The sequence below is a fragment of the Brassica napus genome, chromosome C1 (assembly GCF_020379485.1).
Source record: "Brassica napus cultivar Da-Ae chromosome C1, Da-Ae, whole genome shotgun sequence".
NCBI lineage: Eukaryota > Viridiplantae > Streptophyta > Magnoliopsida > Brassicales > Brassicaceae > Brassica > Brassica napus.
The window spans coordinates 19,336,007-19,404,974 of NC_063444.1; the positions used below are offsets into that span (position 1 = coordinate 19,336,007).

A 68,968-nucleotide genomic window follows, 5' to 3' on the forward strand; every position below is an offset into this window, starting at 1 on the left:
AATAGTTTTTAATCACAAAAAAGTTTTATAGATATTAAAAATGTTTAATAAATATATAAATGATTTTATAATGCAAAAAATAGATTTTATATACAAAAAACGTTGTCATATTATATATACATAATTATCAATTAGATTTTTATAACCACAAAATTAATAAAAAAAAAAAAATTCCAAATCAAGTGAATACCATAATCAAACTCGATTTTACACAATCCTACCATTCACCATAACAAAAATCTATAAATATCATTCCAAAATCATCAAATCTACTTAAAAACCTAACAAATCTAACCTAAGAGAGTGGGATATGGTTCATACATGATCAGTGACTGAAATTGAGGAGGATTAGGGCGGAAATCGCGAGAGATAAAGAGAGTGTTCGCCGGAAATCGCGAGAGAGCTTCGGCTTTCGGCGGAGAGAGGAAGAGAGAAATGGGGAAGAAGATCTGGTTCGACCTAATAAATGGAGGCGTCCAACGGAAAATGTCCGTCAGAATTTCCTCGGACTAGTTAAATATTTCCGTCGGAATTTCCTCGGAAATCATTAATTCAATTTTCGCGAAATATTTGGCGGCTTGGTTTACCCGGTGAAAAACCCCTAGTTCCTCGGAATTTCCTCGAAATATTCCGAGGGAATTCCGAGAAAATTCCGAGGAAATCCTTATCTTCCTTGGAATTCCGTCGGAATATACCGAGAAAATTCCGAGGAAAAAGGGTTTGGGGTTTCAAAACGTCGATTTTTTTTGCCGTATTTTATTTCTTATACAATAGTAATGCATACCATTGAGGATTCTTTGTATAGATGATCATAAACCATGAAATAACAAAATTTCAAAAATAATTGTAAGTATTCCTTTTACCGTTTATTAAAGTGTATAAGTGTTTCTCTTATGTTGTATGGTTTTCGTTCATGCAATCGTAAAAGTGTTTGTTATTGGGTAAAACACCAAAGTTTGACTTCATAATCTGGTTAAGACACTTAATGTAGGTTATATACGTGTTATTCAATCCGCAAAACGTTGTTTTCGGTTAAAAATCCCTAGTTCCTCGAAATTTCCTCGGAATATTCCGAGGGAATTCCGAGGAAACCCTTATCTTCCTCGGAATTCCGTCGGAATATTCCGAGGAAAAAGACTCTATAATCAAATCCTTAAATCGACAAGGTCTATTTCGAGGAAATTTCGAGGAAAACCTATCTTCCCTCGGAATTTCCTCGGTATTTCTATTAAAAAAAAAAGTCGATGCTAGTCTGTTTTCGAGTCATCATTACCAGATGAATCTGAATCTGGATCTTGGTGAAACTCTCCAATCACTGGTTCATCCTCTATACGTGAACGACGGCTTCCTCTCCGAAGTCGGTTAAATCGACTACAAGGCCAACTCCAGCTAAATCTTCTGATGCACTTAAGTTGCCGGATGTGCTTGGTTGTAGTGGGTCTTCCAGCTCAGAACTTCCCTGAACTCGGCCTCTCGGGTTGAGTCTTGTAACAGTAACCCATGGATCATCTCTGTTCCTTATCTGGGGGGTACTTGATATAACAAACATGTAACATTTAAAAAATTATTAGTAAAATTATAAATTAATACACATGATGATGAATCATTCTGAATAATTAACATTTAATTACCTGATCGACCTGAGAAACAAGAATGAAAGGATCATAATATTGCAGCTTTCGCCTCGAATTTACTGATGTAACACCAAATGCATCTGTTCTCACACCTCGATCTAGAGTGTTGTCGTGCCAATCACAATAGAAAATAGTACAGCGCAATCCAACCATGCCCAAATATTTGATTTCCAAAATCTCATGTATGTGTCCGTAGTATACATCATCTCCTAATGCAGAACAAACGCCAGCATCATAAGTCGTATTCGAACGTCTCCTCTTCTGAGTTGTGAATGCATATCCTCGAGTACAAAATTTCGGATATGACTTCACAACAAAGTTTGGTCCAACGACCATCTCGCGTATCCAATCGTCAAATGTTTCACCTCTGGCCAAACCAGCAGACACCTATTAATAGCACATATATATGTTATATCAATAAATGTGAATTAGTATAAATATGTGATAAATGATATTTTAATTTGTTTAAAGCACTCACATAAGTAAACATCCATCCAGCAAATTCTCTCTCCTTCATTTCTTCTAGTTCGTCCTCTATGGCGTATCTATATTCGAACCGCTTTTCTGCCATGAAAATCCTGTACATATGATGACAATAATGTAATTAATTAAGATTTAAATTTCAACTTGTTAAAATAAAAATTTGTAAGCTAATTTATTTGCCTCTCATATTGAAGAACATCTTCGCAGTTGGTGAGCAAATATGTTTGCAAATTACTGCGCTCCTGCTTAGTAAGTCGACGGTCCTTTGGTTTTCTGCTAAGTCGTCCAACGTCTGTGAAAATGTCTGGAACCGTAACATGATATGTTGCCCGTTCGCCTCTATCATCATGCCGAACAGGTCTTCTGTTTGTGGTCTGAACTTCTGCTGGAAAGTAGTACTCGGCAAAGTTTGAAGTTTCTTCATTGATCATCTGTGCGACTATAGAACCTTCCACCCTACTTAAACACCATCTTCTTCAAATGGAACATATACCGCTCATACAGATACATCCATCTATACTGCACAGGACCACCAAGTTCCAATTCTCTTGCCAGGTGAATAACAAGATGCTCCATAACATCAAAAAAATGAGGGAGGATATATCTTCTCAAGGTTGCACTGAATCACGGCTATGTTAGTCTTCAAATTTTCAATACCTTCAAGAGTCACTGATCTCGTGCATAAATCGCGCAAGAAAGCACTTATCCCTGCAATTGCTTCATGAACATTTTGTGGTAATAGTTCATTGAAGGCAAACGGAAGGAGGCGCTGCATCATTACATGGCAATCGTGGCTTTTCAAGCCAGTAAACTTTTCTTCCTTTCTGTCGATACAGTTACGCAAATTAAATGCGTAACCGTCTGGAAATTCCACATCGTTTGAAATCCAATCAAAGAACGCATCTTTTCCCTCTGCATCAAGTCGGTATATGAGAAAAGGAGCCCTACCATTCTCATCAACATGAAGTTCTGAACGAGCACATATATCGACTAAATCCAGTCTTGACTTCAAATTATCCTTTGTTTTACCTTGAACATTAAGGATCGTGTTCATGAGATTGTCAAAAAATTTCTTCTCAATATGCATGACATCTAAATTATGCCTTAGCAGATGATCCTCTCAGTATGGCAGATCCCAGAAAATACTTTTTTGTGCCAGTTATGTAGGTCTCCAACAGCATCTACCGGAAAACGCTCATGTCCACCGACGTCTGGCGTCCTTTCTGCACCAAAATTTCTTAGTTGTGTCTTCAAATCTTTCCCACAAATTTCCGGAGGTGGACTGTCAAACACCCTCTTGTTCTTCGTAAACAAATTCCTACTCCTACGATATGGATGATCAGGTGGTAGGAATCTCCTGTGACAGTCAAACCAACACGTTTTCCTTCCGTGTTTTAGTTGGAAAGCATCAGTGTTATCTTGACAATATGGACATGATAGCCTTCCATGCGTTGTCCATCCAGATAACATACCATATGCTGGAAAATCACTTATTGTCCACATTAGTACTGCCCGCATTTGAAAGTTTTCTTTACACGAAACATCGTATGTTTCAGCACCTTGAGCCCATAGTTGTTGCAACTCATATATTAGTGGCTGAAGAAACACATCAAGTGATCTCTTAGGATGCTCTGGTCCGGGAACGAGAATCGAGAGAAACAAAAACTCTCGTCGCAAGCACAAGTTTGGGGGTAGGTTGTATGGTGTAAGAATGACTGGCCATAGAGAATACTGTCTTCCACTCTTGCCAAACGGGCTGAAACCATCAGTACATAATCCAAGGTAGACATTTCTTCTCTCATACGCAAAGTCGGGATACTTTGATTGGAAATGCTTCCACGCTTTTGCATCTGAAGGATGTCTGATCTCACCATCTGTTGAGTGCTCCGCATGCCATCTCATTGGTTGCGCTGTGCGTTCTGACAGATACAACCTCTACAACCTTTCCGTCAAAGGAAAATACCACATCCTTTTATATGGCACTGGAACTCTTCCACTCGTATCTTTATAACGAGGCTTCCCACAAAATTTGCATGTAACCCGCTGTTCATCCGCCCTTCAATAAATCATGCAGTTGTCGCTGCATATATCTATTACCTGATCCGATAAACCAAGACCAGCTACGAGTTTCTGAACCTCGTAGTATGAACCAGGAGCTACATTATCATCGGGTAGAATACCTTTTACAAAATCAGCAATCGCATCCACACAGTCTTCAACCAAATTATAATATGTTTTAATGCCCATCAATCTTGTAGCAGATGATAAAGCTGAATGACCATCTCTGCAACCTTCGTACAATGGTTGCTTTCCAGCATCCAACATATCATTAAATCTCATAGCTTGTGCATTGGGTAAATCTTCCCCTCTAAAATGATCATTTACCATCTGCTCAGTACCTACACCATAATCTACATCCGTTCTAATTGGTTTTTCTAATCTAACCGCTGGCTGAGGTTCGCTAGTACAACCATGTTCATAATCAGTTTCCCCATGATGATACCAAATTTTATAACTTCGTGTAAACCCACTCAAATATAGATGAGTCCAAACATCCCACTCTTTAATAACCTTTCTATTTTTACAATTAGAGCAAAGACATCTTAACATACCTGTTTTTGCTTTCGGTTATCGGTGAACTAACCCCATGAATTCGGTTATACCTCGTTGGTATTCTTCCGTAAGAAATCTCGTGTTCGGATCCAAATGAGGTCGATCGATCCAAGAACGAAAATAATTTGAAGAAGACATGTTTTTTATGAATCAAATTCGTGTGTAAAGAGAGTAAGAGGGAGGATGAAGATATGGAGTGAATGAAGACAAAGAGGGGTGCTTGTATTTATAGTTGAAATCCTGCAGACAGACCGAGGAAATTCCGACGGAATTCCGACGCCAACGGCTAGTTCGTCGGAATTTCCTCGGAATTTTTAAAATCCCCCAACGGCTATAATATATCCTCGGAATTCATCGATTTTTTCCAAGGAATACATTTCTCCTCGGTATTCCATAAGAATATTCCGACGGATTGATATTTCCTCAGAATTCCGTCGGTATATTCTGAGGAAACCAAATTTTGTGTTTCCTCGGAATATCCTCAGAAATTCCTCGGGATATTCCGAGGATTTTATTTTCCGTCGGAATGTCCGTCAGAATACTGCTGTTTTCTTGTAGTGTATATATGTTGTTGGTGTTTTCTTTTTCTGTCTTACGAAATTGTCGCATTGTGAATTACTTGGATTTGCAACATGTATATTGCATCAGTGCATGTGTAAACGAGTTTTACTATCATTTGAGAGCAAATTCTTCATTCAGTTGCATCTTTTATTTACGGGAGCGTGCATCGATTACAAATTTACAATTGTATAAAAAATTCAACCTAGTGGTTGGCCACTAAAGAGTTTGGTCTCTATACAGACTTGCAGCACTCATATTCATTGTTTGACATCTATAAAGATAGGATCCTCCGACCTACCTAACTTATCACACTACAAGAAAACGTCTCATATATAGCATGAGGAAAACGCTATTGCAATATATCGCATCTTTATGGCGAACGTTGTATCATCCCCCGCAATCTTTTCTCAGACACTTTAGATAGCGTTTAGCTTGTGTTATGTTAAAATATTAGTTTGATGGCGTTTTATTAATTGTGCAATTGTATAACTTCTAATAGCAGATAATAATTGTTATTATATCATTATCAAAACATTAAAAAAAAATAAAAAATACAAATAAATTTTTTTAAATTTTTTATATATCGAAATTGGTTACATATTTATGACAAGTATATCAAACTAAACCAAACGAAACCATTTTTTTTTCAAAAATATTAAGCCTACACCTAAAATTCTATACCTAAAGTTCTATCTTCTAGTGCCGCACCACACCACGACCGATGCCGTCACAACGAGTACTCCAACCTCGCCGTCTTCCAATCACACAGAGGAGCTTGGACCTTTTCCACTCTAAACCTAATGTCTAATGATCCACTGCTTTTGCTACCTCCTCCTCCATCAAACTTATCTGCCTCTTGTCCACTTTCATGTAATAAGAAAAAAAATCAAATTCAAAACACATAGAGAAAGATCAAACACTCTTTTAGATTTAAAAATAGCTCTCAAAGAGAATATACCTTCAAAGTCTTTTTCCATGTCTTCCAACATCTTCTGTCTCTTAGCACACAGCTGAAACAAGAGTTACGTAAGAACATGAAAATACAAAATATTTTTAATCAGTATCCTTGCCATTAAGTAGAAGCATCAACTAGCATCCAGATCAACAAAACAAACGATAAAAGGTTAATACTTAGCCCTTTGGATGTAAAGTTGGACCAACAACAAGAGCATTCTGTCACACCCTTTTGGGTACTCTTAGAACCTGCAGAACTCATCGAGCAATTTTTAATAAAAATTCAAATAAGAGAATAAACTAGTTTTGTTCATCTTTCATCAACATAAGCAAAACAAAAGTGATATGAACACAATACCTGGGAATGCAAGAGATTTGAGGTTCTTGTCTACTCATTGCTACGGTCAGATTGACGTGGTGGCTGACTCACAGAATCCACAGCTTCAAAAGCAACTTTCATCTGCACAAGAAAACATCTAAGAATCAATCCTAAGTTTCTTGGAAGCCTTGCACAAACTAGAAAGCCAACACAAAGAAATACACTTGAACAACATTTTGAAGCTCTAACAATAGTCCCCTCCCACAACTAAAGATCTGTGGGATTGTATATCACCAATGACTGAATCACTGTTCTTAAAAAAATTAAATTTTTTTAAGGTCTAAACCATATATGTGGCTCGTTCCAAGCCTCTTCGTAGGAAGGAGATTGCATCCAAGATGGGTTTGAGATGTGGATTTCATCTGTTCTTTGAAGAGGAAGCACCAGACCTACATAAAGATACAAACTTTAAGGACTTTTTTTTTCAGATCTGTTGTTTAGTGAAATTGAATAGAGAGAGAGAGAACCTAAGGAGCAGACATGAGAGGAGATTGAGAGTGAGACGAGTGTTGGTTTCGGATTCGGCTGCAGAGGAGAGAGGGGAGTTCTCAGGAGGAGTACAGATTCCGGAAGAACAAAGTGACGAGGAGTAGAGACAGGTCGACGGCGACGAACTCAGACGGTGACAAAGGCGACGAACTCAGGCCGGTCTCTGTCTTCTTCCCTTGGAATCTCTCATCTCTCACTGTCTCATCTCACTTCTCTCTGTCGTCGTGTTTCAGAAGTCAAAAGGAGAGGACAAATTAAAACACAATCTCCACCTTTGGATTAAAAACAATTAAGGGTAGAGATTGCAATCCTTGTGTATTACTTTCAACCAATATAAAATTTTCTTTTTTTTTTATATGTAAATATTTAAAGAATAAAATGAGAGGGAAAATGAAATGAGAGTAAGAAGAAAAATCAATCATTTTTCGCCTCAGTAAAGATAGCGTTTTAATGTACAATGATATTATATGCGGCTTTTTATAGCATCGAAGTAAAAAAACGCTATCATAATTATTAGTTATGTCAAAGATAGCATTTCCGACTAGAACGCTATCTTTTTATCCTATCTTTACCCCCTCTCCTTGCAGTGTCAGTTGGGTTTATAAAATATCTCTTATGTGACATCGATCCGACGAACACAATTAGCATAAGAATCAAGAATTTTAGAAATTGAATCGTTTTTGCTTGTGTTTTATTTCATGCTAATTACAAGTGAGATAAGCGATAAATAAATGTCCATTTTACCAACCAAATTTTGTTGGGCTTTTCATTTCACCATTTTAAGTAATTGCAGTCAAGGATGTTTATAGACTAATTTGGTCCCATGCATCCGTCCGAGTTCCGCCTATTAGTACTGATCTATAACAAGCAATTTAATATTTAAATTTGTTTATCATGACTTTGGCTCTCAAGACTCCGAAGCGAGCATGTGGTATAAAACAAACCATCACCGCACCGTACTAACATACCGAAATAGTTCACACTTCAAGTCTTCAAACCAACAAACGCATAAAATTTCACGAATGTGAATATGACTTCACATCTTTACCAACTACTTATCGCGTGTTTAAAAAATGGCTATCGGTAAATTCACCCGAAACTAGACATATATTATTCATTTTTTTTTTGAAAAGAGTTACACTATTTCTAGACATATACTACTCATTTAACCAAGTGGTAATGGTCTATTGGTAAAAGATTTAGTATAAACACGTCTGTCATAAATTCGATTCTTTCAGGGAACAAATTAAGTCATTGTCACTTGGCCAGTATGGACTTGGATTTCGGTTCAGTCAGTTTACATGGTAGTCCAGTATCCGACAATCTGGCTACCTCTGACATTAGTCAGAAGACATTTCAAACTCAGGTTATGCAATGTGGTATTCAGTCTACTATGTATCATTAAGTGTGTTATTTCCGGGACCGACTGGATCAGCCGATAAAACATATCATAAAAGGAAAAAAAAACATTTTTACTTTTCTTTTTTGCATAAGAAATAACATGTATTGCCCAATGCGGCAATGCGTGATGGTCGTCTAGTTTGGTATTCCTTAAGTTCAACTTCTACTAGAAACAAATGTAAAATTGAGTTAGCAAAAAAAATAACAAATGTAAATTGAGACTCCCGTAGATAAAAATAGAAAAACTGCAAAAGTTGATGAAAGGTCCATGGAAGAAATGTTAGATTTTTGGGTCCATTTCACCAGATCTCCCTAAAAATATGAATAAATATATATATTTTCCCTATAAATATAAATAAATATATATTTTCTAATATTAGTCAGAAAGTATGTATAATCAGCGTACTAGTTGGATGCAGGATTCGATCATCGACGATTATAATATATATACTACTATCTTTATTTAATATATATATATAAAGGGTAAAAGATATTTATAACTTTAGGTTTAACTAATCTAGATTTATGATTTAGAATTGAAAAGTGGAGTATGAATTTTAGAATGTGAAATTTAGGATTCTAATAAATATATAAATAAAAACTTAAAAAATATAAAATTTTTAAAAATAGTTTTAAAAATAATTTTTGATTTTTAAAAAGAAACTTTAAAAAAAAATTTATAACAAGTTCAAATTTGAAAATATAATTCGAAAAAATGTATAAGAGTCTTTTACCACTTAACGAAGAAGATATTTTTGAAATATCTCTTTCCAGGTGGTAAACATGAATAATGATACCAAAAAAGTGGTAAACATAAAAATTTATCATATATATATATAGTTTTAGAATATATATAGTTTTAGAATTATTTGTTTTTGTTTTGAAAAGATATTATTTTATATTTCTACCGTAAGCTCTTAAAAAAAGTTTATATTTTAACCATTATAATCTAATGCTCATTTTAACTTAAATTATTATCATCTAAATAGATTATAAATAAAAATAAAATTTTATAATTAAAATATTCTTATTTATAAGTAGAATTTATATTTTTAATACAAAAACATAGAAAGTACATACCTATCTATAATATTATCTGAGAAGTGAATTTGTTGATTTGTCATGCTCCCATAATTCTTGGTTTAGTCATATTTTATGCTAAATTATTAATCTTAATAAATATTTTTATTGATTTAGCTAATTTTCTGATTTGCCATACGCTCCATAGTTGTAGGTTTAGTCATATTGTACTGTCAATTATTAATTTTAATGAATAATTTTAGTCATTTAGCTAATAATTTATCATTATCTTGAAAATAATTTAAAAAAATCTAACGATATTATCGTAGTTAAATTTATATTATTTTTACTTTAGAAGTATTAAAATATTATATATATATATTAATATTATATTTGGTTTAGTAATATTAAACCAACTTTATTTTAATATATAGTAAAGCTTGACCCGCACGTCCGTTCGAATATTTTATAAATTTTATAAATGAATAACTTTAATATAATCGTAAAAAAAATATATATGGTTAAATTTATATAATGTAATTATAGAATCTTATTTTCAGGTTTTTATTTGACATTATCAATATATATATATATATATATACATTATCAATATATAAAGATTTGTTTCATACATTTTACTTTTTATTAATTATTAATACTTATTAATATAATTTTAAATTCGGTATAATAAATTCATAACCTTAAATAATAAAATAGATAATCCCCTTCAAAATATATCTATTTTTAATTTCTACATTTTGCATATAAAATATTTTAAAATTTTATTTAGTTATACAGTAGAACATATATTTGTTCAGGATCATTTATATTTCCTCGTTGTGTTTAAAAAAATATCCTTTAACATCTATAATTTTAGTATATAGCATGAAATTTTAGTTTACGATTTTTACCCATTTTAATGGTGAATGATATTTTAAATGAAAGATTTTTCAAAATAAAATAAGTAAATTTATAAATTTAATATAATTTTTATATTTAATTCGTATAGCACTTCTATTTTAATATAATACAGTAATTAGAAAGTTTGTGAAAATAACATACAAATTTTATTTTTATTTTATAATAAAATATTAATTTAAATTAATTTGTAATAATATTATACTACTAATTACAACATTAATTAATGCATTATTTTATAAAAAATGTTTAAAAGTTTTAGTAAGATTTTGTTCGATTTTTTTGTTATATGTGTCAATTATATAAGATTTGATATCTTAGTGATACCAAAATTTAAATAGAAATAAATGAAAGGATTTTCTAGAAAATGCCTATTTTAGTATAAAATAGCACGAAGTTGTAATTTCTATTTTAATAGGGAAAATTGCCACAAATACTACATTCATAGTAATACTTTTCATGCTTACACTAACCATTTTTGTCTTCGTTTTAAATGAAGAATAAAAGACATTTATACTCTTAGTTAACTAATCTAGACTTAGGGTTTAGAGTTGAGTGGTGGGGTAGAATTTTTGGAATGTGAAATTTAGGATTCTAATAAATATATAAATAAATATTTAAAAATATATATTTTTTAAAAAAATAGTTTCAAACATAATTTTTGATTTTCAAAAATAAATTTTGAAAAAAAAGAAAATTTCGAATCAATAAAATTCAAAACAAAAATTATAAAAAAATTCGAATTTAAAAAAGTATAATATTTTTTTTGTTTATTTAAATAATTATTTATTATATATAGAGAACAAGGATATAAAAGTTTTTTGCCACTTAACGAATAAGATATTTTTAAAAAAGTTCATTTGGTGGTTGTAAAGATGAATAATGGTACCTTGAAAGTGGTAAACATGAAATCCTCCATTTTAATAGAGTAGATATATCACATAAGATAGAATAAATCATCTATCTTGTAAGATAAATTTCTTAGAACAGTCAAAATCATTCATTGTGATAATTTCTGAAAACGTTGTAAATAATTCAACAATATTTATATAATTATTTGCAAAGTGAGTTTTTCGATCTAACATTAAAAGTTAAAGTGTTTAAAATATTTATTAACCAAAATGTTTAAAATATTTATTATCCAAAATAAATAATTAGATTATATTTTTAATATATAATTATTCATAAATTAAAAATAAATTTCATTAATTTGATAATCATCGTTATATAAAGAGATTCTATATTATGCTATCCAAAAATATTTTACATCATATTATTTCAAAAATAAATATAAAATCCATATATATTTTTATGTATATTGAATGTTTTCCCGTTTATTTTACTTAATAAAATATATTTTATTAAATAAAAAACCTTTTTTGTATAGAAAAATTTAATATTTAATTAATTACTAAATATTTCAAAAGTATTAAAATAATTTGTTCTAATGGTTTCTGAATTGATGATATTTCTATTTATAAGATTTTGTAAAATTATAAAATTTCCATATGCAGGCAAAACAGCGTGTTCGATAATTATTGTCTAGAACAAACCACACAAACAAAACAAGAGGTAGTATCGTGTGCTCTACTCGGTAAGCAGAGAGATTACGGTAGACCCAAGATTTAGGTTATAAGTCCACGTAGTTGGACGATCGTACACCGTATCTTGCGAAGTCAAACTAGTCATCATCAAGCAAGACAAAGATATCCATCCACATGTCGACATATCATCCACCAGATCCCATAACCTCAACAGATCACCATAACATGGTAAACACTAGCGTACAGTAAAACCCCTTTCCTTCTAAATCAATTTTCCCGCCTAATGCAAATAACGCCTAGCTGTCATTTTTCGTTAATTCCGAAACTACCCATGGGTAAAGAACATGGCTCCAGGATAAAAGACAGGGATATAAATGTAAATTTAGAAAAAAATCACGTAGTAACAAAACGTAACCCCACCGGCGAATTTATATTAAATTCTTGGGGCTTTAACTTTAAGAGGTTCACGGGGAAGGCATGTTCGGCTATCAAAAATAAAAGGGTTCGTATTTATTAATAATATCTTTGTTTCGGTGGAAACAAGAAAATTTATTTTACTTCCCTAGCCCGGCTCAACGTATTTTCAGTGACTTATGTGACTAATTACTAATACGTTCAATCACAGTAAATATGTCTGGGTGTGATTAGTAACACTTTGTCTCTGTGGTGAATATATCGCTTTCATTAGGAGTTAGGAACAATCGTTGGTACAGTAAGAATAAAGCGGGACGAGCAAACTTATGCAATTATTTGTCAGAGGGGTGAACAAATAATTACAATGTAACTATAATTAGAGAATTATTATAATTAAACAGGTTCGTACAAGAATGTTTATGACAATGAAAGGCCGACGTAATTTTATGCAATCATGTACTTGATTTTATCAGAGCGTTATTTAACTTTTGTTTTGATCCCAATTAATTACTAATATTCTGAATAATTGACCAATAAATTTCTAATATATGTGTCATAATTAAACATTAGCGCTTTCTTGTAATTCTCCCAGTTTCAGCCTTATAATATGCTCCTTTTCATTAATCTTTTTAACAATTCTCTTTCAGTCCTTAAAGAAAAAAAAACTTAAGACAAGACTGCATTAATTTCTGGCAAAACAACATTATTGGTTTATTGTTACTAAATCTCTTGGAGGAAGCTTATAGGCGTGACTGACTATTTTCGGTAGTGCTACACCTAATATATAATAATTTTTCCTAAAAAACATTTGACCAAAAAAGCAAGAAATATTTATTCTTTATCAGTGTAAAAATCTCGGTTTACATAAAACCACTTAACAAAAGAGAGGATAGAATTCTAATCCTGCCGATATTTATTGTATTATTATTATTTTTTGCTTAAATTGTATTAATATATTCTTCCGATAAAACAAAAAGAGTAATAAAAGGAAAAGAGCAAAAAAAAATACACCAGTGCCCGTTACTTTATTAAAAGGAAAGGATCGAGAGTAATATTTACTTGGCTTGATTGTAGACAAAGCAAGGTATCAAGGATTCATTTATCCACACACCTACTATTCACAGAGGGAGAGAGATACTCGTACACTTGTGTATACATATACAGAGAAAGAGAAACAGTTGTTAGGGAAAGACAAAGTGGTGGGTCTGTTTCTGACAATTATCTTCATTTCCCGCTTCTGCTCTCGTTTGAATCTCTCTCTTCTTCTTCTTCTTCCACTAAAAAACAGATAGAGAAAGAGAAAGAGAAAGAGAAAAAGTGTGAGACTTTCTTTCTTCAGAGATAAGAGAGACAAAGAGAGTGTGGTTGTGATTTGTCTTCACTGTTGAACAATGGATACTCCTCAGAAGAGTATTACCCAGATCGAAACTCCAGTTTCCAAATCCAGAGTCGAGGTTTACATTTCTATTATTAACACCTATTCATTGTTTTTGGTCAATGTTTTAGTACTTTTAGTTTCTTCTGTTTGCGTTATATGGTGCCAATACTGAAAGTTTTGGTGTGAATCTCTGAATTTTAAGCCATTTCTTATTTTTCAAAAATCCAGATTTCATAGGTTTAATCGACCAGTTTTGACAAAGATCAAAGACCATTATGTCATTTTAATTATCCTTAATTTCTTTTTTTTTTCTCTTCTAGTTTTTGTCAAAAGTCAAAGCAGTTAAGTTCAATGACACAACACAATGCTAACTGGTTTTAGGTTTGTTTTACTTCGGCGGTTTCATTTGTTCACACTTCACAACATAATTCACTACAAAATCTGTACTTTTCTTGCCTTAATTTCCTCACTAAAAAAATTCATAGTTCATACATATTCCTGTTTTTTTTAAAAAATAAAAATTTGTAATCAAATCAGTTTATTCAAACACAACATAATGCTAACTGGTTCACATTTTTTGTTTTAACTTTGGCGGTTTCAGTTCACTATTGCAATTATGACCAGACATTCCCAATTCACTATAGAAACTGTACTTTTTGTCTGTACTGTTTTTAAGGATTCTTCTTTTTTTGGGGGTTAAAATTCCGTTAGATTCTTAATTGGAATCTGATCTTTTGCTCTTACCTTCTTAATTTCATCACATAAATAAAAGTCTTATAAGTTTCTCCTTTTTGGGTGGTTGTCTGAAAATGCAGGATTCTCCAGTGTTCAATTACATTAACAGTTTGTCCCCAATAAGACCTGTCAAATCCATACCAAACCCTCACCAGTTTAGCGCTCTCAATTTCACTTCCCCTCCCTCTGTTTTCACTTCACCACACCTAACTTCTTCTCACAAAGAATCAAGATTCTTCAAAACTCATCACCCTTCTCCTGATCCTACCATTCCTGTTCAAGAATCTCCAGACGATTCCACGTCAAATGAAGGAGCTGCAGCAGAAGCAGAAGTTACTCCAAACTTCAACATAGATGCTTCAACTGAAATGGAGCAGCCACACATCGCTAAGGAAACGAATCTTGATGATCTTCCCCTTGCTGTTTCACCTTGCGGTAGAGAGACCACCGGTGATCTTTCGCTTGTTCCATACGCTTCTCCTCCTAGAGAAGAGAATGGTGAGGATGATACAGGAATGGAGATGTATGGCAATGTTCAGGGAAAAAACGAAACTCCGGATTGGGATAGATTGATTGCAGATTCTTCTGAGTTCCTAATCTTCAGCTCACCTAATGATTCGGAGGCTTTTAGATGCCTTATGATGCAGAGAGCATCACCCTCCCAAGCACCTTCAGTGATGATGCCAACAATGCAGCCTGGTTCAATAAATGAACCAGAGTCTTCAATCGCAAGTCCTTATGGGGTAATAAAACTTATCTCAATTTAGTGTCTTATAAATGATCATTTGTCTCTTAAAGAGGTTGTTTTGTTGTGATTGTGATAGGCTGTTTCAGTCTTGCACCGTGGTATAAGAAGACGTTGTCTGGACTTTGAGATGCCGGGGAATAAGCAAACGTCGAGTGAGAATAACACTTCGGCTTGTGGATCCTCGTCCAGATGTGTTGTACCGAGTATTGGTCTTCATCTAAATGCCCTTTTAATGTCTACAAAGGACTGTAAAACCAATAATACCACTCATGATTACTCGTGTTCTGAGAAGTATCAAGTGGGTCTACAAGGCTCAAGCTCTACACTGCAAGAAACATTGGACCAAACAGAAACTGAAACCCGGGACCTGGAAGATGTTCCCGTTGAACCAACCTTGGAAGAGTTGCATTTGAGCAGCCCTAAGAAGAAGAGGCAAGTTTGTTTGTCCTAAGAGAAAGCACTTTGTAATAGATTTTTTTTCCTTTGTTTTAACAACCATTGGCTATTTTCTAAAATATACAGGGTTAAGCTGGAAGCTGGAGAAGGAGAGTCATGTAAGAGATGTAACTGCAAAAAGTCCAAGTGCTTGAAACTGTAAGCTTCATGATTCCACCTCCTTCTATCTTAGGCTCTTGAAATTTTTTTGTGTTTATGAGTGTCTTGATGTTGATGTGCAGTTACTGTGAATGCTTTGCTGCTGGAGTCTATTGCATAGAGCCATGCTCATGTATAGACTGCTTCAACAAGCCTATTCATGAAGATACCGTCTTGGCTACTCGCAAACAGATTGAGTCTCGGAACCCACTTGCATTTGCTCCTAAAGTCATTAAGAGCTCCGATTTGGTTCTAGAAACCGGGGTAAAATCATTTTTTCACCATCCCTTTTTTTTTTTAATTATTTCTCTCCATCATCCTTTTATTTTGTTTGAAGGAATGTAATAAAAGTGTAATGGCATACAGGATGATGCAAGCAAAACTCCAGCTTCTGCACGTCACAAACGTGGCTGCAACTGCAAGAAATCAAACTGTCTAAAGAAATACTGTGAATGCTTCCAGGTTTCTTTATTATTTTTTCTATGTACTTCCAATGGATCATCTATGTATTGGTCTGACTCTTGGTCTGATGTTTCTTTAAAGGGTGGTGTGGGCTGTTCCATAAACTGTAGATGTGAAGGATGCAAGAATGCATTTGGACGCAAAGATGGTTTAGCTTCTCTTCTTCTAACTTTTCATTACTAAACAGTCTCAAATTTTTCTTTCTGATTCTGATTCTACTTAAACGAATATCGCAGGATCTGCCATTGTTGACATGGAAGCTGAACAAGAGGAGGAAAATGAAACATCTGGGAAAAACAGAAGAGCCAAAACCCAAGAGAACAGTGAGGTTTATTTGATGAGAAAAGAGGAGAGTTCTGCTTTACCTGCCACACCAATGTCGGTTTACAGGTACATTCTCTAACTCTGAAAGTGTTTTTTGTTGTGGCTTGTTAAGTCTTATGTCACCTGAATTGTTGTATTTTTTGTGTTTTTCAGACAACAACTGGTTCAGCTAAAGAACATGATGCCTCCTCCACAGTCTGTACTTGGAGTTGGATCTTCAAGCTCAGGGATGTTTAACAGTCAATATACAAGAAAACTGGAAATGAAGTCATTGGAGACAGTGGCAGAGGATGGAGCTGAAGAAATGCCTGAGATTCTTAGCCACTCCTCTATAGATAACGTCAATGCTGTCTCTCCCAATGGTAAGAGGGTCTCTCCTCCTCATCTGGACTCTTCAAGCTCAGGGAGAAGAAGTGGTGGGAGGAAACTGATACTGCAATCCATTCCAACGTTTCCCTCTCTCACTCCTCAACACTAAAAGCATTTTGTGTGTTGTAAGGCTGCACCGTGTAGCTTTGAAAATTCTTTGAATCTTTTTTCAAGGTGAGAGATGATAGAAGAAGTCAACTTCTAGTTGGTTGTAAGTTAGCATACATTGGCATGTGTAATAAAGATGTGAACCCATCATGCTCTACATCACAAAACCAAACATTTCTTGTAATATATATCTATATATATATATATATATATGCTTCTTTGTCCACTGAACTAGCTTTATTTCACAATATATCTTAGGCAAATCGCTCCATTATTTCAAAACTCATACCATAATAGTACTTCTAATAGTCAGTCCAATGAATATCTTTACCACATAGTACTTATAAACCATCTTGCTCTTCTTTAGAAGAAGATCTTATAAACCCACAGAACCTGTTTTTCTTCTGTCTTGCACTTCTTTTCCCGCCCTTGTGAATCATGTCTCTGAAGAGAATCAGTGTCCTACTTCGTTTGCTTTTAGCTCCATCTTCAAGCTTCAGAACCGCTTGCTCAATACTCTGCATTTTGTTCTGCAACTGCTCAATCTTCTCAGACCCGTTTCTTGACTTCTCCATAATCACTTTTCTGTATATATCTCTGGAATCTCCAGAAGTCTCCTCGATTTCCTTTGAAAGGATCTCGTTTGTGTTTGTCATCTGCAAGACGGCTTCTTCCATCTCTTTCAACTGTCTCTTCACTATAACTATATCAGCTTTGCTGACTTTGCCTTGTTTCCCGTTCATCTCCAGCTTGCTTTTCATATCTGTTATGCTAATCCGGAGACTTAACAGCCTTCTTGAATCAGACAGAAGTCTCTCCATGATCTTTGCCTTGTCTTCTATGTTTCTAGATAACTCTTGCTTGTCAACAACTCCAACCACTTTCTCTGATTCTATTGAGGGGTTCCTGCTTAGGCGATATGTCCTCTTACTGTTTTTGAGAAGGGTCGTCTCTGATTCAGCAGATTCTTCCGAAAACTCAAACATCTTGTCATTTTTCACTTCCCTCATCTCAGGCTTCAATCTTGGTCGGCTAGATTCACCAGTGACCTGTATCTCTTCAGTCTTCCTGCGGCTTCTGCTTCTGTAGGAGCCCCTTCGTGTTCTTTGCCTTAAAAGCCTTGGCTTCACTTCCTTCTGAATCACAATTCCATTTCCTGGAGTGGTGATGCTTTCACTTTCCTCAAGCTCATGACAAAAAGCTTCTTCCTGTGAAGTAAATGGGTTTAGTTTAGTTCATGAAGATGAGCTTAAACATTTTTTTTGGTAATCAAAAGGTGGTTTCGGGAACCCAAGCAATGTAAATAGTCCATCCCAATGAGAATTGAACCCGAATGGCGGAGTGCCTACTAGACACTTCTTTACCACTAGACCAACAGCTCGTTGGTTGAGCTTAAACATTTGAAATAAATGGAAGACTTACCTCTCTTTGTTGATAGTCTGATGCAGGAAATTTTGTTAAAGCTTGACTACTTTTCTCAAGAGATTTTACATCTTTTGCCAAAGATGCAATCACAGGATCATAAGCTGACAATTGAGTCTTTAGCTCTGTAACTTGAGACTCCAAAAAGCAGACTCTTTCTCTCATCTGTTTCATCTTCTTCGTCTTTGCAACATCTTCCTCTTTGAAATTTTCACATACTCCATTGAGTTCTTTAACTTTGTTCTCAAGAAAGAATTCGCGTATAGATGAGATCTGAAGATCAAAGTAGAAAGATGTTGCATCAGCGTCCCAAAGTCCAACCTCATTGCTTTTCTCTTGCAGCTCCAAACTAAGCAACTCTTCTCTAAGGTGTCGGCTTTGGACTTCTTTGTGTAATAACTCTATCTCTGACTCCAAATTTTCATTCAAAGTGTTGAGTTTCCTAATCTCTTCCTCCTGCCTCCCAGCAAGATCTGACATTTCAAAAATCTGCCTCTGTAAGTCCCCCCTCACGTTTCTTGATTCTTCAATGTCTTTCCTCAGCTCCTCGACTTCTTTGTGCAGCTCTTCATTTTCACTGTGTGTAGCCTTGAGCATATGCTCTGTTTCTGTGATCTCCATTTCCCTGTGTTCCAAGATTTCGTCTACATTAAAAACCTGACGTTCCAAGATTCCATTTAAGAAGTTATCCACTTCAAGGCCTTCTTGTAACTTCTCCAGCTTCTTTTCAAGACCTTGATTCTCTTCCTCCTTACCTTTTAACTTCTCCTCTAAAGTCTCAACCTTGTGCTTCAGGTCTATATTACTTTCTCTTAAACCTCTAACAGTTTCAGCAAAAGCTTTGACCTCTTCAGCCATTTCAGACCCAAAGGACTTGTAAACCACACACATGTTACTCAATGCAACAACTTCCTGAAGAGCTGCATCGTTTTCTTCCTCAACTACACACATTCCATTACTGAGTTGTGAGAACTCTGAAAGCAAAGTTTTGTTAGCGTTGAGTGTAGAGGAATGATCTTGTTGCAAAACCATGTATGACTCATGCAACCTCTCAAACTTTGAATGCTCCGTTTGTATTTCATCTCTGAGCTCTTGCTCTTGTTGCTCTCTTCTGATCAGTTCTGATTTCAACAACCGGTTCGCCTTCAACAGCTCTTGCTTGTCCTTTTCCAGCATGTTACCATCTGAATGAAACTGTCCAAGTAGAGACAAGAGCACTGAGTTCTCAACCACAAGTCTCTGCATCTCATATTCAGCGCTTGAAAGTGAACACTTTAACCCATTAATCTTCTCCACAACACGTGATGTTTGGTCTTTCGTAATCTTACAATCTGCTTCAACTTGAAGTGCCTTCACCACTTGATATATTGCACTCCTCAAGCTATCAATCTCATCCAAGAAGATCTCTGCTTCCATCTGCTGCTCAAGATTCTCACTCTCCAGTTCGGATATGAGTTTCTCTGAAACCTCAGATTCTTCTTCATGCTTCTGACACTCAATCATAAGAGAGAAGTTCTTCTGCTCCAACTCTTCTATAAGCTTCTGCAAGATGAAGATCTCCACTTGTTTGTTTACGACTCTGTCAAGCTCTTCCTCATACTCTCTTTTACTTGAGCGACACTCTTCTCTAAGAAGGCTCACGTTCCTCTGAAGATCTGCTAACCTGCTTTCAGTAGATCTTTTATAATCAGCATGCTCCTGCTTCTCAGTGGAAAGCGAGGCTTGTAACTCTTCCACTTGAATGCTCTTGAGCTTCTTCTCGTTCTGTGAATCAGTGTATTTTACTTCTAGCTCTGTAAACTTCTTCTCCAAGACTCCTAGCTTCTCCTCAACCTTATGCAGTTGAGACACAAGAGATTCTTTCTCCTTTATGAGTTCAGACTTATCATTCTTGAGCAAAGTGAACAACTCTTCAAAGCACTTTGACTTGTCCCTCAGGCTTTCAAGCTCAATGTTTGCATTGGAAAGGGATCTCTCCAGTAAAGAGTTCTTCTCCAAGAGCTTCCGCATGTTCGCGGTCATGATTTGTAACTGAGAAAAAAAGTTTGTTCTCTCATCAGCAAGCTCAGATCTCTCTCTTCGTAAAGACTCAAATCTTTCTTGCAGGTCCTCTGCTTTCTCTTTGGAACCATCTAGTTTTGTGTTTGATATCAAAAGAAACTTCTCCAAATCAGCATTCTTCCTTATAATGTTATCCATTTCAGACAGCTTTCTTGTTAGAGTGTCTTTATCATCTCTTTGTTTGGTGCATAACTGGAGAAGCTTTGAGTTCTCTTCTTGTAGTTTCTTCACTGATAAGACCAGTGCTGATGGATCAAAACCTGTGAGTCTCACTTGTTCAATTAGTTGTTGGTATCTCCTATTCAAGTTGTCCATATAACCCTTTACACGGTGTATCTCTACTTGAAGAGCACTGCTCTGATTCATCTGTTTTGCAACTTCTTCCTCAAGCTTTTCTTTCATCTTCTTCAAGCAAGAGATCTCATTTCTCTGTATCTGCAAGGTGATAGTAGAAGAGTCATTATGATTACTCATCTCAAGCTCTCTCAACACTTGAGTCTTGCTTTGGAGTTCCATGGTGAGAACTTTCTGCTCCTCTTGAGATTGAGAATGCAAACTCTCCAAGCTTCTAAGACTAGTTTCAAGTTCCGAAAACCGAAACTGTTGTTCTTGCATTAGATCTTGTAGCTTTTCAAGCTCCTTTTGCTTCCAAACAAGTTCTTGATCTTTAGCTGACATCTTTTGCGCTAGATTGTCTGCTTCTACTTTCAGATTTTGATTGAAGCTCTCCAAACGAGCACACTGTTCCTCCACAGTCTTTACCTTTGCAGCTCCGGCAAGAACTTCACTGCTAAGTCTTTTGGCATTGTCTTGAGCATGAGAAACCTCTCTCTCTAGATTTGATATTGTCTCCAGACACTTCTGATATCTAACTTTCAAGTCTTCATTCACTTCATTTAACTTCACAACTTCTTGTTTCAAAGCTTTGGTTTCATTCTCTGCCTGCTCAGATTTGTCCTTGAACATTTCAACACTCTCCTCAGCATCTCTAATCCTCTTCTCTAAAACAGATATCAACTCAAGGCATTTATTGTATTGCACCAAGCCAGCCTCTTTCTCAGATTGCAATCTTGAAATCTCTTGCGTGAGACTACTGGCTTGTTCTTGCTCATGAGAAACAGATGCTTCCAAATCCGCTATTCTCTCCATGGATTGAGTACACTGAAGAAGTCCTGTGTCCCTCTCCACCTCTAGCTTTGCAAGAGATTCCTTGAGTACTTTAATCTCAATCTCAGCTTTGCAAGCACGTTCATCAAATCCTCTAACATCATTTTGAGCATTACTGAGCTCCTTTTCAAGCCTGGATAGTTTGTTCAAGCTTAGCTGATACCGTAGACTCAAAGCCTCTTTTTCAGTCTGAAGCTCAAGCAATGTTCTCTTCAGGCTTTCAACTTCACTATCTCCTTGGTGAGCATCAGAAGTTTGGTACAATTCGTTTAGGTGACTTGAACTACTTTTACTTGTTGCACCATCTTCTTTAGGAGGTCCAGAAGTAGATGATGCAGAATCATCAATCATGTCGAAAGGAACCTGGTCAGGAAACGCCTCGGCCATAGCTTTGTGCGCGTGACGAAGCTGCACTGTTGTGTGATCATACCTCTCGGCTAAAGCGCGGTAAGCTCTGTATAGCTCTTCAACTAGTTTCATGAGCTCTGGACGTTTCTTGTAGTACATTTCTGCCCTTCTTGCAAACGAATCTGCGTCTGTTTCGATGAGCTTTATCATTGTCTTGACTTTGGAATCCATATCTGGTTCAACACAAGACAAAACATTTTCCTGTTAAGTTTTTATTTCCAAAAATCCATATCCAAAGACTTATAAAAAGGAGAAATCAAGAAGACCTGCAAGATTATCCTGAATCCATTTTGAGTTTTTAGGAATGTGACTATCCCACCACCACGAGTACATCCGCGTGGAGTCTGACTGCAAGTGACTGGCCATTACAGCGGCTGAAAAGAATTGGTTTGGTCAACTGCTTGAACCGACTAGTAATACTCAATTCTACAAAATAAGACAATGTGACCTTATAAGGAGGAAGTCAGCAATCAACGGTAACTTAACATGAGATATGAGTTGCTTTCCTAATCCAAAAAAAAAACAAACCTTTGCACTTTGTTCCAAATGGTGGATATCACTTTGGTCCTTGTATGCAGGATCTTCCTGTAGAAAGAGCATCTATCTTTCAGAGAGACAGCCGCAAAATCATTTTCAAAAAAGCAATTCAATGTACAGTTTCCAATTTTTAGTACTCTTGCATTCACCACAAGCTATACATGTTCTGTAAAGCCAAGGGAATCTCATCTCAGGTGCAGCAGCAAGCAAGAAAAAATCATAATAATTATCAAAATGTAATCATCATAAACAAATCACAAACAAGAATTGGGAGAAAAGGGGGAAAAGACAGTCTTTATAAAAAAAACAAGATTAGGATCAGAGCATAGTTCAACATATATATCACAGAGGTAGATTCTTCATCAACAGAGACACAGCAAAGAGAAAGAAAGAAAAACTCTTGCCTGTGGGGTTTTTCAAATGAAATTTACCAGAAATATGAAAATAGGATAACAACAGATCCCAGGACCAAAAAAAAAGAAACTGTTTTTATTTCTTTCCCCCTAAGGAACTCAATATATCTGAAATTCAGGAGAGGAAAACTCGAGTTGGGTGCAAGCAACAGCGACTCTTTGATTTTTTTTTCTACGATATGAAAACGAAACATCAAAAAGAAAAGGATCAACAAATACTTACCCAGAAAAAGAAATATACAAAGGGCTGCTTTACAGTAAAACCGAGCTGCAAAAAAAAGACTGAAAGTCTTTCTTGAACCTACTGTCTCTTTAATGGGGAGAGACAGACATACGCAACATTCTCTTCTTTCTCTCTCTTCTGGACTGCAAGACAATAGAATGATTAGTATGATTGGTGTGCATACAGTAATAATATATTCGATACCTTATAATAACTCTTGCCTTTTTGGGAACTATCTTTTTTCTTTGTCAACACTTGAAATTCTTAGCGTTTAAGTTTATTTTATTTTATAATAATAGACGATTACCGTAATTTGAAATTCTTAACGTTTGAATTCTTCAATATTCTGTTGACCAAAAAAAAAGAATTCTTCAATATAAATCTGCGTTTTTAACGAAATTTACGGAATTATATGTGTATATATATATTTTTAAAAAGTTTATATAGGAAGAGAGGATTAAGTTGTTACTTTCTTGCAACATATTAAGTAGTTGTTATTTGGTCTATGCAATCTAGTATTGGATTAGAAAGAAGGTAAATTGTCTAACAAAATATTACGAGTTAGTAAAAACATTCACTAACACCGTTAGCAAAAAAAAAAAACACCGTGTAAATATTTAAGATATAATACAACCAAAAAAATTGTAATTATAATAATATATAGCAAGTGTGCCGAGACTAACGAATAGGATTTTTTTTTGAGCAACTGGACTAACGAATAGGATTAGCTTTAATTTGTCGGCAATCTGTTAGGAAAAATAGTAGTATATGACTTTATAATTTTGTATAGATATTTCCAAATAATTTGATATGCAGGAACGCATTGTGACGTATCTTCTCACAGCTCATTTTATTCAACATACGACACGACAGATGTGGCCACACCAAGTACAGTAAGTTCAATTAGTGAATATGATTTATTAGATAGATACTTATTTGTTTAGTCTAACTTTCGAAAATAAATTATTTGAGCGGGTACGAAAGTTTCCACAAAAGCCGGATTTATCGGTAACTAGTCTAACTAAAGTTTTGGCATGTATTCAATTATTTAGTATCACACCTTCAATTGTAGTATTATGTAATTATATATGTTGTATTTAAAAATATATATATGGAAATCTGGCATGTATCCAATTGTTGTTTATGTGTGAGTATTTGGGTCGAGTTCAGTCTATTTTGAGTTCGGATTTCCGGAGTTAGAGATCTAAATACCACTCAGTTATTTATAAATTTGGTTTGAGCTTGGTTCAAATACTTTCACATTCAGTTTAGATTCAGATATCCATTTAAATTATAAAAATAAAATTTAAAATCCCAATATACCTTAAAATTTTTAAAAATATATAAAAAATATAAATTTGAATATTATATGGTAAATATCAAAAATTAACTGAAAAATTGGTTTAGTTTAGATATTTGGACGAAAAACTAGTGGCAATTAGAGTATTTTTGGTGTTATTATTTTCAATATATATTTTAAATTTCAATTATTTTGGATCATTCCAAATATTTTTGATTTTTAGATATTTTAAGTTATTAGATTTAAAAAATAATTAATATTTTTAACAATATAATTATGATTATGATATTTTCGAATACCCAAAATACTACTGTTTAGGTTGGATTCGGATCCGGTTTTTCATATAATAAAATTTTACATTTGTTCATCTTTCCAGTTTTGGTTTGGATTCAATACAATTAATTTAGATCTTGTTCAATTTGATTCTTCTGATCCGGATATTTTTGTCAAACTCTAGTTGTTCTATATAAAAGCTTATTGTATATAACGAACGAACGGATCCGATTTTGAGCATCCAAAAATAAAAATAACATACAATATATAAATTTGAATATTATATGCTAAATATTGAATATTAACTGGAAAATTGGTTCGGTTTATATATATACTCACTTTATATAAAAGAGACATGTATATTAACTTTTTATAGGTTCTTAATTTACCATATGTATTAAGGAAACAATAAGCAAATATTTAATATTTTCCTCTTAATAGATAAAAAAGGGAAAAAAACAAACTGTTCCAAGGTGAAGTTTTCATGCTAAACGAGCAACGATGTTCTGTTGTATTTAGGTGCTGACTGAAAACTAATTGTAATTAGATGTTCATTTCCCCTTTCAAGGTTGAAATTTTGGATCTTTTGTATGGATAATCTCATTTGAGGTTACATGTGCTTTGATATTGGTAGAATAGTGATTGGATTTATGATAAACATCGTGTTTATTAGAAATAAGGAGAAGCCGACTAAGAAAACTCTCTTATATGATAGGGTGAAGTAGTCTTCTTTAGAAAGACTATCTAAAATATACGACCTCAGAAAGGATAGAGAAGACAAAAGATGGTTTTCGTCTAAACAATTTCCAATGCTAAAGTGAAAGAGTGTATATGAAGAACAAGTAATATAAATGTATATGGGTTTAAGTGATTGGGTCTAATCTGATGATCAAAGTTCCTTTATGTCTTTAGTGATGATGTTAAGTTGTTTTATGGAGATCAGGGATGAAACTCTCCATAAAAGGGATAACACAATAAGTATTGTATTTATTTCGGATAAGTGAAGAAGTTACTTATCTCGCGTTAATTTGTTGAATGACATTGTAAGAGCAAGCAGTAGCAATATGTTATATGAACAATATGCTACAAAAGTGATATGATCTCATAAATGTATTTAATAAATTGATGGTAGAACAATAAACGATTAATATATAAAACTCATACAATACTAGTATATGATATATAATATGTTTATTTCTAAATAATATATATATATATATATATATATATATTAATTTTATATTTTTATTTGCAATAATAAATTATATTTAATAATATTTTAAATGTGAAGTATTATTCTTTTTTAAAAATATATATTTTTTAAAATTTTAAATTATATTTTATTTTAAAACTATAAATATAATTTTTGGATATAAATTTATTTTTTATGTTATTAAATAAAATAAAATTATTTTAATGGATTTTTAAATATATTAAATGCAAATGTTCTACCAAATTTTTTTATAAAGAATTATAGGCAAAGAACATTTGCATCTTCTAAATGCTATTTTTAATTATTATATATTACCTATGTTCCCAAAAGTAAGATGTTTTAGATTTTTTACTTGTTCCACGAAGATAGATTTTCTATATGTTTAATGTACTTTTTTATGCTTTTAAGAAACATTAAATAAAAATATTTGAATTGATTAAATTTCATTGATGAAAAGTTATTGAAAAATGTATAATAAAGTAAAAGAAAAATTAAATTATAAACATTTATTGAATACTTAATAAGCGTGAACACTTTAGAAAATCTTACTTTCGGAACAGAGATGGTAGTAATTAATGTCTCGATAATAAAAACATAATGCCTATGCCAATGATTTTCCAATCAATGTCTTAAGACATATAGGAAAATCTACTTAATGATTTTTACGCGAACTTTTTTTCCCTCTCATCTTCACTACAAGAAAACAAGGGAAATTGCCACAAATATCACATTCATAATACCACTTTTCATGTCTAAACTAATCATTTTTACCCTCACTTTTAATGAAGGTTAGAAGACACTTATACCCCTAGGGTTAACTAATCTATACTTAGGGTTTAGAGTTGAGGGGTGAGATAAAGTTTTTGGAATATGAAATTTAGGATTCTAATAAATATATAAATAAATACTTAAAAATATATATAATAACATTTTAAAAATAATTTGAAACATAATTTTCGATTTTCAAAAAGAAAATTTATAAAAAAGTTTGAATTTGAAAAAGTATAACTCGAAAACATAAAAAAAAATTATTATTATTTTTATATATTTTTTATTATTTATTTAAATAAGAATTTATCATGTATATATAGAGAACAAAGGTATAAGAGTCTTTTGACACTTAATGAAGAAGATATTTTTGAAAAAGTCCATTTAGTGGTGGTAAAGATGAAAAGTGGTACCATGAAAGTGGTAAACATGAAATTTCCCCAGAAAACAAGCACATAACAACAACGGATTCATTGTTAAGTGGATATATGTATAATATTATCTGAGAAATTACTTTCCTATTTTCCGTTCTCACGATGATTCTTACAATGATTAACTGCAATAATATCCTTAATGATCTAAGTTAATTATTAAAATTTCATTATTAAATTTTTTATTAACTTTCTTTTTTTTGTTAAATTTTGTTTCCAAATCGCCTTATTATAAAAAAGGCAATATCTTTAACATAAATACATATATAGAATTTTATAGTTAAAACATGTAATTTAATAAAAAAGAATATACATTTATATAAATAAAAAAGGAATTTAATATAAAAATTAAGATTTTAATATTTTATTTATTTATTTACATTATATACTTTAGTTAAAATAATTTTCTTTTATATAAATCAAAAAGGAAGAGAACATAAAAAATATAATATCTTTAATATAAAAATAGTAAGTTTCTATATTTCAAACCTACAATTTAAGAATTTTTTTTTATTTATATATATATTAAAAAGGATTCTAATATCAAAAAGGAGATATATCTAACATAAAATATATAACAGTTTCTCTCATATTCAAAACATTTTTTTAATAAAAATTAATTTCTTCTAAAACTAAAATTCATAAAAATTTAAAGCTTTTTCTTAAATCATGTTGGTTAAATCAGCTTTAGTTACATAATTTTAACAGTTAAAAACATATTAACTACTATTTACTTTTATTAATAATCAAATTTTAGTCTCTAAATCAATAATTTTCCTTTTTACTTAAATATTCTCAATCCTAAAATATATGAATATTTATTATATCTATATTATTAAAACTGAAGTATATATGAGTATTGTTTAGAAACATTGATAACAACAGTATACATGATAACTGTTTGGAAACACGGATATCAATATAAAAAAAGAAGTATACTGTCATTTTATTAATTTTATTATTTATACTACCTTAACAATACATCACATTATTAATCATTTTTTCTCAACAATACATCAAATCATCAATTATATTACCATAAAAGTAATAGTGCAGATTTTTATTTATTAATTAATCAACATTAACTTTGTGCAAATTATAAAAATAAAAATGTAAAATAACCGGGTTTTGCATATGATTAATAGTTCGGTTTAATATGTTTTACTAAAACTTTCTTTTATATTAGTTCCAACCGGTGAAAAATTACCTAGCCAAACACATAATTCAAATGCATAGTTTTTGTGAACAAAATAATAACTTAAATAAAAATAATTAAAACGTATTACATTATTGTCACTTAATGTTTAACTCCATTTAACTATTTTGTTCAATAAAAAATTCTTTCTATTTCTCTTATTTTAGCCAAACATATAAAAATAGGTTTTTTAATTTATTTGCAGAATCAATTAAGTATGGACATTCAGGTACACATAGTTTTTTCGGGTTCCGATATTCTTTTGTTGTACATTTTATGACGAAGGATTTTCGGCTGATTGAATGAGTTGGAGCAAACCTTCAAAAGAGAGAGCTTTGCCAGACCAAGAGAAAATCCTTGTCTTGATCGAGGTTATAATATAATAAGAGTAAAAGTCTAAAAAATTTCATGTTCACAGAAAGGAGGTACTTATAAGATTTACTTAACTGAATTAGTATTCTGGGTCAAATTGTTCGATGTTGGTTTGAAGGTTGCATATTTAATGGGTCATGTACCGAGTAATCGACTGTTTTCACATACTTTCTTTGGTTGCTTCTACTAGATGCTTGACAAGGGGGTGTATGAATGTGTTTTGATAGTTATATGTGGTGTTTGCAATAAAATGTTCTAATTCAGTGAAGATTGTATATGCATCGTTAGAGTGGTCATCGTTCAAATCATACATTTTAAGTTTCAAAGATGATAGATGTTCACATATGCGGTTACGCTTGTGCTACTTACAAAAAAATCGAAGAATTATCTATCACACATATGATTTATGTGGGTCCAATTTCATCAGTTTTGATATCTAAACCGTTTTAGGTATCAGTTACTGACGTTAGAGTTGTAAGTGAGACTCACCGTGAGAGACGTTGAAAGCAACTCCTTTGTTTTTGCTTTGTGTGTTCGGCTCTCTTACATTCTAATGATCTTCTTTGATTTTTAAATTTACCTCTTCCCACATTTATATGGAATTTATGGATGCCTACTGGTATTTTTTTGTTTGAGTTTTTGTTGCTAGCCGATTAGGCTCAGTAGTGTTGTAAAAATAATTTGGACTGAATTACAAATGTTAAAAATTGGATTAGGTATTATTTGTAATAAGTTATATGTCCTTAAAAACTAAGATGTAAAATCTAAATTTCATCCCAAATTTAATATATCAAATAAATGTTATTTATTCTGATTACAAAATAGTCATAATTAAATCATTAGTATTAAAACTATTTTTTTTTGTAAATAAAATTATAATAGTGTTTATTTCTTTTCCATCATGATTAAACAAAAATATATTTAATTTTGGGCATTAAAAAATTACAAACTATGTTTTGGTATACGCTATTATTTTTGGTTCAAAAAGTGCTTGTAAAAATACATATATAATTGCAATATATATTAATCCCAAAAAGCGGAGATGCTTATATACTTCCTTTTCTTTAGCACGCAACTCACGTTCCCCCAACAAACATCAATGAGTGTACGTTCAAGTCCAAAAAGAGGATAATCTAATCCCGTGGTGGTGGTGGTGGTGGGGTGGGGGGGCGGGGGGGGGGGGGTGTCATCAAGATCTCCCAAAATAAAAGTAATTGAAAGAGTGAAGAAAGGAATAGACAAGACATAACAAAAAGAAGGTGAGATGTCCTAAGAAGAGTTATATATGAGAACAATTTTGTAACCTGTCTTTTTGTTCACCGAACGAAGCTAACAATGGCAACTCAATTATCATGTAAAGTCCTCAAGGAAAAGCCCAAAATGCTAAAGAAATAAAAAAATTCTGTAAAATGTGAGGAATGTATTCAACGAAGAGTTTTAAGCGATTTGTATTAAAATAACAAATTCACTGCTATTCAAATATGAATTTTAAAAACTCATTTAAAATCCACTGTTTTTCAACTTAACAATTTCTGAAGTACTCTGAAATCTATTGTTATTAAAAATATTTTAATTTGTCGAGTTTTATAGTTTCAAGTGATTTTAGAGTGTTTGGGTGGAATTTCTTAGTTAAAAAATTAAAAATCAAATCTCATAGTTTTAGGTGATATTTCAGAGTGGTTTAACAAAAATAACCTTAAACTCTACAATTCATTGAAATCATCTGAAACCTCATTAAAAATAAAATCACCTCAAATTTTAGATTGAATACATCCCTCTAAGTATATGGGATGCTATAACAATAAACATATGTATAGTGTAGTTTAGGCAATTTCCCTTCAAATTTACATAAAGATAAATGTTATCTATTATAGAAACAAAAGAGTCTAAATTTGTTTTGTTAATTTGATCTTAATTCTGTATAAACTTGTTGATGTACCATAATTTTAGAGTAAGTTTGTAGATTCAGTTTGATTTGTTTAAAACTCTATGAGAATACACATTTATATAATTTTTGTGTTTATAAAATCTGAAGGAAATATTTTGTTTTCAATTATATTAAATATTCTGAAGCAACAGGAATAAATGTAGTTGATTTTTATTAAATATTTTAAATAAAATGACATTATAATTTAGTGAAATTTATTTTTATTGTTAAAATATATATTGTATTTTATTTTCAAAATTTGAATATTCTTGTTGTTAATCAATAATGAATATCCTTATAAAGTTCTAACAATTATTAGCATTTATTTAAATATGAAATGTCAAAATTTTCTGAAAATATTGAAAAGGAAATAGTTAATATATCATTCAAATCGTTTGTAACGAACTATTATTCAGAAATGGTATATATATTTATAGAAAATCAATTTTCCTATCTAGGATACATATTTTTAAACAAATGATTCTAAACTTTTCTCCCATTAAATATGGCAAATGTCCTAATCTATTTTTTACATTAAAAGCCTATTATATTACTCAAACAAGAAGCCATCTGGAAAACCACCGGAATATAACAACCAACAAAAAAGAATTCATATGAAAAGCACGCGTAGTCTTAGTTAAAGAACCGACAGACCAGTTTTGCGCTTGAGGATGGTTAACTCCTTCAATTCCATCGAAAAGTTTGGGCTTGCTGTTTGATTTTGAATCATTAAGATTAGATCCTTGCAGTATGTTCAGAAATGTTGACATGTTGAGTATTGAAGCATACTTTCCATGGTCCATGTAAGCACTTCCAATTCTGTATGTGAATATGAAACACACTTCATTTGATTCCCTAGCCCCAAAAATTGCTAATGTCTGAAAAATCTTTCCATGTCCATCCACATCCACTAAATTAAGCCGCATAAGTCGATGAACTATCAACTAAACATATGCTCTGCAAGCTTAAGGCTTGAGGTATCACTTGATTATGCAGTGGTTGATTTTCCTCTAATTCTTTTGCACTCTCTGCAAACTAAGGTTGACTTTCACCTTCTATATGTATTACCAACTTTAGAAAATCTCTTGTGATTCCGATTAACAGACTTTTTAAAGATACTGATTTATCCATAAATTAAGATCTCTATCCACATATACTAAATTTTCTAATATGTTTAGTTTTGATATTTAAGTGTGGAATATGTGTCTAAGCAAATCTTTTGAGTTATGTTAGGAACATCTATTAATATCTTCTTTTTCTTAAAAAAATAACACTAATTTATTTTTTCTTAAATTTAAATTATATTTAAATGGAAAAAATTCTCTCAATCGAGCGGATCTGCATCTAGTTACCATATATGATCTATTGATATCATAATATTTAACTAGATCTTGACTTGCACATCGGTGCGGTGTTTTCTTTTTAGACTAAATTGTTTTAGTTTATATAATAAAATATATCACTAAATTAATGTAATGTATATGTATTACATAACTCTATAATGCCTATATTTATGTGGCTTATAATGTTATCACTATTGTAAAATTTGTGTTTTATAAAAACAATTATTTTGGGAACATTATTATGTAACCATACTATTTTAGATAATTTTTAATTTTATTTCTAAATTTGAAATGTATATGGAAGTTAAATTAAATTGGACCTACATAATAGATAAGATATATTTTGAGATATTTTTAAGAACAAAAATAAAGAAATACTAAAAGGAAATTATAATATATTGTACATGCAAAATAATTTTGTAGTAAAAATCTCATTTGAGAAATTGTCTGAAATACACAAAGTTGGATAAGATTTTTTATTTTCTTATTTGAAATAGAAATGGATATATCTTTCCAACAAAATATTTTTAAGACCTTTATAAAATGTATTTCTGAAAATAAATCAATTTTAAATTGTTATTATCATTAAAATATAACTAAATGAATTTATTTGATTTTAATTTTCGCTCATAAAAAATAAATAAACTTAATTTGAAGTTCTAATTATATTTTATAATAATTAAAATTTAAATTAATTAATTTTCGGAAATCAAATTTAAAATGATTCTGAAAAGATTCTGTTAAGCAATATTTAATTGTATTTTGTCGGGGTCAAAATCGGTGACGACGAAATCATAATCGGTAACGACTAATCCAACTCGCCTTTGGGTGAGTTGGACGCACCCACATCCAACTCTCCATCGGGTGAGTTGGATGAACCCGACATCCAACTCACCCAATGGCTAGTTGGATTGGTCGATTCAACTTGCCATCGGACGAGTTGGACGTGGCTTATCCAACTTGCCCGATGGCGAGTATCCAACTTGCCCGATGGCGAGCTAGATCGACCAATCCAACTCACCCAACAGCGAATTGAATCAGTCTTGTCTAATTCGCCATCAGGCGAGTTAGATCAGTCCCACACCATGCATTTCTTGTCTCCGGAACTCCCTCCTTCGGGTCTCGATCAAATTGTCTCTTGTTTCATCTCGATCGGAGTTACCGTTGAAACTTTACGATAAAAATGACAAAAACTTATTTTCTCGTATAAGTTCGAATCGATCTTATAAAAGATAACAGTTAACTTAACACCATAGTTATCTCGGCTATACGATTGGTTTCACTGTTTCGTAAAACAAACAACGTACATAAGGTGATTTCTCCGAAAGAAATCGTAAAAACGTTTTAGTCGAAAAACGACCAAAGTATCTAAAATGCGACAAAAACCCACTTACAATTTTTTACGAGAATCGGCCCAAAGTTACCATGACGGTTTATCGAATATTCCCGAAAGAAAATAAATGTCAAGTTCAAAGATAAATGTCAAGTTCGAAAATAAATGTCAAGTTCGAAGATAAATGTCAAGTTTCAAGGGATTATCATGAAGATTGGGAAAAATAGAATATTTCAGCAAGAACATAAACTCGACCCATGAGCGGAAAAAGGAAAGCCCAAACCGACCTAGGATGACTATATAAGGGGTGCCAAGGCGAGAGGCCATAGAAAACTCTACACACAACAGACTTAGCACTTAGAGCAATTTATGTTTTTTTTCCATTTTTGTTATCGAGCTGTGACTCAATTAGGTTTTCAGTCATAGGCGTTAGAACTAGGAACTCGCCGGCAGCTTTTGCGGCGTAAGCTTTACCTGTTGTAAATGCTCTTACGCAGATTCAGATTAAGATCTTTCTTGCTCTCTTTTCATTTTTATCGATTTACTATTTTCGTCTGTATACTTTATCTGATTGCTTGACGTATGGCTTAGTAGAAATCCGAGACCTCTGGGAAAGTTATGGTTTCTTAACTTTCTTTATTTTACGGAAATCGACGGTGCGAATTTCGGTTCCCACAGTTTGCCCCTAGAAGGAGGGGGGGGGGGGTGATCAAGATCTCCCAAAATAAAAGTAATAGAAAGAGTGAAGAAAGGAATAGACAAGACATAACAAAAGGAAGGTGAGATGTCCTAAGAAGAGTTATATGTGAGAACAATTTTGTAACCTGTCTTTTTGTTCACCAAACGAAGCTAACAATGGCAACTGATAAATTCACTGCTATTCAAATATGAATTTTAAAAACTCATTTAAAATCCACTGTTTTTTAACTTAACATTTTGTGAAGTACTCTGAAATCTATTGTTATTAAAAATATTTTTATTTGTCGAGTTTTATAGTTTCAAGTGATTTTAGAGTGTTTGGGAGGAATTTCTTAGTTAAAAAATTAAAAATCAAAAATAACCTTAAACTCTACAATTCATTGAAATCATCTGAAACCTCTTTAAAAATAAAATCACCTCAAATTTTAGATTGAATACACCCCTCTTAGTATATGGGACGCTATAACAATAAACATATGTATAGTGTAGTTTAGGCAATTTCCCTTCAAATTTACATAAAGATAAATGTTATCAATTAATGAAACAAAAGAGTCTAAATTTGTTTTGTTAATTTGATCTTAATTCTGTATAAACTTGTTGATGTACCATAATTTTAGAGTAAGTTTGTAGACTCAGTTTGATTTGTTTAAAATTCTATGAGAATACACATTTTATATAATTTTTTGTTTATAAAATCTGAAGGAAATATTTTGTTTTCAATTATATTAAATATTCTGAAGCAACAGGAATAAATGTAGTTGTTTTTTATTAAATATTTTAAATAAAATGTCATTATAATTTAGTGAAATTTATTTTTATTGTTAAAATATATATTGTATTTTATTTTCAAAATTTGAATATTCTTGTTGTTAATCAATAATGAATATCCTTATAAAGTTCTAACAATTATTAGCATTTATTTAAATATGAAATGTCAAAATTTTCTGAAAATATTGAAAAGGAAATAGTTAATATATCATTCAAATCGTTTGTAACGAACTATGATTCAGAAATGGTATATATATTTATAGAAAATCAATTTTCCAATCTAGGATACATATTTTTAAACAAATGATTCTAAACTTTTCTCCCATTAAATAGGGCAAATTTCCTAATCTATTTTTTTACATTAAAAGCCTATTATATTACTCAAACAAGAAGCCATCTGGAAAACCACCGGAATATAACAACCAACAAAAAAGAATTCATATGAAAAGCATTCGCAGTCTTGGTTAAAGAACCGACAGACCAGTTTTGCGCTTGAGGATGGTAACAATTTTGAAGTCGTGGAACATTTCCTTTATAATAGTTAACTCCTTCAATTCCATCGAAAAGTTTGGGCTTGCTGTTTGATTTTGAATCATTAAGATTAGATCCTTGCAGTATGTTCAGAAATGTTTACATGTTGAGTATTGAAGCATACTTTCCATGGTCCACGTAAGCACTTCCAATTCTGTATGTGAAGATGAAACGCACTTCATTTGATTCCCTAGTCCCAAAAATTGCTAATGTCTTAAAAATATTTTCACGCCCATCCACATCCACTAAATTAAGCCGCATAAGTCGATGAACTATCAACTAAACATATGCTCTGCAAGCCTAAAGCTTGAGGTATCACTTGATTATGCAGTGGTTGGTTTTCCTCTAATTCTTTTGCACTCTCTGCAAACTAAGGTTGACATTCACCTTCTATATGTATTACCAACTTTAGAAAATCTCTTGTGATTCCGCTTAACAGACTTTTTAAAGATACTGATTGATCCATAAATTATGATCTCTATCTACATATACTAAATTTTCTATTATGTTTTGTTTAGATATTTAAGTGTGGAATATGTGTCTAAACAAATCTTTTGAGTTATGTTAGGAACATCTACTAATATTTTTCCTTTCTTAAAAAAAAATAACACTAATTTATTTTTTCTTGAATTTAAATTATATTTAAATGGAAAAAATTCTCTCAATCGAGCGTATCTGCATCTAGTTACCATATATGATCTATTGATATCATAATATTTAACTAGATCTTGACTCGCAAAATCTTTTTAGACTAAATTTTTTTAGTTTATATAACAAAATATATCACTAAATTAATGTAATGTATATGTATTACATAACTCTATAATGCCTATATTTATGTGGCTTATAATGTTATCACTATTGTAAAATTTGTGTTTTATAAAAACAATTATTTTGAGAACATTATTATGTAACCATACTATTTTAGATAATTTTTAATTTTATTTCTAAATTTGAAATGTATATGGAAGTTAAATTAAATTGGACCTACATAATAGATAAGAGATATTTTGAGATATTTTTAAGAACAAAATAAAGAAATACTAAAAGGAAATTATAATATATTGTACATGCAAAATAATTTAGTAGTAAAAATCTCATTTGAGAAATTGCCTGAAATACACAAAGTTGGATAAGATTTTTTATTTTCTTATTTGAAATAGAAATGGATATTTCTTTCCAACAAAATATTTTTAAGACCTTTATAAAATGTATTTTTGAAAATCAATCAATTTAAAATTGTTATTATCATTAAAATATAACTAAATGAATTTATTTGATTTTAATTTTCGCTCATAAAACATAAATAAATTTAATTTGAAGTTCTAATTATATTTTATGATAATTAAAATTTAAATTAATTAATTTTCGGAAATAAAATTTAAAGTGATTCTGAAAAAATTTTCTTAAGCAATATTTAATTGTATTTTCTCGGGGTCAAAATCGGGGTCAAAATCGGTAACGACGAAATCATAATCGGTAACGACCAATCCAATTTGCCTTTGGGTGAGTTGGACGCACCACATCCAACTCGCCATCGGGTGAGTTGGATGAACCACATCCAACTCGCCCAATGCCTAGTTGGATTGGTCGATCCAACTCGCCATCGGGCGAGTTGGACGTGGCTTATCCAACTTGCCCGATGGCGAGTTAGATTGACCAATCCAACTCGCCCAATCGACCAATCCAACTCGCCATTGGGCGAGTTGGATGAACCACGTCCAACTCACCCAACAACGAATTGAATCAGTCTTGTCTAATTCACCATCAGGCGAGTTAGATCAGTCCCACACCATGCATTCTCGTGTCCGGAACTCCCTCCTTCGGGTCTCGATCAAATTGTCTCTTGTTTCATCTCGATCGGAGTTATCGTTGAAACTTTACGATAAAAATGACAAAAACTTATTTTCTCGTATAAGTTCGAATCGATCGTATAAAAGATAACAGTTAACTTAACACCGTAGTTATCTCGGCTATACGATTGGTTTCACTGTTTCGTAAAACAAACATCGTACATAAGGTGATTTCTCCGAAAGAAATCGTAAAAATGTTTTAGTCGAAAAACGGCCAAAGGATCTAAAATGCGGCAAAAGCCCACTTACGATTTTTTACGAGAAGCGGCCCAAAGTTACCATGCCGGTTTATCGAATATTCCCGAAAGAAAATAAATGTCAAGTTTTCGAAGATAAATGTCAAGTTCAAAGATAATTGCCAAGTTCGAAGATAAATGTCAAGTTCGAAGATAAATGTCAAGTTTCAAGGGATAATCATGAAGATCGGGAAAGATAGAATATTTTCGCAAGAACATAAACTCGACCCATGAGCGGAAAAGGAAAGCCCAAACCGACCTAGGAGGAATATATATGGGGTGCCAAGGCGAGAGGCCCGAGAGAACTCTACACACAACAAACTTAGCACTTAGAGCAATTTAGGCTTTTTTCCATTTTTGTTATCGAGCTGTGTCTCAATTAGGTTTTCAGTCTTAGGCGTTAGAACTAGGAACTCGCCGACAGCTTTTTAGGCGGAAACTTTACCTGTTGTAAATGCTCTTACGCAGATTCAGATTAAGATCTTTCTTGCTCTCTTTTCATTTTTATCGATTTACTATTTTTGTCTGTATACATTATCTGATTGCTTGACGTATGGCTTAGTAGAAATCCGGGACCTCTGGAAAAGTTATGGTTTCTTAGCTTTCTTTATTTTACGGAAATCGACGATGCGAATTTTGGTTCCCACAGTTTGGCGTTAGAAGGAGGGGGGGGGGGTAAGGATCCATCTAACTCAAAGCCGAAAGACGCTCGGTCAGTACGTCTACAGACGATCAGAACAATCAACAAACTCGCGATGGCACCAGTGCCAGCGACAACATTAACCAAACTCAGGCAGCAAACATCTCTGTGGTCAACGCTGATGCAAACACCGCGGCGCTCGACGAGTTTAAGACGATGTTCATGGCTTTTTCAAAAAAATCGGAAGAACATGATGAAGTCATGAGTACTCTCGCAAAACAGGCCAAAGCCTTAACAGCGAGAACCAGGGCCGTCCTTCTGCGTGGAGCCACCAGAGTACACGGAAGAAGACTCGATTTCGCAACTCCGTCGGACAAGCCATGAACGCGCATGGAAATACTTTAGGACAAAATCCCGACGAGATAACCCCTGTTGCAACACGGAAAGACTTAGAAAATCTTCTGCCTCCCGAGCACGACGCCGACGAAAATGAAATCAAACGAGTCAACGCAGACGTGCATCCGAGAAGGAATAGGAGCCGCATGAACCAGCTAGATTCTTTGTTCGAAAAGCCCATGAATGAGGAAGAAGAAAACGTTTTCTGGGTTGAACAAAAAAGCTCGCATGAAATATGCTCGAAACACTCGCAACAAACGCCGACAGGCTCGAAAAATTGCTGGCGAGGATTTCGATGAAATCCGTGATCTCCGTGATAACATTACGAAGACGGCTGCGGAAGTAAAAGCGGTGAAATCCCAAATTCACCATGCTACCAGTGCTGCACCCGAAATCGAAATGCTTCTCGAGGAGGCTCGATAAAATCTCTTCACTGCTCACATCACTGAGACGAAGGTCTCGGACCCTGGAAAAATTAAGATCCCTACGTATGACGGCACCACTGATCCTAAAGCGCATCTGCAGACCTTCCAGATCGCCATGGGTAGGGCAAAGCTATAGGAAAATGAAAGAGACACCGACTGTTGCCGCCTCTTCATCGAAAATCTCCAAGGAGCAGCGCTCGAGTGGTTCTCCCGCCTTAGACAAAATTCCATCGGAAGTTTCCGCCAACTCGCATCAAAATTTCTCAAGCTCGTCATATCGAGAGTTAGCGGGATAAGCGACAAGGTATAGATGCGCTCAGAAAGACACTCTGGTACAAGTCAAAATTCAGAAAATGGATAACCCACGGCAAGCCGCATTCGATCCAGGATCCCTCCACAAGGCCACATATTACATCACCATCGAAGAGGAGATGACAATCTTCTCGCAAAAACATAAGTCGACAAAGACATCCTCAAAAGATGCGGCATCAGGCCAGAAATCTAAAAAGAAAATTCTCGTAACGATAAGTATGTCCATCACGAGGGGGAAGATCTCCAAGGGACGTATAACTATGCCATAAACCCCGAACATGGATGGACGTCGAGAAATACGTGGACTCAAAATTTGGGTTACGATGACTCCGTCTTCTGCGAGTTTCACCAGACACGGGGACACTCGACCGTAAACTGCAAAGTCCTCGGTGCGAGGCTAGCCACAAAATTACTTGCAGGAAAAAATTTTCGAAGTCACCGGTATCAAGGATTTCATCCGCGATTCCGATCGACCTCCAAAGACTGATAGAGCCCCACCACCGGAGAAAAATGCTCAAGAAATTCAGTTTGGCGAAAAGCACGAGAGAAGACATGACAAAAATGGGAACGACAACAATCGTCGCAGAGTGAACATGATCATAGGCGGATCACAATACTGCCACGACATAGTGTCGTCCATCAAAGCTTACCAGCGAAAAGCTGAAACAAGCGCAAGTTGGCCGACCGGATCTCCACTCCGGGATATCCCGACCAACACGATCACCTTTGAGGAAGAAGAAACCGGCGGAATCGGCTGCCCCCATTGCGACCCACTCGTTATCGATCTCGTAATCCGAGATCTCGAAGTCGCAAGAATCCTGGTGGATACGGGAAGTAAGGTCAACGTCATCTTCTGTGACACTCTCAACAGGATGAACATCGAGCTGGGCGAAGTCATCGCAACACCAAAACCGCTGACCGGTTTTTTGGGCATAACATCAATGACGCTCATATCGAAAACACTCCCGGTAGTGGAAAAATAATTCACTAAAATCGTCGACCTCGAGGTCGTCGACCATACTGTCATCTACAATGTAATCATGGGAACACCTTGGATAAACGCCATGAAAGAAGTCCCATCGACTTACCACCTAGGCATCATATTCCCAGCTCCCAACATAATTGCGGCAATCTGGGGATGCCAGAAACAGTCGCTACTTTGCTTCCTGGCCGAACACCAGCTGAAATAATTCACAACGACCTCTATGGTCAAACCTAAACGAACAAACACAGTGATGCGCCCTGGATCATAGACCCGGGTCAGGATGATGCACAACTCGACCCAACTGAGGTTTCCCCAATGGATGATGCAACCATGGTCGAGCCAGAAGCTAACTTGGAAAAGAAATGACTTAGGAAGTGGATGCAACCCCGTAGATGCATATCTGTGGATGCCACACCTATGGAAGGAACTAAGTGGAAGCAATAATTAATTGACCTTGAAGATATCATGGAGCTAGACACACATGAACACTTTGGACGAGCTGGACGAAGTGACACTTACTTGGGCGAGCTGGTCGAGCTGAATCAAGGTGACACTTACATATATGAGCTAGATGAGCTGAGTGACACTATCTTGGAGCTGAATGAGCTAAGTGACACTGAAGATGGAGCTGGTTTAGTTGCTGGGCGAAATGAGCCTTTTTCAGCCCAAAGAAAAATTCATAACAAATTCAATTTGGGTCGGTTTTACACCAAATTCGACCAGACCTTTCCTCAGTCCATTTCAAGCCCATTATCATCAAGAATACCAAGAGGGAGTTAGCAAGGAAGTCATGGGAAAAAGAATTCAACAAAAATCATTAATTTCGGTCTTTAGTCAAAGTCTTCTTTTCTAGTTTCTATGTCTTGTTTTTAACACATTCTTCTTTGGATTTCTATAACTTGTAATCCTATAAATAAGGCCTTAGAGCCACGAAATAAATCATTGAATTTTCCCATGTTTATGAGTTTATCTCTTTGTTCTTTGTAGAACACTTTTTGTTTCTTGGTGTGGTTAGCTCCAAGCAAACTTCTCTATTCCGTTGGACTTGTGTGTCATATCAAGAAACGGATAGAAACCCTTGTTTTGTTGGACTTGTGCGTCATATCAAGCAACAACTGAAGTCTGGTAGTATCAAGAGACTTTCCGCCCCTCTTGTGTCACCATTCAATCTATTAGTTCTTCCTTTTTGGCGAGTTCATATCCTTAAGTCCGGGTGAGTGATCCTTCCCTAATTTAGGGCGTATCAAACAGCTCAGACCATGTCTGAAAATGCTTCGGAAAAAAATGATCTGAAATCATCCACTCAAGCAACGGCTGCGGAAAACGAGAAAACTCCCGAGCCCAGCGCTTCAAACAACCCAGAAAATTCAAACTCGGAAGAAGTCGTCGATCCAGTAAAAGTCACCGTGACTAAGGCGCGTCCGATGCAACCTTGCCAAAAGAGTAAAAAACACCCGTGGCACAAATTGAACTACGAGATGGCTTGATCCCCGAAAGGGGTACGTAGACAACTCGTGGAAAGACGAGTTCAGCTATCCCCCTCTCAAAAAGGGGTGGGGGAGTGGGTATACTCCCACATTTTAAAATATCCGTCCTTGTACTCGATATTTTAAAAACTTTTCGATAATAAAAGAACACAATACGATTCCCAGAGAATCTCGCAAAGACTCTTTTATCGCATGTTTCATCTTGCAAAAAAACTTTAACGGCTACAATAGCAATCCATTATTCGCTCAAAAACACCCAAGTACAAAGAAAAATAATCGTATAACCTGGAAACGAAAATCTTACGCAAAATCAACTTACCACAATCAAATCTCGAAAGCTTTCGAAGTACTTCGCGGACCACATAAAAACCTTCACGACACTAAACTCTCTTCAAAACCCGCAAACATTTCATCTAGAAAAGCGGTACATTAGGAAAACGATTCCTAACAAACTGTTTTGGCCGCAAGGTCAAAATTTATACTAAACACTTATAAACAGGTTTTACAATGGTATAATGTTATACTCCTAATGATGTAAATTTTATACTAACATTTATAAACTGGCTGAACGTAAAATTGGGTCAAAATAATATAAATCTATTTAGAAGATACGTCTAGCAATATTAAAATCATCTACGATTATTTTATAGAAGCTGACCCGATTATTTTATGATTGAAGAAGTAGGTGCTTATTTTGTAAACCAAGACTCATTTTTTTGCTAAACCGATCGCTGCGACAAATATATTGGTGTGTTTATATTATTCATTGACAAAGTGTGGCCATTTTCTGTATGTAAGATAAAGTGTAGGGTCCTAAAGTTATTATATTCATACAGCCATAGTCGGTGTTATTATATTCATACAGCCATAGTCGGTGAATTGTCAATGTTTAGGTATGGAGAAATGTCGTTGTTAAAAGGGTGGCATTAGTGGACCCGACCCTTCTCGTCCCCGTTAAATTTTATAACAACAGTTACGGCAATAATTAACCAACTACGTTATTCAATCCCCAAATGTACAATTGTCATTATTTAGGTAAGCGAAATAAAAGGATACAGTTAGAATATTGAAAGGCTAGGGAAAGAAGTTGTTGAGATATGTAAAGCAAGTGAGTAAGATATGATCATATGATTCAATTATTTATAATTAAAAGGTTAAGACGAGAAGTCCCCGCAACACAAAGACGGACAGTTTGACAGGAAGTATTTGAAATCTTTTATCAGCAATAGTATGTGTCGATCAGTTCAGTTTCACTGCTATGGTTAACTTATCCGTTTTAGAATGTCCAGTATACTTTCTTTGTCCTACAAAAAGAAAGAAAAAAGACAAGAAGTCCCCGCTAACAAAGGTCTGTTTTGGCATACACAACGTGAATGTCACCATTTTGGGTATGATTGGTTTTTCCGCTACCACCCGCAAACGCAACTTTTGCTGTTGGTCGCAAACGCAACTTTTGCAGTTGGTAGCGGTTGTTGGCGTTTTGCAACAATCACTCAAATTGCTCTAAACCGATTCAAACCGTTCTAAACCTCGTAAATTTAAATTCAAAAGCTGGTTCCAGCTAGCGTTTGCGGTTGCAAGAGATTATGGAAAGATAATTTTTGTTTCTTTTTTTAAAACAATATAAATATAAATACAAAAATAAAAATATTCAATAAAAAATTTAAATTGGAATTATAAAAATACTAAAAATATATCTATTATATTTTAATTAATACTATAAAATTAAAAAATAAAAGTATTTTCTATGATTTTTAAAAATATAAAACTAAAAATTTCTAAATATAATTTTTATATTTATTATAATATTATGATTTTTGATATTTTTAGAATTATATAAAATGTAAATATTGTTAATTTATTATTTAACCGCTACTACATTTGGTAGTTAACCAGTCATAAGTATCCCGCAAACTCACCAATTTTTAACCGCAAAACCAGTCGTACAAATCTCTTAAAACCGCTAGAAATCGTAACCACTCGCTTCCGCAAACTTCCGCAACCGCAACCGCTGCGTTTAAACCAGTCATGCCCTTAGTTTTTAGATTTTGGTTTGTGGTTTTGCTGTAGTTTTTAGTTTTTCAAATAATTATCAATACATTCTTTTAAAATAATAAAACAAAATAGCAATAAAATTTAGAAGTTTACATTAAGAATTATCAAAATATAGTGATTGTTATTTAAAAATAAAAAAATAATAACATGTTCTTAAAATAATTTACTTTTAAGTATCATACAAAAATATAAACCACAAAATATCTATTATTTTTAGTTATTTTTAGCGTGTCTAATAATTCTTACAATTATTCAATAATTTTATTTTTAGAAATTAATAACTAATGATTTACAGTTAAATAGTATTATATAAAAAATTAAAATTTATTTACAGATATCAGACACAAATAAATTATCTTACATTATTATTAAATGATATCTTATCTAAAAACCTTTTATGGAAAATTTCTCTTTATGAAATATTATTTATTTAATTATTAATTAAATAAATAAATGCAATACTTTCTATAAAAAAAGAAATAAAATTCGTTTTTTTTATTAAAAGCCAACAAAAGTTGTTTTTTGGTTTTTCTTCATAAATTGGTTGAAATGTTGAAAAACTAGTTTCCCTAAAATTTTGGAAATTCATTTGTTAAAAATATTGATTGTCAAATCAAATAGTTTTTACAAAAGCAAAAACTAAAAGCTAAAATTTGATTGGATAAAAATGGTTTTAACAAAAACAAAAACCAAAAATTAAAGCAAAAACCACAAACAATCAACCTCTGAAATTATTGACATGGGGAGGCAATGGTTACATGGTAGTTATATATAAATATCAACATGGGCCTGTTATTATTGTATAGTTGTTTGTACTGGTATGACCAAACCAAAACTGTACCGAAATTTAATCTGAGTTGCTGGAAAATTGGGTATTTTATTCCCCAGTTATTTGAAATCAATATATTTAACTAGAGATAGATCCGCGCCGTGGATATTGTTTTTCTAATTATTATATATATTTAGTGGTATATAATATATGTATATAATATTTTTATGTTATTGACTTCTATATAATATATGTTCGTACATATATTGAATTGTGATGGTGTTATAAATATGTTGTACATGGTGGGTTTTTTTAAATGCAAAAAGTTAAAGTGCTGTACATGGTGTTTTTTTTTCTTTTAGTTTTAGATGTTTTGTTTATAAATTATATTTTTAAAACTCGATAAATTTCAATTTTATTTTCTTTAATATAAATTATTATTTTTTATTTATAGTATTTAATTAAACTATGTAAAGAAATACATATGACATATTCCTAGTTATTTCAGTTGTTAAAAAAATCAATTATATATGACCCAAGATTTTATGGATTTACTTAGAAGATAAAAAGGATTGGGCTAACTAATTCGTTTATGGATTAAGCCCAATTATTAACAGAATACAATTTAACATATAAACATATAGTTTTAAGCCCAAACTGTAACGGAATTTATTTCGGGAAAAAACGTGTAAAGTGAACAAATTTTGTTTAACTAATTATTGTCGATGTAAAGTTTCAAATCTTCAATTTCTTCGTGTCTCTCTCTCTTCTTCGATGGTCCGATCTAAAATTTCTCTCATCTAGACAGATACAATCTACGAATAAATCCATCTTCTCATCTAAAATTTATTTGTTTATGAAGACATGCATGAGGTTTAATCTATCAATTGGAAAAAAAACAAAGGTTATAATCTGCACCCTTACTTTTAAACTTAATTGGATATGAAACGTTTTAAGAATAGGGTTTGTTCATCTTTTTGTGGATATAGATATACAAACCGTGAGGTACACAAAAAAAAAGATATACAAACCGTGTAGATCAGAAGGAGAATTGATAGATCGAGTATGGGATATTAAAACGTTTGGATCAGAGGGAGAATTGAGAAAATGAGTTTTAGATAAGGAAAACTCATATTTCAAAAATACCAGAAGCAAAATCAATCTCATATATCCACAACATGTTTATTTCAATTGTGGAAAAATCAAAAGCATTTGTAGTCTGAACTTGTCCTGAAAAAAAAAAAAACAAATTATAAAGTGAATCAAAATTACATTATAATATATATATATATACTAATCGATTAGTAGACAACATGCCCTTGTAAACTTGACCAACTTTGTATGCATACAACATTTGTTCAGCAAACCGATTCCAAAGACAACGTGCTAATTGATGATAGCTGTATAAAAAGATTAACATATTAAAACACACGCCTATATAATATATGAAATATATATTTGCAAAAGGTAATATATAACTTATTCCGTATCTGTCAAAGTTAGTTCAAGTTTCTTTGTTTCTTTACCTTGCACAGACACAACCTGGATATCCCCAATATTTATAGCTTAACCAATAACATCTACAACCATATTATTAAAAAATAATAAGATTAGTTCATATAACCCGAAGCATAAAACGTTATAAGGAAAACATTTATGAGTTACCAATCAAAAAATTTGAATCAATATTTCCGTTAATGATTTCTGTGGAAGAGGTTAGTGATAAAAAAAATTATCATCAGTTTTCAGGGAGGAATTGGTGATGTTGGAGTTACTTATGATGGCCATTTTATACTTATGACTCGTCGGTTGGTACTTTCCGGCAGCTGCGGTCAGTGCGAAATTTTCAATGAACCTCCATTGTCCAACCTGAAGTTTCTGAACACGAGCTAAGAAAAGTCTCTTGCAGGTACAATGTATTATCTGAACACCCTACATTCACAGAGGATATAAATCTCAGTTTAGATATTCATTTAAACCAGTACCGAAATGATAAAATAGAAAAACTTACTGTCTTATTTGTGATTATGAACGGTCTTATCTGCGAGTATGAACTGCAGCTAAGAAGAGTATCCATGAATGCAAGACTTTTACTTCAACCTTCCAAGTTGGTTTGTATGGTTTGACATCGTTTAGCAAAGTGATCGTGTCTGAGGTAACCATAGCCATATGAGTCTAAGTTTTTTTTGTATCGCGGGTGTAGAAAGAATAAATTGATGGAAGCTTATTTATAGTGATGTGCAAACGATTAGGTATAATGAATGTTCTGAGTATATTACAATTTCCATTTTTAAAAGAATGGATAGCATACTCTGATTTTCATATTTTGTTGGGGTTGTTATACGGAGTTAAGATATGCAAGATTATGAATGTAGATGGAAAATTGAGTAATAGGGAGTAGTCATGGGCATTCGGGCGGTTTGGGTCGGTTCGGGTCGGTTCGGTTTATTCGGTTTTTGGGTTATTCGGGTTGGGAACCGTTTAGGAACCGGTCATTTTTTGGATCGGTTTGGTTTGCATAATGTCGGGTTCGGGTCGGATTTCTATTTATTTTATAAAATCTGAAGTGGGACCGCATTACAAATAATTTGGGTTTGGTTTGGGTTTAAAGCCCAAAAATCCCGAAAACCCGAGTTAAACCCGAAAAAATACTCGGGTTATTCGGGTAGTTCAGATTTTTTATATATATTTTATTTATAAATTAAATTTTATATATATTAAATTTTAAAATAATTCATATTTTTAATATATTCAAAATATTCGGATGCCCGTTCGGTTATCGGTTTGGTCTCGGTTCGGTTTCGATTTTTTGGATTTAGAAATATAGGAACCATTCGGTTTTTTGTAACTTTCGGTCCGGTTTCGGTCTTTTTTTTCGGTTCGGTTCCGGTTCGGTTTTCAGGTTTCGGATAGGTTCCGGTTCGGTTTTCAGGTTTCGGATAATATGACCATGACTAATAGGGAGGTCGTAATATAAGGAGGTAAATCTTGTTGAAAATTTAATATCAACTTTTTTCGAATATACAGTTTGAATCAAATCCTATCAAGTTATTATCGATTATTTGGTGTGGAAGTCAAGTTAGTGTAGATTTGATCAAATCTTTTCTCAATGATATCTTTCAAATGTTCTTTTAGGTAAGGATTATATTTACAGAATTGGTAGATATGAATATTATTTAAATTCAAAAATACATATGATATCTAAGTTCTAATCTTATTAGAAGAAGACTTGTTAAAACGTAAAATAGTGAACATGAGATGATTGAAGTTTATATACTGACAATATTGTGTTCATAATGCCAGGTTTCTCTAAGTCTAAGAAAGAATCAGCCAACTTGGAGGCAACTATTATCTATACGAAAATGAGATCGAATAAGAGTTATTGCATTGATAATCTAATTATGAAGCAAAGAGAATAAAACATATTTATGTCTTCGTATGATAATGATGTTTGTAAGATATCATAATCAATCAACTTAGAAGCAAAGAGTATAAAAGGCGCCAAGTATCATCTATACGATAAGAGGTCCAATGAGAGTTATTGTATAGATAAAAAAATTGTATATAACACTCGGTCTCGATTTAAATTAATTTGTGTCAATATATTGGTTTACTTTTAATAGATAACAGTTTAATTTTAGTTATCCGGTTTTATTTGTAATAGCAGCGTGTTATATAATAATTAAATTGTAGCAAATTTGAAATGGTCCATAAATAAAGCAGCTTTCTAACAGACTTCAAAGAGTCCAAAACTTAATGACAACTTTTATGGTAGATAAATTTAGGACTCTATTTTAATAGAGTAGATACCCAAATATTGTTTGCGTAAAATTATTTCTGAACTAACGGTTGACTGCAAAAAATCAGACTTAAAATAGTCAACCGTTAACATATATATGGAAAACTAACGATTTTCGTCCAATTTTAACTGTCAAATATTTCATAATCATACCCGATTTTGTGCAGTCAACGATTAGTTCGGAAATAATTCTGTCCAAGCAATATTTGGATATTAAATATTCTGATTTCAAATAGTTGGGAAATAAAAAAAACAAATTTAAAATACACTAATTTATCTACAACAAAGATCCAAAACCATCTATCTGTGGTCTTACAAATGTAAAATACAAGAATTTATATTTAACTCTAGTAATATTAGATGTTTTGTAATACTTATATACAATATAAATGAGTATAAGCTTTCCCATATTTAAATAATTGTTTCTTCTCAAAATTAACAAAAATTAAAGTAAGATCACTTATATAGATTGCCGTGGATCTCTGCTTTAGACAATGTTCGTTGTGCATTAGTATATACATATAAATTTTTCTTATAATGATTTATTCGTCCTCACAAAACCCTATGTAAATATCTCTAACTAGTTTTATCCAACTTGATAAATTTTCTTAACTCAAATTTTAAGAAGTTGATTGATATTTTGAGTTTGAAACTTACATAGATCATTATAGAAAATATAATGTTTTATCCCCCAACTATTTAAAATCAGCATATTTAGTATTCAAGTATTGCTTGCGCTAAATTATTCCCGACCTAATCGTTGATTGCACAAAATTGAATCTGAAATAGTAAACCGTTAAAAATTGGACGAAAATCATTAGTTTTCTGTTTATAAGTTAACCGTAGATTATTTAAGTCCAATTTTTCATAGTCAACAATTAGTTCGGGAATAATTTTGTGCAAACAATACTTTGATATAAATGTGCTGATTTCAAATAGTTAGAGAATATACTCATTTTTCCCAAAAATTTCTTGTTAAATATTTTAGTTCCTTTTGATCAACAGGGGACCATGAGCTCAAATCTACACTATTTTTTGGGCCCGTGTAAAAATCAGGTATCAATACTATTAAAAGAGAATGAGTTTTAAAAAATCTACCTATGAAAGTTGTTTGAACCCTTTCATTTAACTCATTATTTTTTTGTCTTACCTTAAATTTAGACTAACAATATGTTACCATATATTTCTCTAACAATAATTTATTCAATTCCATTATTTATTCAAATCTCACTCCTAAATCCTAATCATTATTATTACTATATTTACTATTTTGATTTTTAATCGTAAAAGCATTGAAACTAATGTTTTATATTATCACTTTTATCATATAATATATGATTTAAAGCAAGAGAAGTTACACGACATATATGTACATTCTAACTTCATCTTTCCTTTATAATAAAGTAAGCATATCATATATAAACTTTTTCACTAAAATCTCATATCATATAGTAAACTTTCAACTGTCTATAGTTTGGTAGATATTTTCATATTTAAAAATGAGTTTTCTGAATAGTCATGATACCTTCAAAAAATGTAGAAATTCATTGGTTATGTTAAAGCCAACCCGACTTCACGATATCAATATTGATTATTCACGATTTTGAAAATTATTGGTTTTGATATTATATTTTTATATACTTTTCACTTAAAAACGAATCAACACTATTAAAAGGGAAATAGTCTTAAAAAATCTAATATAAAAAAGTTGTTGGAGTCATGTATAACTATTTATTATTGTTTTGGTAATAGCATTAATCATTCGAACTATACAATATTTTAAATATTTTTTACAGATCCTAATATTTTTCCTTATGATACTTTTACTCAGAAAAATATTTCATCAACCATGTTTTTGTACAATAACGTTAAAAATCTATATCAAAAGGTTGTTGGACCTGATATGGAAGTAATGGGTCCACATTTGTTCGGGTATTCAGGATCCTAAAAAAAATTGAAATATCTAAAAAATCTGAAAAATATCCGAAATACGAAAAGTACTTGAAACTCCAAACAAATACCCAAAAAAATTCAAATACTTAAAAATTCAAGATCTTATTCAAAATCTGACACGATGAACTGAAAAATACCCAAACTTTTATCCAAATACCCATTTTTTTTTAATTTGAAAATTTACCTGAAATCAAAAATTATAATCGTAAACCAAAAACTTAAAAAAAATATCCATAATACCGGAAACACAACATATTTATGATCGGGTGTAGGGTAGGACCCGAACTCAAACAAAGACATGCGGGTCCAAAAAAAACCCAATAAGTTATTTTCTCTGGACCTGAACTAAACCTATATTTTTGGGTCGGTTCGGTTTGTTTTATTGATCCGGATATAATTCTCATGCTTAAAAGAAACTTACGTAAAAGTGTACATATAAAATCTCAAATAAACTAATTCGTAGATTATATAACTGTTAAAGTTATATTTTTCGATATAAGAAGACTATGTATTATAATATAAGCCAAAAAACATGCGTTTGAAAAGCGCGGCTCAAAATCTAGTTCTTGCAATTTAAAAGTACTGATATGAAAATTTTGAATATTACCTAAAGTTATGGGCATTATGAGGGGAATTATGAGTTGGTTAAGTTGATGAAATAAAGAATCGGAAATAAAACTAAAACCTCGTTTGGTAGTTTATTAGAATTGTTAATTCTTTTTCATTTTTCTTCTTTATTATCTAGTTTGCGACCTAGTGAAATCGAATAAATGTCAGATATACCAACCCCCTGGTGCTGGCCCTCGTTTCAGCACCACACTAGTAGATTTTTTTTCTTCTTCTTAGGAACATGGATTTGACTAACACTAACAAATTATCCAAAAATATCAAAACGTCAGTGAGAATTGTAAAGTTGAAAAGCAAGAATCAAGATTTAAGACGAGATATCTCTTATACTACATATAGAGGTTTTGTTCTTCCTTGAACCATTCTTTAGTTTCTAGACTGGTCTATGTTTTTTCCAGTAATATCTCATATCACTTAAGAATTTCTAAATCACGCTTGTTGCACGTTCCCCTGAACCTGCAACAACCACATAACCAAGAACAAGGAAAAAAATAAAATTAACATTTGTAGCAAATCTTATCACGAATAATGTTTTCCTGGGAAACAAGTAATATTTCGGGACTCACATCAACATCTCTACCGTAGTTGGTATTGGTCATAAATGTACTGGTAGATCCGCACTCACTCGCCATAAGCGAAATGTTTGATCTATGGAACTTAGTCGCCATCCACGGATAATACTCATGTTGACTTTCCTTTCCTAATTGAGATGAAGCTCTATGCATCCGTACGGCCTTAAGTACACCGTTCCTCGGTGCTTCCACGTTAGATCTTCTCCTCGCGCTCGTATGCTTCTCGTACATCTCGTAAGGTCTCTGCTTCGGCGCACTCTGAGACCGAGCCTTGGCTTTAGAAGACTGAGTATTAGCCATGTAATTTGGGAAGAGAGGATAGCCGTAAGAAGACAAAGTATCTCCATTGTAATACTCTTTGAATCCGAAACACTGAGGACTGCGTTGAGCTCTGCTGAACGAGTTACAATCCTCGAAATGGCTAGGACTCATATCGGTTATAGAAGGAGCCGGAGAGTAAAATTTGGACTGAATCTCCATTTCCACATTCTCGATGTTCTCGTCATTCTCCTGCAAGAACAGAAACAGAGGAGTCAAAGTTTAGAAACTTTAGGATCCGGATGTTTTCAAGATTGGATTTTGAGATCTGGGTTAGATCCATTACGTGGTAAATGTCACTGATCCGGGTTTTATGAATCGGTGTTCTTGGATTTGTGGATTTTGGTGTTGAATCTCCTATCGTACGAATCCTCTGTTCTCGAGCTTTAGCCTGAAGTGTAATCAACGCTTGCATGCATCGAAGTGTAGCTGTTGCTCGTTTCCTCACTAAATGACCTCTCACAAGTGCTTGCAATTTCACTAACCCTTTTAAGGCTCTTAATGCTTTCCTCGCCTGCCCCCAAAAAAGTTTAAAACTGCTCCGTTAGAACTAATTTGAGGCCAGAAAAAAAAGGAGAAAAAGATATTTTGGAGTTTCGTTTTTTCAGTGTTCACCAAATGGGAACGATAGTAGGCCTGAATCTTCACTGCTGCAAATTCTTCAACAGCCATTGCAATCTCCGCGCCCTTGTTCTCATCATGTTCAGTGTCCACGTTTGCGACCTCAAATGGTTGTGGCGGTGGAGGCAGTGACGGTTGAACCGGTGGAGATGAAACTTTGAGGGTAGAAGCACAAACTGGTGGTCTAGTGGAAGAAGAACGTCTAAAAATCCATCGACGTTTCTCTTTAGGAATACCTGGAACCGGTGAAGTGAATCCACCACACTCACTCTGGATAATCTTTTCCTTTGATCTCTCCTTCTTTCCCGTTAAGAAATTTCGAATCCACTTGCTTGTTTTCCCCATTATATTTTTTGAAAATCTTTGGTCAGACTACCATTATACGTCAGAGAAGAAGAGATCGTGTGATAGATGCGTGTGTTTGGTTTTGAGAGGTTATAATGCGACTGGCTTTTTAAGACATTGTACGGGAAGAACTCTTTAACTGTTTTTTTTGGACAGTCTAAGGGCAACATTATCGGTAAAGGTTCTTAATTTTTTTTTTTCGACTGAAAAGAAAAAAAAAGATAGAAACAAACTAATCGCGGGCCGCCACGTGTCAGTGGGGCCCGCGAACAGTACAAGGACCAAGCCAAAACACCGGAAAAGTGCCAATTTCGACCCCAACAATTTATGTCGTGCCAAATACAACCCGAACAATTGATCAGTGCCAAATACGACCTCAACTCAATTATAATTCGAAAAACCTACCCAAACTTCTTAAAATGTGCTTAAATCTACATTGACTCTAACAAAAGTTAGTCAACTGTTAACATGATAAAACGACGTCGTTTTAATATACAAGGAAAAATGCCAATTTCGACCCCAACACTCTCAATCGTGCCAAATTGGACCCGAACAAATGGTCAGTGCCAAAACCGACCTCAACTTAATTATAATTTAAGAAAAACTACCTGAACTTCTTAAAACGTGCATAAATCTACATTGACTCTACAGAAATTAGTCAACCGTTAACAAGATAAGACGACGTCGTTTTGATATATATATATATATATTTTAAATATGTTCATTCCGGAACTCAAACCGTGTTGTGATACCCTTTTAAATGGACACACTAACAACTGGATAAAGATAACTTTTTGAAATATTATTACAAATTTGAAATTATATAAACTATTATTCTTCTTTATCTTATCTAATTTTATAATTTTGGTGATAATTTTTTTTCTGATTTATATAAATACATTAACATGTTTTTTATTTATCATATCTTTAATAAACTTATATCTTACTAAAATATAAATAATAAAATATTTATTATAATACGATCTTAAATATACTTAAAACTTTGAATTTATTTATAAAATTTTCTTATACAAATTATTTTTAATTTTCAAACTTAAGTAGAATTTTTTTTTAATTTTTCAAAGTTAATATTATATATTTTTGATATTTTCTTCAAAAATGTTAAGAGGCCTTTTATCTTTCTTTCACTAAGATATCTTGTACAAAATATTAAACATATTAAACAATAACTGAAGTATATAAAGCAATCACCAAAGTTTTAAATTGGATAAGATGAAGAAGAATAATAGTTTATATAATGAAGAATTTCAATTTGTAATAATATTTCAAAAAATTACTTTAGTCTAGTTGTTAGTGTGCCCCTTTAAAAAGATATCCCGGCATAGGTTTGAGTCCCGGAATGAACATATTTTAAAATATATATATATATCAAAACGACGTCGTCTTATTTTGTGAATGGTTGGCTAACTTTTGTTAAATTCAATGTAGATTTATGCACGTTTTAAGAAGTTAAAGTAATTTTTTTTTAAATAATAATTGAGTTGAGGTCGTTTTTGGCACTGACCATTTGTTTGGGTCCTATTTGGCACGACTGAGAGTGTTGGGGTCGAAATTGACATTTTTCCTCGTATATCAAAATAACGTCGTTTTATCTTGTTAACGGTTGACTAACTTCTGTTAAAGTCAATGTAGATTTAAGCACGTTTTAAGAAGTTCAGGTAGTTTTTTTAATTATAATTGAGTTGAGGTCGTAATTGGCACTCATCAATTGTTCGGGTCGTATTTGGCATGACTGAAATTTGTTGGGGTCGAAATTGGCACTTTTCCCGCCAAAACACCTCTTATTTAACGACTTCTCCTCTTCGGTTTTGGTGTTTTTGTGGGTCCCCTCTCCTTAAGGACCAAATTTTGTGCCCGATAATGTTGCCCTAACACCATAAGTACCGTAACTACCCATCACTCAAGAGCATTCATTTTCCCGTTCTTTGCATGCTCTTATTGGTTGAATTTAAGTGGAATATATGTTGGAAAGTATAATTACATATAATTTGTCTCTGTGTACAGTTTTCTCTTTTGTTTTGGGTTTGTAGAACTAAAAAGTATGGTAACTAAAAAGTATTGTAATGTCAAAATTCATGGGAATAATACATAACGTGATGTAGATTTATCGGTTTATTACGGTTCGTTTTGAAGATATGTAGGCTAATTCGGGAGAAAAAGAATAATGGAAACTCGATGGCCACATTAAAAAGGCCTCTGATTGTTTGAGATTTTGAAGACTTTTGCTGTCAAGGCTTTTAAATTTAATGTGGCTGTTAAAATTGTTTCTGTTAAATTTTTTAATATGACTTTAGAAATACTAAAAACATCAAATTGTGGCTTTAAGAAAAACAAACAAAGTAAAGAGTAAAATCAGTTATTTTGGCTGTGAGAAATTTAAAGAGAGCTTTGAAGACTTTAAAGAGTCTAAAACCTGATTGGAAATAAATTGACTTTAAAGACTTTATAATTAAGCTAAAAAGCCTCAAGAGCCATCACAGCTTAATCACCAATAGGAAATCTTCAATAATCAGATTCGATTAGATAGATTCCTTGCATACTTCGTTGGATATCAGAATATACTAAAAGACCCTTTTTAGGCAACTCATCCTTTGGAGTCACTTAACTAATAACTCAAAAACAATATTTCACTGCACAACCCGAACTGTAGATGGGAGACGATCGTGTCATAATCTGGATTCAAATTTGAGATTTTGCATGTATGTGTGGTAGACGAGAAAATACACAAGTCCAGAACGTGAGACTCGCGATTGATGAGCCATGTGAAAAAGGGTGAAGACATGCAGAATCCCTGTGAAATACTTTATCATGATCGTAACTTGTATTTTATATATACTTTTACGAAACTTTTATTTATTTTTATATAAACGACGTTCTGCTTTCATGGATTTTAGCATGAGACATATTACTATAAAGTTATTATATTTGGAATAATCAAAACACGGTTGGCTTGAGTGCCCCACATTGAAATATATGAGAAAAAATGTTAGTAGTTATAGTTTGTGGTCAGTCGAATGAGACTGTTCAAGATAATATATGTCCACATAATTTAACAGTTTTTAGTAATCACAGCTGTTGAACTGAAATTCAAACTAGTTTTGTATTACTTTTTTTTGGATGAAATGTGAAATTTATCGATAGGAATAAAATAATAGGCATTTACAAAAAAATGTGGAAACTATATATATGATGAGGCAATACAAAGAAGCAATACTTTATGAAAATCTATGATCCGCCCTATATCGAAGAGAGTTGATCCTGTTCCGTATGGCTTTATCAACGATCTGAATAGCTTGGTCTACCGTACGAAAGCCTGTCTGGTGTCTGCGCTCATTCCTCTCCTTCCACATATAGTAAACACAAGTCTGAAACACCATTTTGGATTAGTATTGTCATGTAAATTATGCATGCATGTCTCAAGTGTTTATAAAAATTAAACCAAAAAAGTGTGTATATTTGATATTTCGTAACTTTTTTTTTTTTTTTGCTTTTCAGTAGAAATCTGAAATCTCTTAGAACTTAAAACTTGTAATCATATATTTGAAAGATTTAAGAATTATGCCATTTCAGTAAGTGACCCAAAATGTTAACTATACTCATCTTTTATTTCTCGTTCTTATTGAAGTATAATCTAAAGTATTTGTTTCCTTGTAAAGAAGAGATAAGTTTCTTCTTTAAAAGTTTCAAGAGAGTTTTGTGAAATTCTTCTAATATTTGTTACTCTTTCATTGGTTCTTTTTTTAATATTAAAACTTATGTTAAGAAACTAAAATGAGATTCGAGTTTCTACCCATTGAAGATGGCTTAAATGTTCAGCTTTGGAAAACAATGACGGGTGCTTCCAGACAATTCGCGTTTGAATAAGTTGTTGACGTTGACAAAATCTCTTAAATGTGCTTATTATTTATTATACAGGAAAATCAGATACCATGATGAAAATAATTAGTTGTATTCAAGTTATATATATCGCAAATAGTCCATACACATTGAATTAGTTTTGTGGTATTCGTTCTACCAGTACCGTATCTCATTAAATCTGATTCATACCTCGTATAAATGATATCGTAAACGGCAAAGCAAAACAATAAATTAAATTAATAGCTATATTAGTACAAGAAAAAAAGTAATTAATGTCTTCTTTTTTTTACAACAAAATAATGTATTTTATTTAGTGGAGATTTGGAACGTACAAGGGCACTCTCTGCCCTCGAGAACATCTCTAAAAGAAACTCTATAACTCTAAATATAGAGTGTTTTGCTCTTCAAAAAGAAACTTCAAAACTTCAAATTTGAAGTTTCATCTTTTTATTTGCATTTTGGTCCTTACAATTATGCATCATATTTATAATTCTTAAATATTTTTTTTGTTTATTGTTTTAATTCTTAAAACTTTTATATCTCATAAATATTCAAATTTGTTTTATAAATTTAAGTTTTACACATGAAATTAAATAAAAATTTTAAAACAAGATTTATAATATTTTAAAACTAGAATTAAACAACAAGAATATTACAAAAAACCATAATAAAACTTATTAAAAAGACACATGAAGACATAATATTATAACAACACTAATAGTCTGGTAAAGAACCTCTCAAATCTCCAAAATATTGCCCAAACAAATTTTGTGTAACCGAAGATGATTGTTGTTGTTGCTTTTGACGCCTTTTTCGTACGATTCTTTCTTGTTCAGATCAAATGTATTCACGAATATTAACATCATCGATAGAAGCTAAGTTTTTTAGCAATATTTTATTTTCCTCTTTTACTTCTTTAAAAGCTAACTTTTTTGCTTCATTTTGCAGTCGTAATTCAATCATCCCATGACCTTTTTCCCTACTTGTTGTACTTTCGTTTAAAAGATCAAGGATTTTTTTGTTTGATGATATCAAACTATCAGCGGGTATATTATGAGGATATCCGATTTCAACAATTTTTGCTTCGTAATCTACAAATAAAAAATAAAGAGAATCATTTCTTACTTCGAAATGCACTAGTTGATCATATATGGGAGCATTACGGAAATAATTTTATGGAATAATGTACTATTTGCTTGCAGTTTAATATTTAATTATGTACTTTTACTTATAATTTTATATTTTAGTGTAAGATTTTTTTAATTAATATTTATGTAATATTTATATATAGGTACTAGTTATTTATAGAAGTTTTATGAATTTACATCAACTATGACAAATATATGGACCATAGTGTAAAATATAAATAATTTTGAAGTTAGGTTTGAAGTTTTACTTTTGGAGAAGAGCACATTGAAACTTCAAATATAGAGTTTTGGAAACTTCAAAATAGAGTTCATTTTTGGAGATGCTCTGAATGTGAACTAATCTCATTAGGAATTGCCGAACTGACATGCCATTTATGAAAAAGATAAGAACACAAAAAAATTTCTGTAAAAAAATATTAACTTTCAACTTTAACTTCGATTAGGGTTTACAAGGGAGCTTATATACAATGATAAGAATACTCTAGAACTTTTATCTTTACAGCTAATAGACACAGCTGTAAAGTAAATTACACAGCTTCAATAGCTTGGAGAGGATAGAACCGGTTGCTTTCTCTTGTCTCCACTTTTGCCGTATACTCTGCTTTTACTCCTCTGTATTTTAAACAAGATGACCGTTTGGGGAGTAGCTGAACTTCTTTTGGGTCATATGTCTTCTGAGCTTGAACATCATGCCCATCTTCATATTCTCACCTACATTCCCCCTCAAACTTGGTGGGGGTTGATCAACACCAAATTTGCACCTTAACTCCACCCTTTCTTGGTAAAGGTTTGGTAAAGATGTCTACGGTTTGTTGTGAAGCTGGAATGTGCTTAGTCTCAATCAGACCAAGAGCTACATGTTTTCGGATATAATGATAATATATATCAAAATATTCAGACCTCTGGTGTAGTGCTAGGTTTGCACTCAAGTAGACGACTGATAGATTATCACATCGGAGAAGTGTGGCATGAGGTTGAGAGATTCCCAGGTCTCTAAGCAGTAATGAAATCCATGATATCTCTTCTGATGTGGCTCCTAGTGCATGGTATTCAGCTTTTGTTGATGACTTAGAAACTGTAGGTTGCCTTTTTGCCGACCATGAGATTAAGTTAGGACCAAAAAGCGTACAAAAACCAGTCGTAGACATCCTTGTTTCAGTGCAACCCACCCAGTCTAAGTCACAATAGACTGACAGAGTGAAACAGTTATCTCTCGTAATATGCAAAACCAACTCCATTGTCCCTTTTAAGTATCTCAAGATCCTTTTAAGAAGACCAAAACACGATATAGTAGGCAGATGCATCCTCTGACACATATAATTAACCACATATTGAATGTCTGGTGTAGTTATAGTAAGGTATTGGAGCTTACCAGCTAGACTTCAAAAGTATGTTGGCTCAGCGAAAGGTGTTGGATCAAGCTGCTAGATTCGTTGAGGAAGAGGTGTTGGCATAGGATTGCAACCACTCATAGCTGCCTGATGTAGAATATCTTTGACATAAGATTTTTGATGTAGAATGAGACTTTCAGAGTGAGATTCTATCTCAATACCCAAGAAATATTTCTGAGAGCCCACTGATTTGTGTTTCATAGGATAAAGCCAAGTGAATCTTAAATATTCATCTATAAACACTGCATAATATCAAAATCCTTGATTGGATACAACTGGAGAAAGACCCCACAGATTACAGTGGACCCTCTCTAAAGATTGAGATACATTTGAAACTGGAGAAAAAATTGCAATATACTACTCTTCCACATCTGGCAAGACCCACAAAAGGGAGTTTTTCTGCTCTTATTCATCATAATCTCTTTACAGCTACTGAATTGTTGAAGAATCTTCGGATTTGAATGACCTAGACGATAGTGCCACACTGCTTCAGACGCCACAACCTGCCTATCTGAGAAGTTTACTTCAAATCATTTGTTCTCCTATCGATAAAGACCATTACTTCTTGGTCCCTTGGCTACCACTCTCAGCTTATCCAGATCAATAACATAGATATCATTAGCATCAAAGAACACCCCATAGTTTTGATCATCACACAGTTTTGAGACATACAACAAGGATTTCTTAATAACAGGACAGACCAACACATCAGTAAGAGATAGAGTACATGATGATGAAGAGATAGCTGCAGACCCAACATGTGTGATAGGTAAGAACGCTACATCCCCTACCATAACTACATCACTTCCTTCATACGGGGGAGCTTCTTGCAGATTTTTTGTGGATGAAGTAACATGTGCAGAAACCCCGAAATCTGGATACCACTCCCGACCATTCTCATCAGCCACACGGAGAGATGCATAAGCAGCTGCACCCTGATAGTTATTGTCAAAGCGGTTATAACATTTTAAAGCCGTGTGGCTGGTTCTTCCACATATTTGTCAGACTGGTCTCTCTCCTAAACTTCCTGAACCATATTGGTGCTGAGTAAATCCACGACCTCTAGTTGAGTAGCCTCCTCTACCTCGAGTAAACCATGTACGTCCTCTGCCTCTGTAGTTGTGGTTGTACATCGAAGCTGTGTTTCGGTACTCTTGTTGGGACTGCTTAGGTTGACTGTTGAAAGCCAGGTGTGGAGTGACCTGAGCTTGTTCTTCATACGTCTGGAGTTTACGTCTAGAGTTTACAGTCAAACCCTTAGAGATAACATCGTTGAATGTTGGTGCAGGAATCTTAGTCAAGGAGCTTTGAATCACCGTTGCTATAGGATCATATTCTCTTGTAAAACCATTGAGAAAGCCAAATATTTTCATTGACTCCTCATTAGGATTACCAATAGCAGTCAGGGAATCACAAATGGCTTTGAAATCTCTGCAGTAGGTCGCCAAAGTCTTGTCCTTTTTGGTTAACAGTTGAAAGGTTTCTGCGCAAAGAGAACTCTCTTGCAAGAGAACTTTTGTTAAAGTTCTCAGCTAAGGTGATCCAGACCTCACGAGATGTTGTAAGAGTATGAACCATTCCCAATACCTCTTCTGAAAGCGTACCAAAGATCCAAGATCGCACGAGCTCGTTGGAGCAGAACCATGCTTCGTATTGAGGATTGGGTTCCTCCAGCTGAACGTTTCCTTACATCACCGTCCTTGTTTGTTGAGGAGCCGCAACGGCACCATTAACGAAGCCCACAAGCTTCTGACTTGAGAGAAGAGATTCGAACTAGATCTTCCATAAGAGATAGTTCCCATCGTTGAGCTTAAATGTGACCGAACTCAGAACATGGACATTACTAGGAAAATGATAAGGATTTAGGTTATCCGCCATTGATGTCACCTGTTAAGGTTCACAATGGTTCTGATACCATATGAAGAAGATAAGAACACAAGAAGTTTCCATGAAAAATATGAATTTTCAACTTAACTTCAATTAGGGTTTACAAGCAAGCTTATATACAATGATAAGAATACTCTAGAACTCTTATTCTTACAGCTAATAGGCACAATTGTAAAGTAAACCACACAGCTTCAATAGCTTGGAGAGGATGGAACTGGTTGCTTTCTCTTGTCTTCACTCGTTCCGTACACTATCTTTTACTCCTCTGTATTTTCAACAAGATGACCGTTTGGACAGTAGCTGAACTTCTTTTGGATCATATGTCTTCTGGACTTGAACGTTGTGGCTCATCTTCATATTCTCACCTACAACATTGTCATAGACGAAATTTACAAATGACACAAAAACTTGCATATTTTGCTTTAAGGACATTGTAAGGCTTATAGTCAAATGATCATTTCACCTTTGCAATAAAAATAGAACATATGTCACCACTTTACAAACTAGAACTATAACTTTGAATGCAACAGTTCTATAGATCATATCATAAGATGAGATTACTCAGGAATAAGATTCTGTAGAGGCTTTAAATGATAACCTAAGAAATGAGTGGGAATAGTGAATTCTTTATCATTACTTATAATTTATACCATTTATAAGGAATATTGGTTCCTTATGGTTCTTTAACATTCCTTAAAATTTAAGAAATAAAAGATTACACAATTATTCTTTATAGGAGAGAAATAATTTTTCCTCTTATTTTGTTCCTTTTCATTCATTTTTTTTTTTATAGTTTTTTAGTAGTTAGCTGTTAGAGCCGGAGATTGTAAGTTTGTCTTTAATAACTTAAACAAGTTCCTTTCACTGACAAGTTATGATAGTTTAAGGACAGCAGATCATGTGTTTTCAGTTTACATTGATAACTTTAAAAGGCTTCGTAAGCCCTCTAACAAGTTCCTTCACCTAATTAAACATAGTAAGAGAAACTAATATGATTTGTGGTATTATTTTCAATTGTGACCATTGCTAGCCCATTTGATAACTTGTTATTTTTTCTTTGATTTGTGATAACAATTTGGGGTTTTCGGCATAATAAATCCCCAACCTTTTAGTTTTGACATAATTAAGCTCTAACTAGATTAAGACGCGGGATGACCATTACATATATATATACAGTAAATTAGTTTATCTATTATATTTTTATATATATTATGAAATAATAAATATATATTGAATAATTAAAAGTCAGTAACTATTACATATATAATTAAACTGGTGCAAACATATAAATCAATTTTATTAATCCAAACAATATTTTTTTTTCTATTTGATAGGATATATAATTAAATTTAAATGATATTAACATACATAGTATATTTTTAAAATTAATGTCTTTTAAATGATGATTTCTACTCATATGGTTTTTTGATCATTTATATCTTTTATAGCAAAAATTTTAAATTACTGGAAAAAATTTCATTGTAAGATTAATAGTTTTAATAATGGGAAAAATTTGGAGAAATGCATTCAAATAAAAATATAATTTGGAAAATACACCCTTATTTAAGTTTTTGGAAAATACACTTATATATATATTAAATTACTAAATTGCTCAATCTTAATATTTCTCAGATTCTAATATATTGTTTAAAAATTGTTTTAAGAAAAAAAATCTTTAGAAAATCTACCAATTATTCCTTTTAATATATGTACCCAATATCTTTCCCATATTTCTTACTAATATCTTAAATTATTTTATTATTTTGAAAAGAGAAGAACTCAAGACCCGACTCGTCTTCTTGTCTTCTTCCTTCCCGTATCCTTTTCTGAATTTTTTTTCTTTTTTTTCTCTAATTTCACAGTTTTTTCCTCTCATCTCACTAAGAGGTTTGTTGATTCATGAATAAAATTTCAGTTTCTAATTTTAATTCGGATAATAACTTCCCGTGCGTTTTGCAAAAACCAAGACTCGCTAGCTCCGCCACGTGGTTTGGACATAGCAGCTCTCTGTAAGTGAGTCTGTTTTATGGGTTTCAGTGGTGGAAGATAGGATCTAGCTTCGGACAGAGGAGGTAGATTTGCTTGAGGCCAAAGAAAGATGCGAACTTGGCAATGAAGCAAGTGAAAAGGGAGTTGTCATTCTGTTCGTGTTTCTGCTTAGATTCGTAGCGAAATTGTTGGCCGGCATTGATGTTGGGCTCATCTCTGCTAGCTTCGCTGCTGTAAGAGAGAGAGAGAGAGAGAGAGAGAGAGAGAGAGAGAGGTTGGGGGTCAACACCTGCAATGGATCCCCATCAAAAAGTCAAGCCATTAATTGTTTGATCCCTGTTTTTTTGTTTCTCTACGCTACTGCTCTGTCACCAAAACATCCTTCTTCAACATAAATATTTATCTTAAAAATAAATAATTATAATATTCTTATTAATTTCGAATTTATATATTAATTATTGAAATATCAAAGTGGGATAAAAAAGTATATTGACATTAAAGAAAGTGTAATTTCAAAAAAAAAAAAATAAAGACAATGTATTTTTCAAATTTCAAATACTAAATAGGGTATTTTGCAAATTATTATAATTTTTTAAAAATTAAGTTCTCAATGTTTGTTCAAAATTTTTATCAAAAAAAATTTCAAAACTAAAATATTTATGTATTTTATATGGTATATAATTTAATTTAAAACTATATATAAAATATATATATATATATATATATATATCTTTTAATCTTAATAGTTAATTAAATTAGACTTTTTACTTATACGATTTTGTAATCATTTGTATTTTGTCATACCAAAAATTTTAAACAATGGATCACAAAATTTGAATGTGAAACTTTTAACTGTTTTAGTAATTTATAGTCGTTTTAAAAAATTTAAAATATAACATAAACCAAAAAATCTAAATTTTATTATATGGTTAATGTGGTTGTTTAATTTTTTTTTTTTAATTTAACATTAAACAAATATGATAGAAGATAAACTAATTTTTATCAAATTTTTATTATTCAAAATTATTAATTGTCATATATATTTTAGTCACATTAGGCAATTCTGTAACTGTTATTTAAGAAAATAATAAAGAGCATTAATAATAAATTAATTGTTATTTAATAAAAATTTATTATATAATTAGATGGACCAACTTATTTCTCTAGTGATTCTAAGAATCATCCTAGTGATGACATGTGGGTACAAAAATAAATTGTAATGTTTCTCAAATAATATATAGGAGATTTTTATTTTATCATAATAAATACTAAACTCTTTCAAAAACTCTAATTAAATCCTAAATTTTCTATAGTTTGGCCAAAATGAGCTACTGTTAAAATAAGACTATGTACAATGGTTTCAAGATCCTCCGCATATTCAATACCCTCCCCATATTTAACACCCTATTTTTCTCTTTTTAACACTCCAAAATATATTCTCTCACTTCCACCTCATTTATTCAACACCCACTTCAATTTACACATCTACAATGATTTATTTTTAAAAATTCAGCACCTTACCCCACAACTCTTAATTCATATTTTTGTTTTTTACAATTAACTTAAAAACTAAAATAACAAAACTTTTAATAATATTTATTTTGAATTATTACACTTATCTTAATTTTTAAATAATATCAAAATCTGTATTAATAAAACAATCAAAATTATGAACATATTTATTTTTTTAAGTAAGATATTTAACATCATCGAACACCGGCGAACGATCTAGAACATTTATATCGTTTAATGTTCCCAGACATCCAAAAAGGCATGTCAAATTCATAGATCATGACATGCAACTGCTTCAAGTATAACCGTGGTGGTTCCCTTATCTCCCCGAGTAAATTGACCTTCCCATGCTGTTGGAAAATTTTTCCATTCCCAATGCATGCAATTAATACTCCCGATCATCCCTGGAAACCCCCTCACCTCGCTGACATTCATCTTGAGTTGGAGCTCTGAGATACTCTTGCTCATACAACTGTGTGATTCCTTTACAGAAACGGGGCAGGCACTCCAATACTGTAGTACCTCCTATTTTGATATATTCATCAATCGCATCGGCAGCAACACCATACGCTAACATTCGCATGGCAGTAGTGCATTTTGTTAATGGAGAAATACCTTCCTTATTTGCTGCATCAACTCGTTGGGTGAAATAGTTTTCACTGCTTGATAGGTATCCAACAATCCAAAGAAAAACATGTTTTCGCATCCGGAATCGTCGACGAAACATTTGCTCATCATATGTAGGTTGATTGGCAAATTATTCATCAATCAGCCATTGATTCGCTGCTACATGATCTCTCTTGAAATATTTTCTCTTGCTACGAGACGTATGGTCTTCCTCAATATTTTTTCGGCGCTCTCTAAACCGGTGTACGATATACCTCTCTTCAAGCTAACACTGTTTTTTGTACACTTCGATATCGAAAGGAAATTCTGATGGATCCATTGATATTTTTTTATAAGATGAAATTGTGTTATTGATACATTACCGGGAAAATAAGTTTCCATTTATAAAAAACTGAGTGGATGAAAATTCTGGACTCCAAGCAAACATTAAATTGACATAAATAATCGATAACGATTGGATTCTCTTACAAAATCAGAAAGTCACGGATTGCATACTAACAAAAGTTATCAAAGAAGAAAAAAAAAACATGCATTATTAAAAGAAAAAAAACATACATTATTAAAGAAGAAAAATAAAAACACACATTATTAAAAGAAAAATACAAACACACATTACTAATTTCCAACTAGATCGTTGCTCAACTTCTCTAACAGCTGTTTGTTCTTGTCATCAAGATGTTATTTTTCACTTACTTCAAGAACATCTTCATTTTTTTTGGTTTCAGTCTTTTCTTTCATCAATCAATTTTTCTTCTCTTGTGTCTTGGCTATTTTGTCCAATCGTTCCAATTCTTGCTCTTTGAATTGTTTGTATTCATTCCACACTTCGTTGACGGTTTCCAAAGCTGTGCATTTGCTTTTCTTTTTGCCTTTTTTTTGCTGCCTCTCTCCCCATTGGACGAGCACTTGATCCTACAGAGTTTGATCCTACGGAGTTCGAATCACTGGCATCGGTCTCTCGGGATCTCTTAGATCCACTACTTGTAGAGCCAGTATTTCCTCCTACTTGACTACCATAGCGCGATTGATCACGAACATCAAGCCACTCCGACATTAAATTGAAATGTTCATTCTTACCACTTGAATATAATTCATGCGCTTTTGCATTACATCATTCTCCGACCATCCACTTTGTTGCATACGCCTAGCGTTATCGTAAGCGCCACTCCATTTGCTCTAACTTTTTATTCATATAGTTGAAATAATTTCTGCACGAAGCTCCATCACAGCGAGGATCAAATGAGCAATGCTCATTACAGTACTCAGAAATTTTACTCCAGTATGCTTCGCTTTTCTGGTTCCTACCAACAATGTTGTTTGCTCCATATTTAATCTATCTACTAAGTAGCACCAAGTTTTGATCGGTGGTCCACTTAGGGCTTCTACGGCGAGCTTGAGCTGATTCATCTGCATTTGCGTCGGGAATGGGTTCACTAGCACAACTCATGCCCCCAAGAGCATAATTTCTCTCTCTCTCTCGCTCTCTCTCTCTCTCTCTCTCTCTCTCTAAATATTCACGCTACGGGTGTGTTAGTAACCAAAAATACATAAATATATCAGTTAAAGAGTATTTCAAAATGTTTAGCTCACTTAAAATTTAAGGTGATATTAACTTTTATTGTGTATGTTTTGTTATTCTTTTTATAGATCGTGATCATCTTAATATTAAAGTGTTCATGAATACATAATAGTTTTACGTATTTTCTTTGTTTATTCTACTGTAATTATGATAATTTTGATAATAAGTAAAATAATTTTTAATACAAAAATCTTAGACTATATTTTTTCTTATGAATATTTTTAAAATTTATGTCTTTGATATTATATTATTAATTATGTAATAAAATATTATTTTAATTTGATGTCAAATGAAACATTATTTTCATATATATATATATATTTGAAACTATTGTTTTTCATATCGTATTAGTTCTAGTTGTTTTTATTCGAAATAGAAAGTGCGGTTGGACGAATTTTCTTTCAAATGTGTCAACGCTGTGATTATTTTTTTTATTAGGTTAGCAGGTGTTATTTGTCGAGAAGAGAGTATATATGTTATGGGAAGTGAGTGTTCTAAATAAGGCATAAGTTAGTGTTTGGACAAAACTACAACGCTTCAATTTCATGTAAGAACATGTTTAGTATTCCACACTCAGCTCATTCTTCCACCGTCCTCATTTTATTGTGATATATTTCAGATCAATCAAGCACAACATAATATACAGAGAGAACACAATTTGATGAAGAAGAGATAGAGAGGATGTAACCGGTTACACGATCGGCCCTAATGCTCGATCGGATCATCCATCGGCTAGGGCCGATGGTTCAGGGTCACACCACTAACCTTAGGCGTGCGGTCTCCTTTCGCCGCCTCCTTCTCCTTCTCTTTCTCCTTCTGCCTTGTATCCATCTTCACCGGTCTTGTCTCTCACGGCCAAGCCTTTCCCCGGAACAGATCAAGCCTCCACACGGTTATTCCTTAGCCGGCGGTTCTCTCTCTTTTGGTCTCTCTCTTTCTCACGATCTGGACAAAGCTTCCCTGAGGAATTCTGATGCCAAAATCGACCCCAGAGCCTCTTATTTGTAGAGAGGGGAACCGGTAACTACTTGGGGGTGTCGGTTACAATGGATTGGCCGAAATGGTGCCACTTGTCCCTTTGCACCTTTTTGCCCAAAACTGCTCCAAAACCGACCACAACCTCTCAACTGCTCCCTTGGCAGTTTCCTCCATCGAAAACCAACCCCTAGGCCTTTGCCCAAGCCCTGGTCCGAACCTGAATGCACACAGCCCCATCGTCCCACATGAGCCACCGGCATGGTCTGGTAACCGCTCGGACCCGGCCACACTGGTCCGGACCGGAACACTCCTCCAAGCTGAGATGAGCTGGCCCCCAACTGTCCCCAGCTGAGTGAGCTAGCTAATCAGCTCCCGTGAGCTGGCCAAGACTGAATGAGATGGATTCACACTCCTTCAAGCTGTTTGAGCTTGGACCAGAACTCGTCCAGCTCCCTAATCACTCGTCCAGCTCCTTTAAACTTGTCTCCATCATTTCCTGGTTAAGTCTCAGTGCCAGCCTTCCTTAACCTTGAGTTTGGCCATGATACGCTTGTCTTAAGGTCTTTTAGACCTGACTGGTGCGTCTCCTCGCACCATGTCCTGTCCGGACGATCCTATCTAGGATCGGGGACATGACAGTTTTACGAAGAAAATATGCAAATCCCTATAACCCGAAACCCCAAACCCCAAGTTCTTTAACTTCATCACACAATCTCTTCTTTCTAAACCCCTATTAAACAAACTAAACACATGCATTAAGTCTGAAATAAATCATATTAAAGAAAATTACATCATCATTCGGATACATCATTGACATTCTCGTCATCACTAGAAACATTATCATTTTCATTAAACTCGTCATCAACAGCTTGGTCCATCGTATCGTTGGGAAGATCTTCGTACTCACGATTATACGGATCAATAAGAAGGATGTCATCAGTTTGTTTTTCAGGTTCCTCGACTTCATTGAAGTGTTCTTCTTGCAATGGTTGTTCTTCTCCACCGATTATTTGTCCATGAGGTGTAACTTTGATAACGGCAAACCAATTGATTCATGATTCTCTCATCCGAGG

At 33.0% G+C, this 68,968-nt stretch overlaps 3 protein-coding genes and 1 long non-coding RNA gene across 7 annotated transcripts; 1 reads left to right on the top strand and 3 right to left on the bottom strand.

Moving 5' to 3' along the window:
* Positions 1-5,843: 5,843 nt before the first annotated feature.
* Positions 5,844-7,378, bottom strand: LOC106370767. The gene is made up of 5 exons (XR_001274372.3): positions 7,092-7,378; positions 6,911-7,013; positions 6,604-6,705; positions 6,250-6,494; positions 5,844-6,154 (listed from the first exon to the last, which is right to left on the bottom strand). It is a non-coding gene; the product is annotated as an uncharacterized LOC106370767 (long non-coding RNA).
* Positions 7,379-13,541: 6,163 nt separating this feature from the next.
* LOC106372732 (protein tesmin/TSO1-like CXC 2) lies at positions 13,542-17,354 on the top strand. The gene is made up of 9 exons (XM_013813015.3): positions 13,542-13,864; positions 14,604-15,266; positions 15,348-15,703; positions 15,794-15,865; positions 15,949-16,129; positions 16,232-16,327; positions 16,409-16,475; positions 16,564-16,717; positions 16,805-17,354. The coding sequence occupies exons 1-9, from the start codon at positions 13,802-13,804 to the stop codon at positions 17,127-17,129; spliced, it is 1,977 nt and encodes a 658-aa protein (XP_013668469.1). The 5' UTR covers positions 13,542-13,801; the 3' UTR covers positions 17,130-17,354.
* On the bottom strand, positions 17,303-23,532 carry LOC106369199 (protein NETWORKED 1B-like). 4 transcript variants are annotated; one of them, XM_013813012.3, is made up of 5 exons: positions 23,360-23,532; positions 22,715-22,771; positions 22,453-22,612; positions 18,551-22,359; positions 17,303-18,336 (listed from the first exon to the last, which is right to left on the bottom strand). In XM_013813012.3, exons 3-5 carry the CDS (start codon positions 22,550-22,552, stop codon positions 17,470-17,472), a joined length of 4,776 nt encoding a protein of 1,591 aa, XP_013668466.1. In that variant the 5' UTR covers positions 22,553-22,612; positions 22,715-22,771; positions 23,360-23,532; the 3' UTR covers positions 17,303-17,469. The 4 variants fall into 4 exon arrangements, with proteins under 4 accessions (XP_013668466.1, XP_013668468.1, XP_048600314.1 ...); XM_013813014.3 differs by having other exon boundaries at positions 22,453-22,560; positions 23,360-23,525; XM_048744357.1 differs by lacking the exon at positions 23,360-23,532 and adding an exon at positions 23,128-23,232.
* Positions 23,533-50,722: 27,190 nt separating this feature from the next.
* On the bottom strand, positions 50,723-53,590 carry BNAC01G42170D (protein IQ-DOMAIN 19). The gene is made up of 4 exons (XM_013810762.3): positions 52,555-53,590; positions 52,226-52,453; positions 51,616-52,131; positions 50,723-51,505 (listed from the first exon to the last, which is right to left on the bottom strand). The coding sequence occupies exons 1-4, from the start codon at positions 52,903-52,905 to the stop codon at positions 51,479-51,481; spliced, it is 1,122 nt and encodes a 373-aa protein (XP_013666216.1). The 5' UTR covers positions 52,906-53,590; the 3' UTR covers positions 50,723-51,478.
* Between the last annotated feature and the right edge of the window lie 15,378 nt (positions 53,591-68,968).

Excerpts from the sequence above, each read along its gene's own strand:
- LOC106372732 (XM_013813015.3), top strand. The coding sequence starts at position 13,802 with ATGGATACTCCTCAGAAGAGTATTACCCAGATCGAAACTCCAGTTTCC. Across the intron at positions 16,130-16,231 it reads ATTTGGTTCTAGAAACCGGG|GATGATGCAAGCAAAACTCC; the intron begins GTAAAATCATTT and ends AATGGCATACAG. Across the intron at positions 16,328-16,408 it reads AATACTGTGAATGCTTCCAG|GGTGGTGTGGGCTGTTCCAT; the intron begins GTTTCTTTATTA and ends GTTTCTTTAAAG.
- LOC106369199 (XM_013813012.3), bottom strand. The coding sequence starts at position 22,552 with ATGGCCAGTCACTTGCAGTCAGACTCCACGCGGATGTACTCGTGGTGG. Across the intron at positions 22,360-22,452 it reads GATTCAGGATAATCTTGCAG|ATATGGATTCCAAAGTCAAG; the intron begins GTCTTCTTGATT and ends GTGTTGAACCAG. Across the intron at positions 18,337-18,550 it reads CAGACTATCAACAAAGAGAG|GAAGAAGCTTTTTGTCATGA; the intron begins GTAAGTCTTCCA and ends TTTACTTCACAG.
- BNAC01G42170D (XM_013810762.3), bottom strand. The coding sequence starts at position 52,905 with ATGGGGAAAACAAGCAAGTGGATTCGAAATTTCTTAACGGGAAAGAAG. Across the intron at positions 52,454-52,554 it reads CCTACTATCGTTCCCATTTG|GCGAGGAAAGCATTAAGAGC; the intron begins GTGAACACTGAA and ends TTTTGGGGGCAG. Across the intron at positions 51,506-51,615 it reads ACTACGGTAGAGATGTTGAT|GTTCAGGGGAACGTGCAACA; the intron begins GTGAGTCCCGAA and ends TGGTTGTTGCAG.